Below are 60,948 nucleotides of genomic sequence, written 5' to 3'. Positions count from 1 at the left end.
GCATTAACTTGAGCCTGGACCTGGGAAAGAATTTCCCGAACCAGAATCAGGGAGCTGACAACTATTCATCAGGGTTTTGCGGCTCCACAGAGTATTTCCAAATCTTTCCACCCACCTCCTTAGTTTTGCTCGGGCTTTCCAAAACGAACAGGCCCATTATTCCGAATGCGCATGCTCCAAACACCGACAAATCCGGTTGCGTCCCAACGTCGACCGGTAATGCGCATGTCTATAGCAGAGAGGCAGCTGCGCATGTGCAGAGACCCAACCCTTCGCCCTGACTTCCCGCTGAAATGTTGACGAAAGGAAAGAGTGGGCCACCGGAAGGACTTTTGCCCTCCAGCCAATCAGAGCGCGGGCTTTGTGTGAATGAATATTGAGCTTTACCCAGACTGATACTTCCTCTTGTCTCCAACATCTGTGAGTAAAACAGTTTCTTTCCTCCCCCTTTCCATTTATTTTCTCATTCTGATCTTTAATTGGTGACTTGCAGCAACTGAAGGGAAAGGAAGTGAATCCAGGGAGGGTGCAGACTCTGCAAAGGTTGGCCCAGGTCTCTCTCTCTCAAAGACAGTGACATCCTTTGCTCCCTCAGCTCGACACATTTATTTGTCTGGCTAAAAGGATGGTACCTTTTATGATTCGCCAGACCCGAGAACACCAAGCTCACCTGTCTTCCACCCCCGAGAACAAAACCACGCAACCTAGTCAGATGCCCCCTGTCAAGCTCCACTTAACACAGGAGGAGGTTGTGTTGACCCTGTACAGTCTCACTCCACACCCCCTCCACAGAAACCAGATCCAATTCCCCCTTCCACTTTCTCCTCACCTCATTCAGTGGAGCTTGCTCTGCAGACTGTAGATATCTGAAATCCTACCCTCACCCACGTCAGCAAGAGATAGAATCCAAATCATCAGAGACGGCAGGGGTGCTAAAGGAAACGCCGAGATCTCCTTACGTGGGAAATCATGCATCTAAGAAAATTAGAGCTCGCGAGTTGTAATTTTTCCACCAGTTCATCAAAACCAATAAACCTGCCGTTCACAAACAAGTCACCAAACTTCTCCAGAGCTTCCCTCCTCCAGGACCTAAATCTAAATCCATAGGCACAAAGTGGTGAGTCCCATAGAGAGGGGCCAACAACAATATTGAGCTGAGCCAATAGCGTTGCCTGAACTGTCTCAAACCCTCAGTGCAGCCACCACCACAGGGCTCAAGGTAAATTTCATAGGAGAAAACGGAAGCAAGGCATTAACCAAGGCCCGTAAACTGGACCCTGACAAGTGCCTGTCTCCATCTGCCCCCATATAGAATTCAGATCTCTGAATAACCCCAGCACCCTTTCAATATTGGCTGCCCAATAATAGAACAAAGAAAAGTACAGCACAGGAACAGGCCCTTCAGCCCTCCAAGCCTGTGCCGACCATGCTGCCCGACTAAACTACAATCTTCTACACTTCCTGGGTCCGTATCCCTCTATTCCCATCCTATTCATGTATTTGTCAAGATGCCCCTTAAATGTCACTATCGTCCCTGCTTCCACCACCTCCTCCGGTAGTGAGTCCCAGGCACCCACTACCCTCTGTGTAAAAAAACTTGCCTCGTACATCTACTCTAAACCTTGCCCCTCGCACCTTAAACCTATGCCCCCGAGTAATTGACCCCTCTACCCTGGGGAAAAGCCTCTGACTATCCACTCTGTCTATGCCCCTCACAATTTTGTAGATCTCTATCAGATCGCCCTTCAACCTCCGTCGTTCCAGTGAGAACAAACCGAGTTTAATCAACCGCTCCTCATAGCTAATGCCCTCCATACCAGGCAACATTCTGGTACATCTCTTCTGCACCCTCTCTAAAGCCTCCACATCCGTCTGGTAGTGTGGCAACCAGAATTGAACACTATACTCCAAGTGTGGCCTAACTAAGGTTCTATACAGCTGCAACATGACTTGCCAATTCTTATACTCAATGCCCCGGCCAATGAAGGCAAGCATACTGTATGCCTTCTTGACTACCTTCTCCACCTGTGTTGCCCCTTTCAGTGACCTGTGTGTGGACCTGTACACCTAGATCTCTCTGACTTTCAATACTCTTGAGGGGTCTACCATTCACTGTATATTCCCTACCTGCATTAGACCTTCCAAAATGCATTACCTCACATTTGTCCGGATTAAACTCCATCTGCCATCTCTCCGCCCAAGTCTCCAAAACAATCTAAATCCTGCTGTATCCTCTGACAGTCCTCATCACTATCCGCAATTCCACCAACCTTTGTGTCGTCTGCAAACGTACTAGTCAGACTAGTTACATTTTCCTCCAAATCATTTATATATACTACAAACAGCAAAGGTCCCAGCACTGATCCCTGCGGAACACCACTAGTCACAGCCCTCCAATTAGAAAAGCATCCTTCCATTGCTCCTCTCTGCCTTCTATGACCTAGCCAGTTCTGCATCCACCTTGCCAGCTCACTCCTGATCCCATGTGACTTCACCTTTTGTACTAGTCTACCATGAGGGACCTTGTCAAAGGCCTTACTAAAGTCCATATAGACAACATCCACTACCCTACCTGTATCAATCATCTTTGTGACCTCCTCGAAAAACTCTTATCAAGTTAGTGAGACACGACCTCCCCTTCACAAAACCATGCTGCCTCTCACTAATACGTCCATTTGCTTCCAAATGGGAGTAGATCCTGTCTCGAAGAATTCTCTCCAGTAATTTCCCTATCACTGACGTAACGCTCACCGGCCTGTAGTTCCCTGGATTATCCTTGCTACCCTTCTTAAACAGATGAAATATGGCTAAGCCTGTCTCTCTCTCTCTGCAGGAATGTCCTGCAAATCCTCGGGGTCCTTCCCACCCAAATGAAAGAAGTAATCAGCGTATTGATTTTAACATTGGATGATTTGGGAAGAAAGATAAAAGATAGGGAGACATTGGAAAAGAAACAGCAACCTCGGAAGGATGTTCATGTTAACCATCTGAACCCTGTCGGCCAAAGACAGTGGGAGGTTGCCACCTCTGCAAATCTGCCCTGACCTCATTCACCAGCCGAGCAAACTGACATTTCTGAAGAGAGGCCCACTCGTGGGCTACCTGGATTCCCAGATAACCAAGCTGGATCTGGCAAGGTTAAAAGGCAACATCCCCAGGTCAGCCCCCCTCTCTGGGGGATCACCAGATAATATGAGCTCTTGTCCGGATTTACTCTGTACCCAGAAAAGGAGTCAAAACTCCACAGAAGCTTCATTATCTCATCCATCATGGAGACTGGGTCCGTGATATAAAGAAGCAGATCACCTGCATACAGGGACACCCTGTACTCTCTCCCTCGCCTCTCTAACCCTGTCCATCACCCGGAAAACCTCAACATAGTAGCCAATGGCTTTATTCATAGTAATATCGAATTCCTACAGTACAGAAGGAGGCAATTCGGCCCATCAAGTCTGCACCGCCCCTCTGAAAGAGCATCCTACCTAAGCCCACACCTCTACCCTATTCCTGTAACCCAACCATCCCCTTTTGGACACTAGGGGGATGTTTATCACGGCCGGTCCACCTCACCTGAACATCTTTGGACTGTGGGAGGAAACCGGAGCTCCCGGAGGAAACCCACTCAGATACGAGGAGAAAGTGCAAACTCCACACAGACAGTCACCCAAGGCTGGAATTGAACCCGGGTCCATGGTGCTGTGAGGCAGCAGTGCTAACCACTGTGCCACCATGCCACCCCAAGGCAAACAGAAGCAGAGACAGTGGGCAACACTGCCTTGTGCCCCTATCCAACTGAAAATAACCTGAGCTCAGCATATTTGTATAAACACTAGTGGTGGGAGGCCTTTATAACAAACGGATCCAAGGTCTGAATTTCTGCCCCCCAATCTGCTCCATTAAGTTAGATGGGTTCTTGATTAATAAGGGGATCAGGGGTTATGGGGAGAACGCAGGAGAATGGTGATGAGAAAATATCAGCCATGATTGAATGGCGGAGCAGACTCGATGGGCCGAGTGGCCTAATTCTGCTCTATGTCATATGGTCTTATGAAAGTCACCACCACTTTGGCCACCCCGAAGGAATCACAGACCTGGGCATAGATCGGTCAGACTAGGATCCAAAACACAATTAAAGTCTCCCCCCAAGATTAGCTGATGTGTGTCCAAGTCAGGAATAGAGGTCAGTAATTTATTAATATAAACTGTGATCGTCCCAATTCGGAGTGGACACATGTACTGGGACTATCAAGGTGCCCACGAAAGACCCACTGACAATCACGTGTCTCCCATTCGGATCTGTCAGAATTCGAAAAGCTGAAAAAGAAACGCTTTTACTTATCAACACTGCGGTCCCCTGGGACCTACATCTGTCCCACCCAAGCCTTCCGTAACCGTGTCTGGTCCTGACCCGCAAATGGCTCTCCAGCAAAAACACCACATCCGCATTCAAACTCTTCACATAAGCGAATATCCCTGATCTCTTCACTAGACCGTTCAACCCACTCACATCCTCACATTCCAAATGGCCAGTCGGATTGAGGGTTTACCCCCACCCACCCCGTACCCCAGTCAGCCATATCCACCAAAAGAGATCATTCTAAAATGACTGAAAAAGTATCGGCATCGAGCCCACCTGAGTCGGCCACCAGGCCCCCAACAAAACAGAGCAAAGAGCAAGCTGTAGTCACTGTCGATAAACCCTCCCCATCCCCCAGCTCCCCATCCCCCAGCTCCCCATCCCCCAGCTCCCCATCCCCCAGCCTCTCATTAAAACCACAACCAAAAGCCCGAAGAACCCCCCCAGACCCTTAGCTCAACAATCTTTAACCCCAAACAAAACCAGCGCACACAGCCCATTATCTAAAACCTATACTATGTTAATGAGCTGCAGTTACCCCCACCACTTTGTTCCCATTAACTACCTTCTTCAGCTCGCAGGGCAACTCCCCTCCCCCTGGGGCATATAAAACTGAGTAACCATAACAACCCCCCCCCCCTCCCACCTGCACCCAACTTTAAATAAAGGGAGCCCCCACCCCCACACAAAAACAGTCAAATACAAACTGGTAGAAGAAACCCCAACAAGACCCCAAAACCACAATCCCTCTCCAAAAACAACAAGACCCCATATATAATACAAAATATACCGAGCCTGAGCTTCCTCACAAAAGCATCGGCATCATCCAGCGCCTCAAAAGTAGTGGTCTTTTGAATTAAACCACCCCAATCCGAACACCACGTATGAAAAGTGCAGCCTTGGCCTTGATAAATGCCGCCCTCTTTTTTGGCAGCTCCGCCCCCACATCCTGATGGGGCCTGATGGCATGGCTATCCCATTTGTAGTTACGGTGATCATTCGCCCACCGCAGGACTCGTTCCTTATCCCAGTAACTGTGGAACCTGACGGTAATTGCCCGAGGTGGCTCTCCTGGGCAAGGCGTCTGACAGAGCGAGTGATGGGCCCCATCCAGCTCAGGAAGGAACAACTGTTCACCCTCCCCACCATCTTCCCAAACATCCTGGACGTGTATTCAGTCGGGTGCGGGCCCTCCAATCCCTCCAGCAGCCCCATAACGCGAAGAGTTTGTCTCCTGAAGCGATTCTCTAAGTCGTCTACTTTGGCACACAGAGATTTGTTATTATCAGCTAACAGACCATCTCAGCCTCTAAAGAGACGATCCGCTTGCTCTTCATCGAAAGAGTCACCCCCATGCCCTGCACCCTTTACCGTTTATCAATTGAATAGGAGCTGGGGGCTCCTCGATTGATATAGGGAAATCCTCGGTGATAGTCGGCTGTTGCTAAGATGCCCATGAGCATCTCAACTGACAACACTATAACTTTCGCTTCGGCAGCAGCCGCCGCCATTTTGTTTCCAATGAGCCTGGAAACGAATCTGAATCGGATGACGATTCTTTGCCCGCTGGCTTCTTCAAACTTGGTTTCTTGGACATTTCCACAGTAATTGAGCTTTATCCCATTGTCAAATTTGAAATATCCCTAAACCTCCTCAAAGACCGGGTGAAAAAGATGGAAAACAAAGTCCCCGGATGAGAGCTGCCTCATATGCGGCCGCTCCCGACATGTCGCAACCGGAAGTCCCCGTGTGTTCTGAGTTTCTGTCCTGTACTGACACTGATGTGTTTTGTAAATTGTTTTTACAGGATATTAGAAAAGGAGGAATTACAGACAGATATCTCAAACTAAGCGTCTCGATCAGACTGAGTCACTCGATTCATCAGGGCATGAACATCATCGGACTTTGAATCTAGAAGGAGAAATGTTTGCCTCGTCTGTTGGCTTGAGAAGATTTTAAAACATCAGTGTGACTGGAAAAGCACCTAGACACACACACCCGAGTGAGAGTGTTCCAGAGCACTGACTGTGGAAAGAGCTCTAATCAGTTACACAGCCTGAAAAAACAGCAGGAAGAGACCGTACACGTGTTCTGTGTGTGAACAAGGCGTCAACTGATTGTCTGCCCTGGAGAGACACAAATAGACCCAAAATATGGAGAAACGATGGAAATGTGGGGACTGTGGGAAGGGATTCAGAGTCCCATCTGCGCTGGAGATTCATCGACGCATTCACACTGGGGAGAGGCCATTCACCTGCTCTCAGTGTGGGAAAGGATTCATTTCCTCATCCAACCTGCAGAGACACCAGCGAGTTTACACAGGGGAGAGGCCGTTTGCCTGCTCCCAGTGTGGGAAGGGATTCACTCAGTTATCCCATCTGCAGATACACCAGCGAGTTCACACTGGGGAGAGGCCGTTCACCTGCTCTCAGTGTGAGAAGAGGTTCACTCAGTTGATCAGCCTGCAGATACACCAGCGAACTCACACTGGGGAGAGGTTGTTCACCTGCTCCCAGTGTGGGAAAGGATTCACTCGGTTCGATAACTTGCAGTCACATCAGCGAGTTCACACTGGGGAGAGGCCGTTCACCTGCTCCCAGTGTGGGAAGGGATTCACTCGCTTATCCCACCTGCAGACACACCAGCAAGTTCACACTGGGGAGAAGTCATTCACCTGCTCCCAGTGTGGGAAGGCATTCACTCATATGTCCAGCCTGCAGTCACACCAGCGAGTTCACACTGGGGAGAGGACATTCGCCTGCTCCCAGTGTGGGAAGGGATTCACTCGGTTATCCCACCTGCAGACACACCAGCGAGTTCACACTGGGGAGAGGCCATTCACCTGTTCTCAGTGTGGGAAGACATTCACTTTGTTATCCAACCTGCGGGCACACCGTCAAGTTCACACTGGGGAGAAGCCATTCGCCTGCTCTCATTGTAGGAAGGGATTCACTCGGTTATCCAACCTACAGAGACACCAGCGACTTCACACTGGGGAGAGGCCGTTCACCTGCTCTCAGTGTGGGAAGGGATTCCGTGATTCATCGCACCCGCTGAGACACAAACAAGTTCACAAGTGATTACAGGGGTTGGATTCTGCTGTTAGTGTTGCTACTCTCAATTACATCCAGGACTACATTTTGTTCATTCTGACAGTTGGTCAATGGGGATGGTTGGAGAGTTTTCTCTGCTGGACTGGCCGGTCTCATGACTTTGACTCCAGTGGGCTGTTGCTCTTCGAGCCTTGTTGCGAATACCTGGTTTCAAATTTCACAAGGATCACAGATTGAAAGTTGGTTTGGAAGTTGGAAGATGTTTCCTTCCCATTTCTGTTTGGATCCCCCTAAAGCATGCCACCTTGCCATGGAGATGGGCCATGGAGGGTACATGGTTCTTTTGTTTAATTTATCTCTTGTGTTTCTCGCAGAAGAAAATTATCAAGGTATGGGGCAGGTTGTCTGACATGGACTGAGAAACAACATTAAATGGTGTGATTGGAGACAGGCAATAACTAATATTTCAGGGGATTGGTTAGCTCAGTTGGCTGGATGGCTGGGTTGTGATACTGAGCGACACCAACAGCGTGGGTTCAACTGCCGTACCGGCTGAGGCCATCCATGAAGGCCCCGCCTCCTCAACATTGTCCCTCGTCTGAGGTGTGGTGACCCTCAGATTAAATCGCCACCAGTCAGCTCACTCTCTCTCTCACAAAGGGGGATGCTCTTATGGAATTCTGACAATGGTACCAGCCAGTAACAAGGTTAAGATAAGTGAGTTATGTATACACGAGACCCAAGGATGGTCGATGAGGGGGTCTGGAAGGCATCATGAGTTCATGAGTAACCCCCTAGCTGTCCATGAGCTGATCACGCAATTCCCTGCTGCCCAGTAACCACTTTCATTGGATCTACCAGTCAATGTGTGCAATCTATAATCATTGTGATTGGATCGTGTCCGGCTGAGTTGGGCTGACTAACTATTTGAAATTGTATAAATGATGATGATTCTCTTTGTTCAGTGGAGAGGTATCTGCCTTTGCCCAGAGGCTTACTCCCCACCGGTGTTACAACAATAAACTGTTTGATGTTTGAAGCAGACCTGAATGTCGAGGGATTCTTTTGGATTCATTCATGCGAACAGAAGCATAACCTACTTTTGTATTCAATTCCCCCACAATAAACAATAACATTCTAATAGCTTTCCTAATTACTTGCTGTACCTGTATACTCGCCTTTTGTGATTCATGCTCTTGGACACCCAGATCCCTCTGAATCTCAGAGCTCTGCAATCTCTGACCATTCAGATAATAAGATTTTTTATTCTTTCTGCCAACATGGACAATTTCACATTTTCCCACAATGTTCTCCATTTCCCAGATCTTTTCCCACTCACGTAACTTATCTATATCCCTTCGTAGTTTCATGTCCCCTTCACAATTTACTTACCTACCTACCTTTGCAACATTGGAACATAGGAGCAGGACTTGGCCATTCAGCCCGTCGAGCCTGCTCCACCATTCAACACGATCATGGCTGACCATCCACTTCAATGCCTTTTCCCCCACACTATCCCCATATCCCTTTGTGTTATTGGGATTTAGAAATCTGTCAGCCTCTGCTTTAAACACACACAGTGACTGAGCTCCCACAGCCCTCTGGGGTGGAAAATTCCAAAGATTCACAACCCTCTGAGTAAAGAAATGTCTCCTCTGAGACCGGTCCTAAGTGGCTTCCCCCTTATTTTGAAATTGTGTCCCCTGGTTCTAGACTCCCCAACCAGGGGAAACACCTCACCTGCATCTCGCCTGTCTATTCCTTTATGGATTTTGTAGGTTTCATTGTGATCACTTCTCATTATTTGACACTAGAGAACACAGGCCAGGTTTCCCCAATCTCTCCTCTAAGGGCAGTCCTGCCACCCCCGGAACAAGTCTGGTGAACCTTGATTGCCCTTTCCCTCTGGCAACAAGGGCAGTAAAACTGCACACAGTGCTCCAGCTGCGGCCTGACCAAGGTTCTACACAACAGGTACATTCTGGACAGTCTCATGACTTTGCATTTATTTTATCCTGGATAGTATGGGGGAAGAGGTGGCCTAGTGGTATTGCTGCTGGACTAATAATCCAGAGACCCAGGTATTATTCTGGGGTTCGAATCCCACCAGGACAGATGGTGAAATTTGAATTCAATAAAAGTTTGGAATTCAAAGTCTAATGATGACCATGAAACTATTATCGATTGTTGTAAAAACCCATCTGTTTTACTAATGTCCTTCAGTGAAGGAAATCTGCCATCCTTACCTGGTCTGGCCCACATGTGACTCCAGAGCCACACAGATGTGGTTGACTTTTAACTGTCCCCCACTGTAATGACCTAGCAAGCCACTCAGTTCAAGGGCAATTATGATTGGGGAACAAATGCTGGCCCAGCCAGTGATGCCTACATCCCAAGAAAAAAGTTTTATCATACTACTACAGGTAGATCCAAAATAAATACATTTGTCTCGGTTCCATTGAGTCTACAGCACAGGGCCTGGCCAGTCGGCTCAATTGGTCTCTGTCTGTATTTATGCTCCACATGAGCCTCCACCCAGTCCTCTTCATCTCCCCCATCAGCATATCCTTCTATTCCTTTCTCCCTTGTCAAGATACAGGAGTATTCATGTTGTTCACCTCAACCACTCACTGTGGTAGTGAGTTCCACATTCTCACCACTCGCTGGGTAAAGAGGTTTCACTTGAAATCCCTATTGGATTATTGAACCCCTGAAAATGGATTGAAAATGCACGCAGCATTTGACAGAGATTGGATGAATTGTCAGCGCAGATGGGGCAGCATGGTGGCGCAGTGGTTAGCAGTACTGCCTCACGGTGCTGAGGTCCCAGGTTCGATCCTGGCTCTGGGTCACTGACATGTGTGTGCACATTCTCCCCGTGTTTGCGTGGGTTTCACCACCACAACCCAAAGATGTGCAGGCTAGGTGGATTGGCCACCCTAAATTGCCCCTTAATTGGACAAAATGAATTGGGTACTCTAAATTATAAAAAAAGAATTGCCAGCACGGATAAAGATAAATGTGTGTCCTGAAAGACATTACAGAGACTTGTTTGAAAGGTGACCAAGGCTGGAATCTAAATGCTGAAGGGTATTTGACATATTGGAATGCATGAAGCTCGGAAAAGATGATGGGATTGCTCCTGTTCATTAAGGATTATATTAGTTCAGTACTGAGAGATCAACTTAGCCTGAAAGTTCAGGGTGTGGAATCAGCTTTGCTCGAGATAAGAAATAATACGTTACAAGGTCTCATGTGAGTAGTTAATGGGCCTCCTAACAGTAGTTACATTGTAGCTAGTGTGTACAGGAAGTATTAAATAAGGCTTGTAATTAATGTACCACAATAATCATGGGTGACTTCAATCGAATATAGATTGGGAGAGTCAGATAGGCAGAGATAGCCTGGAACATCGGTTAATAAAGATTTTTGGGGAGAATTTCTTGGAGCAGTTCCTTCTGGAGCCAACCAGGGAGCAGTCTATCCTAGACCTCCGTGTGCAGTGAGACAGGCTTAATCAATAAATATGTGGTGATGGAGCATCTATGTAACAGTGATCATAATACTGCACATTCTCCCGTGTCTGCATGGGTTTCGTCCGGGTGCTCCGGTTTCCTCCCACAAGTCCTGAAAGACGTGCTGGTAGGTAATTTGGACATTCTGAATTCTCCCTCTGTGTACCTGAACAGGCGGTGGAATATGGCGACTAGGGGCTTTTCACAGTAACTTCATTGCAGTGTTAATGCAAGCCTACTTGTGACAATAAAGATTATTATGTAAGTCAATGTTTATTCATTTTAATAGTTCGGTTTTAGTTATGTTCAGTTATCACAGAATCAAAGTGTATGAATCAATTCACTCAATACGGTATCTCACTCTGAGTCTCTGTATTCAGGTGCACTCGTCCTTGACAAGTGACTTGTGCCATATTGTCTTCGGCCAAAGTAGGTTTAATTTTATGGTTTTACCACAAGACTAATGATGAATGAGAATCTCTGTTATTGCAGGATTTGACTAAACAGCTGGCTTGTAATGCAGAACAAGACCAGCAGCGCGGGTTCAATTCCCGTACCGGCTCCCCGAACAGGCGCCGGAATGTGGCGACTAGGGGCTTTTCACAGTAACTTCATTGAAGCCTACTTGTGACAATAAGCGATTATTACTACTACGTGTCGATGCTAGAGAAATGCTGTCTTAAATTGTATTTGCTTTTTAACTTATTGCAAAAGAGTCACTTTCCTTCAAATTGTACAACAGATTTTCTGCATTATTGTGGTTTTATCAGTTCCTGTAATGGTGTTGTAGTTATGTCGTTTCTGTGACTTTTATTTCTTGTGAACATGTAATTTATGAACAGAAAATGATATTTTGTAACGTGTATCTTGCTACTTGAACTGTAGCACACCGATCACCGTTACAAATTTATTTTGTGTTCAGTAGGAATTGCTGTATTAGTTTAAGTTTGTGTATCTTGTGCACTTTCAGTTATTTGTATTTAAGTAACTTGCTTCAGTCATTGACAATCACTAAGTTACACATGACACCTGAAGATGTATCATCTCAGCACGGTGGCACAATGGCTAGCACAACCTCTTCACAGCACCAGGGACCCGGGTTCAATTCTGGCCTTGCGTCAATGTCTGTGTGGAGTTTGCATGTTGTCCCTGTATCTGCGTGGGTTTCTTCTGGGTGCTCCGGTGTCCTCCAACAGTCCAACGGTGTGCAGGTTAGGTGGGGTTATGGGGATAGGGTGGGGGAGTGGGCCGAGATAAGGTGCTCTTTCAGAGGGCCGGTGCAGACTTGATGGGCTGAATGGCCTCTTTCTGCACTCTAGAGATTCAGTGGTGCTATGGTATCAGTTAGGACGATGAGCCTGACGAATATTAATCATGAGAAAGTGACACCACAATGAGAAAGTGACATCACACATCAGCAAGGTGACCGATATCCTTCAGAGACCAATCAGACATTGATCGTACCCCATTTAACCAATCAGGGACTGATCATGGGCTGCTTGGGCCAATCAGAACCACAGGATACTACCAGCCATGCGTAGAGGTAGGTACTAGAAAGGGTTAATGAGCTACAATTTTCTGGAGCTCGGTGCACAACACAACATGAAGCAAGAGGATAGACTTCAGCCAATAGAACAAGAGACAGCTCCACAGTCACCTGGAAGCTGAGAGCTGGTGATCCAGAGTGAACGGACTGATCCACTGCCTTTGTTAATTATTGTGATTTTGTACTTATTACAATTAACTTAATAAATTCTGTGACAACATTCTTGTACCCGGAATGGTCTGCAACTAGTCAGGATCTGCAGGTAACTTTCACAACACAGTCTGACGTGTAATTGATTTGAGTGTTACAATTGAGATTGGATCCAAACCCGGATCTTACAATAGGATCAAATTTCACATTCCTGCACTAAGTGATGGCTTTTGTAAACTCCTTTTACAAGATATTAGAAGGGGAGGAGTTACAGACAGAAATTTCACACCAAACATCACATCAAGATGTGACAGAGTCACTCGATTCATGGGAGCTGAATATCATCGACCTTTGAATTTAGAATGAGAAATGTTCGTCTGTTCTTCTGCTGAAAGAGATTTTTAAACATCACTCAGTGTACAGACACTGAGACAGGCTCATCCGAGTGAGGCATCACTAAAAAAATCCATTTTATATTTTGCAGCTCACCCAAAGATGGAAATTTCAATGCACATTTCTCCATCTTGTATTTTTTAATGTTTTGTTTGCCCGTTAAATATCCTCGACCTCTGGATGTTTCATTACAGAACTCAGCTCGAAGACATCAAAACTTGTATCCGGCCTTGCCTGTGTGCCCCATTCGTCAATTCAACTTTGCAGCAGCTCAGTCCCAGCTTTGGAAACATCTTTATCTTTCTGTGAGGCCCCGGCCCCATTGACTGTGACAGGGTTCATACTGTCGCCCTGAGATTGTTGATGTAAAGTCACGTCAGACCCACACTGCCCGATTTCCAATCCAATTTATTTAAAGGTCCCAGAAGCCTGACTCCAGCCTTAAATGTTGTTCTGATCCTGTCAGTAACATTATTTTGGAACTCACTAGTACCACCACATAGGTAGTCATCAACATGCATCATAAAGATGCCCGAGAGTTTCCTGCCATGGTACCAATAAAGCACGGCAGCCTCTGCCTTCAGGTAGAGACAACCCGACTTGAACAAAACTGATCTAACTGAGAAGTGCCATACACTCTGAAACATTGTTCAAAACATAGACAAACTTGAACTTCTTCAGTCTTCCATACATCTGGCACCTTGGGAGGTTGCAGAAACACTGCCCTCTGGAGGTGATCCCCCAGCGCAAATGCAGCTTTTATGTTTCTTGACTGAAAGTTCTGGGAAAATGTCACGAAAAGGGCCAAAAAAATTTCAAAATTACCTTTCCCACTGTGGGCAAGTCCACTCTGACCTCTTTATCGCCCAAAGCTTCTTCAAATCCCCGCGCCACTAACCTCACCTTGGGCCTTATAAGTTCCATCTGGTTGGACCTTTTCTGTGCAGATCCATCGATGTGATGATGCTGGCTGACCCCGATCTGGGACCTCTGAACACACGCCAAACTCTGTCCAACTACCAAATCTTTCTGTTTCGCCTCCCGTACGGCTTTATCCCCTCATTTTTCGGCAGCTACAAAACCCTCTTGGTCACGGGGACTTCGGCATTGCCCCCAAACACATCCTTGGTGTAAAACCGACAATTCCCTGCCTGAAATGTTCCAGTTATTGAAATTACATTGAATGAATGTCAAAGAAACAGACCAGAAACAGCTCCCTGAGGTTTTGAGGAGTCCCCAGTGGTCAGTCAGACTGAACTAAACATGGGTGGTATAAAACAAACAATACTCACCCCGGTATCTGCTGTCCACGGGGACTTTCCTTTAACCAGAGCCGTCAGTGGATCCTGTTCCTGACACCAGGTTGTTGTGGGACAAATGTCACTCGGAGTCTAGAGTTGGTTAAAGTTGAGGAATCTTTATTACAAACATGCAGGGAATGCTTCAGCGAACCGAAGCATCTCAAGGAGTAGTTACAATAACTCACGTTTATACACAGTACAGTTGCTGCTGTTCTGTCTGCAGGTTAGTGGGAAAGTACAGGACGTCAAGGAAACAACTCGAAAACAGCTCACTTATTGGCTATAGTGACTTCATCTCTCACAAAACACATCTCGGAAAACAATAGCCAGACCAGTAATCCAGAGACCCAGGGTAATGCAATAGGGATCCAGGTTCGGCAGGTGGTGAAATTTAAATTAATTATAAATCTGCAACTAAAAGTCATCGATGACCATGAAAGCATTGTCGATAGTTGTAAAAACACATCTGGTTTCTTTTAGATCCACCTGTAGTGGGGGGAATAACACTATTTACTATCCAGGATAAAATAAATGTACTTCAGTCTTTGTGGATCATTCCAGTGGAAATGTGTTCTCCCCCAGGCTCAAAGAGCATCAGCCCACTGGAAGCAAAGTCGTGAGACCGGCCAGTCCAGCAGAAAGAAACCCTCCGACCCTCGCACTTCACCAAGTGTCAGAATGAACAAAGTTTGATTTGATTAAATTTATTCACATGCACCGAGGTACAGTGAAACGTATTGTTCTGTGTACAATACAGACAGATCATTTTATACATGAAAAAACATGGGACATATGATAAATACACAATTTGAATACGTCGACATCGGGTGAAGTATACGGGTCATTCAGGAGTCTGGTAACAGCGGAAAGAAGCTGTTTTGAATCTGTTATTGCGAGTTCTCAAACTTTTGTATCACCTGCCCAATGGAAGAGATTGGAAAAGAAAATAACCTCGGTGAAAGGGTCTTTGATTTTGCTGCCCACTTTCCCAAAGCAGCGGGAGGTGTAGACAGAGTCAATGGTTGGGAGGCGGGTTCGTGTGAGGGACTGGGCTGTGTTCACAACTCTCTGTAGTTTCTTACAGTCTTGGGCTGAGCATGTTGCCATACCAAGTGTCATGGGAGTGTCCCTTTAAGAAATGTTTTTGTCTTATCACATGGCTTCAGTGATGTCATTGTGTGGGTGGAGCTGGGCTGTGGCTCTGGGAGTTGGTTTTACTTCTGCTTTGGTTTGGGGCTGTTTTGTGGCTCTGAGTTTTTTGCTTTCGTTTTCACATTTTTGGCTACTGTACTCAGAAAGAGGAGTATTTTGGCCTGTCTCTATACCTTCATTTTAAAAGCGGTTTCCAGACTGCTTGATAACTTGAAAAGAAATAATTGCTTTCTGGAAGGAATTCAAACCTGTTGTTTTGGAAAGGAAACAAGAGCATCCATACCAGGTCTTGAGTGCTGTGTGCTGGGCCACACCTTTGAAAAGGAGGTACTGGTTTATGGGATCGTGTTATTAAATTGGAACAGTTAAAGGGGGGAATTTATTCAGGGTTATACATAGATTACTGTAGCTGTGTGGGGTATTTATGTTTGTAATTTATAAAAATGCTTACTGTGTGTGTTTATAAAAATGTGAACTAAATTCGTAGAATAAAGCTTGTTTTGATTAAAAGTGCTTGAGGCCTCTGTTGAATAACCCCTGAAAGGCAGCCCTTGTGCTCATCGGAACCAAAATCAATAAACAATTGTAGGTCAGGTGAACTCCATGATCTACTTTGGAGTTTTCTGGCCCATAACACAAGCTGTGATGCAGCCAGATAAGATGTTTTCTATGGTGCTCCTGTAAACATTGGTAAAAGTCAATGCTAATAATCTTTATAATTATCACAATTAGGCTTACATTAACACTGCAATGAAGTTACTGTGAAAATCCATAGTCGCCACACTCTGGCGCCTGTTCGGGTTCACGGAGGGAGAATTCAGAATGTCCAATTCATCTAACAAGCACGTCCTTTGGGACTTGTGGGAGGAAAACGGAGCACCCAGAGGAAACCCACGCAGACACGGGGAGAACATGCATACCCCACACAGACAATGACCCAAACGGGAATCAAACCTGGGACACTGGCGCTGTGAAGCAACAATGCTAACCACTGTGTTACCGTGCCGCCCATGTGGCAATCAATGTGGGCATGCTGAATTTCATTAGTTTCCTGAGGAAGTATATGTTTCCTGGTCATAGCGTTGATGTGGGTGGACCAGGACAGAATGCTGGTGATGTGCACACCTCGGAATTTGAAGCTGCTAACCATCTCCACCTCAGCCCCATTAATGCAGACAGGGGTGTGTACGATACTTCACTTCCTGAAGTCAATGACCAGCTTCTTAGTTTTGCTGACATTTAGGGAGAGATTGTTGTCATTACACCATGCCACTAGGTTCTCTATCTCCCTCCTGGACTCTGTCTCATCGTTGTTTGATATCTGACCCATTACGTCGTGTCATCAGCAAACTTGTAGATAGAGCAGGAGCAGATTTTGCCACACAGTCATGTGTATAACGAGTGTAGTAGGGGGCTAAGTACACAGCTTTGTGGGCCCCGGTATTGAGGATTATCGTGGAAATGTTTGAGATCCCAACCACTACGGTCGTGTTATCAGCAAACATGTGGATGGATTTGGAGCCAAATTTTGCCATGCAGTCGTGTGTGTGTATAGGGAGTGCAGCCTTGTGGGGCTCCTGAATTGAGAACCATTGTGGAGGAGGTGTTGTTATTCATCTTTACTGATTGTGGTCTATGGGTCAGAAGGTCGAGGATGCAGTTGCAGAGGGAGGAGCCTAGTCCAAAGTTTTGGAGTTTTGATATGAGCTTGGCTGGGATTATGGTGTTGAAGGCGGAGCTGTAGTCAATGAATAGGAGTCTGACGTAGGAGTCCTTGTTGTCGAGATGCTCCAGGGGCGAGTATAGGGTCAGGGAGATGGCTTCTGCTGCGGACCGGTTGTGGCGGTATGCGAATTGCAGTGGATCAAGGAATGCTGAGAGTATGGAGTAGATGTGTCCAACATCTCGAAGCAATTCATAATGATCGATGTCAAGGCCACTGGATGATAGTCATTGAGGCACGTTGCCTGATTCTTCTTTGGCACTACTATGATGGTGGTCTTCTTGAAGCAGATGGGAACCTTGGAACAGAGGAGGGAGAGGTTGAGGATGTCCGCAAACACACCTGCCAGTTGGTCCGTGCAGGATCTGGGTGCACGACCTGGGACCCCGTCAGGACCTGTCGCTTTCCGAGGGTTCACTTTCAAGAAGGCCGATCTGACTTCGGAGGCTGTGACGGTGGGTATGGGTGTGTCTAAGGCTGTTGGGACAGTTGACAACGGTTTGTTGGTTTCCTGCTCGAAACAAGCATCAAATGCATTGAGTTTGTCGGGAAGGGGTGCGCTGTTGCTGAAGATTCTACTCGGCTTTGCTTTGTAGCCCATTATGTTGTTTAAGCCCTGCCACAACCGACGAGAGTCCCTGTCGTTACTCTGCGACTCCAGATTAGTTTGGTATCGTCACTTGGGAGTCCGTGATGGCTTTGCGGAGGTCATATACAGATTTCTTGAAAATGTCAGGGTTGCCTGCCTTGAACACCTTCAGTCGGGAGTGAATCTCCCAATGAAACCATGGATTCTGGTTGGGTAATGTACATACTACCTTCTTTTGCACGCAATCTTCTACACATTTACTGATGAACTCTGTGATGGTGCTGGCATACTCATTTAGGTTGGCTGCTGAGTTAACATAGTGCAGAAGGAGGCCATTCGGCCCATCGAGTCGACACCTTCCCACTTAAGCCCTCACTTCCACCCTATCGCTGTAACCCAATAACCCCTCCTAACCTTTTTTGGTCACTTAAGGCAATTTAACATGGCCAATCCACCTAACCTGCACGTCTTTGGACTGTGGGAGGAAACCGGAGCACCTGGAGGAAACCCACGCAGAAACAGGGAGAACGTGCAGACTCCGCACAGACAGTGACCCAGCAGGGAATCGAACCTGGGACCCTGGCGCTGTGAAGCCACAGTGCTATCCACTTGTGCTACCGTGCTGCCCTTGTTCTTGAATATGGTCCAGTCCACTGACTCCAAGCAGTCGCGTAGGAGCTCTTCCGTTGCATTGACCTTCTTAACCGGATTCTCCCGTTAAGATTCTGCTTGTATGCGGGGAGACGGAGCACCGTATTGTGGTCCGATTTTCCGAAGTGCGATTAGGGGATGGATCATCAGGCGCCCTTGATGTTTGTGTAGCAGTGGTCAAGGATGTTGGGGTCCCTGTTGGGACAGGGGATGTGTTGGTGGAATTTTGGCAGTACACTCTTGAGGTTGGCCTGGTTAAAGTCCCCGGCCACGATGGACAAGGCCGCCGGGTATTCTGCTTCATTGTTATTTATAGCGGTGTACAATTCATCAAGTGGCGTCTTCACTTCCGCCTGGGGTGGGATGTAGACCGCTGTGATGATGGCAGAAGTGAACTCCATGGAAGGTAGTATGGACGGTACTTCACAGTCGGGTATTCCAGGTCCAGGCAGCAGTAGCTCCCTAGGGTCGCCACGTCCGAGCAGCAGGAGTTGACGAGGAGGCAAACCCCTCCACCCACTCCAGGTTCAGTCCTGGATGTGATTAACAGCAGGAATAACAGCAGAATCCAACCCAACACCACTTGAGAACCCTTTGGTGTCTCAGCGTGTTGGACGACGTAGCGAATCCCTCCCCGCAGTGAGAGCAGGTGAATGGCTTCTTTCCAGTGTGAACTTGCTGGTGTCTCCGCAATGTGGATGATGTTTGAAACCACTTTGTGCAGTGAGAGCATCTGAACAGTTTCTCCTCAGTGTGAATGCGCTGGTGGGACATCAGTACCTGAGAGCTTTTAAACCCACTCCCACAGTCGGAGCATTTAAAGGGTCTCTCATTGGTGTGAGTGACATTGTGGCTCAGCAAGTGATGATTGAGTGAACGTGCTCTCCCCGGTGTGACCTCGCTCGTGTTTCATCAGGTTGGATGAGGTTCTAAACCTCTTGGTGCAGTGAGAGCAGCTGAACGGTCTCTCCTCAGTGTGATCGCGCTGGTGGGACATCAGTAGCTGAGAGCTTTTGAAACCCCTCCTGCAGTCAGAGCATTTAAAGGGCCTGCTCTTGGTGTGAGTGACATTGTGGTTCAGCAGGTTGGATAATTGAGTGAATCCCATATCACACACAGTGCAGATGAATGGCCTCTCCCCGGTGTGAATTCGCTGGTGTGTCTGCAGGTGGGATAACCGAGTGAATCCCTTCCCACACACAGTGCAGGTGAATGGCCTCTCCCCGGTGTGAACTCTCTGGTGTCTCTGCAGGTGGGATAACCGAGTGAAGCCCTTCCCACAGTCAGAGCAGGTGAACGGCCTCTCCCCAGTGTGAACTCGTTCGTGTCTCCGCAAGTTGCCTATGTCAGTAAATCCCTTTTCACACTGAGAGCAGGTGAAAGGCTTCTCTCCATTGTGACTGCGTTGATGCCTTTCCAGCTTGCATGGGGCTGTGAATCCTTTCCCACACACAGAGCAGGTGAACGGCCTCTCTCCAGCGTGACTGCGTTGATGCCTTTCCAGCTCGTACGGGCCTTTGAATCCCTTCCCACAGTCTTCACATTTCCATGGTTTCTCCATGGTCCGGGAGATCTTGCTTCTCACCGTGTTGGACGATCAGTTGAAGCCTCGTCCACACACAGAACACGTGTACAGTCACTCCCTGATATGAATGGTGTGGTGTTTTTTCAGGTTGTGTAACTGGTTAAAGCTCTTTCCACAGTCAGTGCTCTGTAACAGTCTCACACGGGTGTGTGTGTGTGTGTCTCAGTGCTTTTCCAGACACACTGATGTTTAAAATCTCTTGAAGCAGACAGAGTAGACAAACATTTCTCGTTCTGGATTCAAAAGCCGATGATATTCAGTTCCCAAGAATTGAGTGACTCAGTCAGTTCTTGACGTGATGTTTAGTTTGAGATATCGGCCCAAAACTCCTCTCGTTCGAACTTCCTGCAAAAAGATTTTACAAAAATCATCATTGTCAGTACAGGATAGAAAGTCAGAACAAACAATTCTAGTTTCTATCGAACATTTTTTCCTCTCTCTTTCCCTCAAATACTCTATATCTCAATCTCACACACTCTCCCTCCATTCTCACTCTCCTGTATCTAATATTCACCCTCCCAATTCTTATGAAGGTGCTGATTGATGCTGTTCAACAAATCTAAACTCACTACAACCTGCACAAGAGTAGAGACTCTCCATCTAACTATATTTACGGATTAGAGATGGGGTGAATCTGAGGAAGAATTTTATTTAGTCATGCAGTGCTCATGACCAAAAACCCTCTGCCCACAAGGGTTGTGGAAGTCTAGATAGAACATAGAATTTACAGTGCAGAGGGAGGCCATTAGCCCATCGAGTCTGCATCGGCTCTTGGAAAGAGCACCCTACCCAAGCCCACATCTCCACCCTATCCCCATAACCCAGTAACCCCACCCAACACTAAGGGCAATTTTTTAGACACTAAGGGCAATTTCGCATGGCCAATCCACCTAACCTGCACATCTTTGGACTGTGGGAGGAAACCGGAGCACCCGGAGGAAACCCACGCATACACGGGGAGAACGTGCAGACTCCGCACAGACAGTGACCCAAGCCGGGAATCGAACCTGGGACCCTGGAGCTGTGAAGCAATTGTGCTAACCGCTATGCTACTGTGCTGCCCATAATCAATAATTGATCAAGATGATCAATAATTCAAAATAAAATAGGATGGGCACTTGCGGAAAATAGGTTTTCAGGGGAACAGGGATACCGAGGGGGAATGGGGCTGAATGGATTACTGTACAGAGAGTCAGCATTGACTTGTGTTACCAAATGGATTCGGTCAGTGCTGCAATGACTGTATGACTGGAAATATATATTGTAGGCACAGTACTATATTACAAAACTAGAATAAGACATATTTTATTACAGAACCATCAATAATATATCTAATACATTCCATATAACAACATATCTCTGCCCGATATTACATTTCTAAAAAAATCATTTGCGGGATGTTGGATTCGCTGCTTCGGCCAGCATTCATTGCCCATCCATAGTTGCCCTTCAGAAGGTAGTAGTGAGCCGCTGCAGTCCTTGAGGTATAGGTACATCCTTGTGCTGTTACGGAGGGTGTTCCAGGATGATGTCCCAGCAACAGTGGAGGAACGGCAATATATTTCCAATTCAGGGTGGTGAGTGACTTGGAGGGGAACCTCCAGGTGGTGGGGTTCCCAGGTATCTGCTGCTCTTGTTCTTTTAGATGGTAGTGGTCATGGGTTTGGAAGGTGCTGTGTATGAAACCTTGGTGAGTTACTGCAGTGCACCTTGTAGATGGTACACACGGCTGCCACTGTTCATCAGTGTTGGAAGGTTTGTATGCTTGTGGAAGGTGGAGCAATCAAGCAGACTGCTTTGTCCTGAATTGTGTTGAGCATTGTTGGAGCTGCACTCATCCAGGAAAGTAGAGAGTATTCCATTACACTCCTGACTTGTGCCTTGTAGATGATGGACAGGCTTTGGGAGGTCAGGAGGTGCATTACTCGCCATAGGATTCCTAGTCTTTGACCTAGCCCCGTATTAATATGGCTGGTCCAGTTCAGTTTCTAGTCAATGGTAACCCCCAGGACGTTGGTTGTGGAGGATTCAGCGATGGAAATGCCACTGAATGTCAAGGGGCACTGGTTACATCCTCTCTTGTAGGAGATGGTCATTGCCTGGCAGTTGTGTAGCACAAATGTAACTTGCCACTTCAGCCCAAGTCTGGATATTGTCCAGGTCTTACTGAATTTGGACATGGACTGCTTCAATATCTGAGGAGGCACGAATGGTGCTGCACATTGTTTGTCGATGACTGCACATCACCACTTTTCACCTTTTGATAGAAGGGTGGTTAGTAATGAAGCAGGTGAAGTTGGTTGGGCTGAGGAAATTGCCCTGAGGAACCCCTGCAGTGATGCCCTGGAGCAGAGATGATTGACTTCCAATCACCCCAACCATCTTCCTTTGTGCCAGGTATGACTCCAACCAGCGGAGTTTCCCCCCTGATTCCCATTGACTCCAGTTTAGCTCGGGCTCCTTGATGCCATACTCGGTCGAATGCTGCCTTGATGTCAAGGACAGTCACTCTCACCTCACCTCTGACATTCAGCTCTTTCATCCGTGTTTGAACCAAGGCTGTAATGAGATCAGGGGCTGAGTGACCCTGGCGGAATCCAAACTGAGCGTCTGCGAACAGGTTATTGCTCAGTAAAGTGCTATTTGATTGCACTGTTGATGACTCCTACCATCAGTTTGCTGATGATGGAAATAGACTGATAGGAAAGTAATTGGCTGGGTTACATATGTCCTGTTTACTGTCCCCTTAAATGTCAGCCATCTCTTGGGGAAAGCAACCCTTTATCCTGGCCTTATCTCTAGCTTCCTGAGATTTCTCCGTGACCCTTCAACTGTTGCTTTACAGCGGCAGGTTCTATTCCTGGCTTGGGTCACTGTCTGTGCGGACTCTGCACGTTCTCCTCGTGTCTGCGTGGGTTTCCTCCGGGTGCTCCGGTTCCCTTGTGAACTTGTTAATTGTGAACATTAGGAAAGAGACCATCCTTTTAGCCAGACAAATAAATGTGTCAAGCTGAGGGAGCAAAGGATGTCAATGTCTTTAAGAGAGAGAGAGAGAGAGACCTGGGCCAAGCTTTGCAGAGTCTGCACCCTCCCTGGATTCACTTCCTTTCCCTTCAGTCGCTGTAAGTGACCAATTGAAGGTCAGAATAAGAAAAGAAATGGTGGAGAAAAGAAAGTGTTTTACTCACAGATGTTGGAGACAGGAGTCTGTGTGCAGCTCAAGCTCATTCAGGCGTGCAGGAACAACAGCTTTGCTCGGCAAAAACCTCCATGTCCAGCTTCCGGAATGAGACAATGGGGGAGCTCTGATTAGTGGAGGAGCAGTGTCCTTCCGGTCCTCCAATCTTCCCATTGGTCACAACTCAGCAGTAAGGTCTGCGGATGTGAGCTCACGTGCACATGCGCAGCTGCCCCTGTCGCTCAGACATGCGCAGTCCCGGGCCAGGGGAGAGGGAATCATCGATAGCTGGAGCTGTCAGTCGGTTGGATGGAAACCGCCTCAAGGATGTGTTGGGGGAGGGGGGAACAAAGGGTGGGCGCGGGGCTCCCGTGTCTGCGCGCTGGGCGTGTGCACTCAAACGCAATGACGTCACTGCGGAGCGGAATTATTCCTTTTGGCTGATTTGGAGGACGAGCTCCTTTGTGATGTCAGCATGTGGAGGTTGGACAGAGTTTCAGACGGAAACTTCGTCCTCTGGGCAACATCTGGCAGCAAATCAGTGTCTCCCCCTTTCATAAGGTCATAATGTGGAGATGCCGGCGTTGGACTGGGGTGAGTACAGTAAGAAGTCTTACAACAGGTTAAAGTCCAACAGGTTTGTTTCAAACACAAACACTAGCTTTCGGAGCACTGCTCCTTCACCTGAGAAAGGAGCAGTGCTCCGAAAGCTAGTGTTTGAAACAAACCTGTTGGACTTTAACCTGGTGTTGTAAGACTTCTTAATAAGTTCATAAGATACAGGAGCAGAATTAGGCCATTTGGCCCATCGAGTCTGCTCTGCCATTCGATGATGGGCGATCTCATCCTGGCCTTATCTCTACCGTCCTGAGATTTCACCGTGACTCTTCAACCCAATTAAAAATCTGTCTAACTTCTCCCTAAATTTACTCACTGTCCCAGCTCCACCGCACTCTGGGATCGTGAATTCCACAGATTCACAGCCCTTGCGGGAAGAAGCTTCTCCTCAACTGTTTTGAATTTGCTCCCTCTTCTCGTTCTAGAATGCCCCACAAGAGGCAGCAGCTGCTCCAAGTCTACTTTATCTTTCCATTTCTTTTCTCATTGGGGGGAGTTGGTGACTTGCAGCAGCTGAAGAGAAAGGAAGTGAATCCAGTTTGTATGTTGCACACATTTTGAGTTCAGTAATATAGACATATTTCTGTCTGGCAGTCTGCATGTAGAATTTCAGGCCTCTGTGCAGGACGGGAAGCAGTGAGCATGGATTTGTCAATCGGACTGAATCAGCACCTTTAGAGAATTGGGAGGATAAATATTATATACAGCATAGTGAGAATGGAGAAAGAGTGTGTTGGATGGCGATTTACAGCTTTTGAGGAATGAGAGAGGAAAGAATGTTTCATAGGAACTAGAATTGTCTGTTCTTATTTTCCATTTGTGAATACATTTTACATGATATTAGACGATGATTTGCAGAAAAAAAGACTTCAGGATTTGGAAGAGTCACTTGATTATGGGCGGCATGGTATCACAGTGGTTAGCACAGTTGCTTTACAGTGCCAAGGTGCCAGGTTCAATTCCTGGCTTGGGTCACTATCTGTGCGGAGTCTGCACGTTTTCCTCGTGTCTCCATGGGTTTCCTCCGGGTGCCCCAGTTTCCTCCCACAAGTCCCGAAAGGTGTGCTGTTAGGTAATTTGGACATTCTGAATTCTCCCTCTGTGTACCTGAACAGGCGCCAGAATGTGGCGACCAGGGGCTTTTCACGGTAACTTCATTGCAGTGTTAATGTAAGCCTACTTGTGACAATAAAGATTATTATTATTATATCCAGACCTGAATATCATCAGGAGAACCAACACTGCAAAAGACACTTCTGGGGTTAAGGATTGCAAGTCAGGCAAAGGAATAGAATAGAAGTAAACACAGGAACGAAGAGTCACATTGGACTGGTTCCAGGAGAATTGAGTGACAACTTCAGCGACGTTACCATGGAGTGTGATTTTTGATTGTGTTAAAAGTAAAAGGGCAACATTCTATTTATAATTTACGGGATACATTCCATTTTTAATAGTGTTTAGGCATTGTTGTTTCTAGTTTGTATGTTGCAGGAAAAGTCATAAAACTTGAAGTTTTTGTCTTATGAATTTGTTCACTGGGTTTACAGTTTATTTTTTTTAATTACTGATCTTTACAGAGATCTTGCACAGTTGGTTTAGAGCCACAAGTTTCAACTTCTCATTTAAGCCTCAGACAACTGGCTGTCTCTCTATTGAGCTGAGGGCTGGAGATGCTGTGACCTCTTGTAGGAGCTGGAATCAGTAGAAAGAAGAACATTTGTTTCTCTTTTTTCGAAAATATTTTATTAAGGCATTTATAATTGCAACAATTTTAACCATCGGGTATCAAAAGGAACAAAACAAGATAAACAACACACCCATCCAGTAACAAACCCCAGCCAACATGGCTTACAAACAGGACCTCCTTCCCCAGCCCCCCCTTTCCACTGGTCTTCCTAACCTTACTCAAACCCCCATGCCCCCCCTCCCCCCCCCCCCCCCCCACCCCTGCTGACAGCTTAATTTTTCTTGAAGAAGTCAATGAATGACAAACCCCTGTAGCGATCCCCTCAAGGCGAACTTGATTTTCTCAAGTTTGAGAAACCCCGTCATGTCACTAACCCATAACCCCGACCTCGGGGGTTCCGAGTCCCTCCATCCGAGTAGGATCCGTCTCTGGGCCACCAGAGGTAAAGGCCAGAACATCGGCCTCTCCCACCCCCTGGGCTCCCGGATCTTCTGACACATCAAAGATCGCCACCTCTGGACTCAGAACCACCTTCGCCTTTAATACTTCTGACATGAGGTCAGCAAACCCCTGACAGAAACCTCTCAGCCTCGGACATGCCCAGAACAAATAAATATGGTTCACAGGTCCGCCCGCACATTGCCCACACCTATCTTCCACCCCCTCAAAGAATCTGCTCATCCGCTCCCCCATTCTGTGCGCTCTATGGACCACCTTGAATTGTATTATGCTGAGCCTGGCACAGGACGAGGATGCATTGACTCGCCTCAGGGCTTCCTCCCATAATAACTAACCAGGTAATATGTTGTGATGAGGGTTCAGAAACAGACCCTGGGTACATGAGTTCACTGAAGCTGTGGACTTGTCAGTTGCCCAGTGGAACCAGGCGTCCAACAGCCACAGAGACCTGTAATATTGGACACTGGGTTTAACCCTGTTCTGTATTAAACAGACCTATCTGATACTGGGTAATTATGATATAGTTAATCTGACCCTTAATTCATTCAATTCCAAAAGTGAATCATATTAATTCAAGTGCAATGACTACCTTGTCCATCTGTCAATAAAGTGGTGTCAGTTCATGCATATCGTGTCGGAACTCAATTTCATTACTTATTTTTGTTACTGACTAGACTGTCTCTCTCTCTCTCCTCTCTCTCTCTCCAGCCTCTCGCAGTCTCTGGTGTTCCTCTCTCTCTCAGCTGCCTCTCAGTCTCTGTTATCAGTGCTTAGGAAGGCAGGTGGGAAAGTTTCCTTTGGTAGCCGATGGCCGAGAATATAAGAACAGGGAGATTGTGCTGGAACTGTTTAAAACACCAATTAGACCACAGACGGAGCACTGTGGACAGTTCTGGTCACCACATTACAGGAAGGATGTGATCACACGAGAGAGGCTGCAGAGGGGATTTATGATGATGTTACCCAGGATGGAGAATTTTAACTATGAGGAAAGATTGGAGAGGCTGGGGTTGTTCTCGTTGGAACAGAGGAGGCTGAGGGGAGATTGAATTGAGTTGTGTGTAATTCTGAGGGGCTCAGATAGAGTGAATATTTCCCTCAGCAGAGCCCAACCCCTGCATGAAGTCGCTGGTGTGTCAGGAAGTGGGATGAGTGAGTGACTCTCTATCTGCACAGAGAACATGTAAACAGCAGCTCCCCAGTTTGAACTCGCTGGTGTGTCAACAGGCTGGAGGATTGGCTGAATTCCTTCCCACACCTGGAACATTTTTCAATGTCCTCTCCCCAGTGCCAGCAGGCTGCCTGACTGAGAGAACCTCTGTCCACAGACAGCAGATGAATGGCCTGTTGTTAATATGGAGATGCTGGTGTCATATTGATATTGTTCATTCTGGGGACTTCCGATGACATGTCGGTGGATGTCACTCGTTAGGTGGCTCTTGCGAGAGCCTCTGATTTTAGGATGTTTATGCCCAGTTTTGGGACAGCTTTTAGATGAGTTGTTGAGGGAAGTCATAAGGAGGCTGACTAAGTCCCAGAGGAAAGGTGTTGGAAAGAAGGGGGTGAGCGAAGGTCCGCCAGCGAGTGCTGCTGTGAGTCCTGCAGGAAGGAAGATGGCGGGGGCTGGGTCATCGGGTGGGGCCGCTCCCCTCACCGGGGAAACTCTGACCGAGGTGATGTCAGAGCTTCAGACATAAGGAGATATTACCCCTTTGAACTGAATTGGCCACATTCCTCTCAGAGGTCTGTTCTATTCTCTGAGCCATCACCTATTTGTCCCGGTTGATCCTCCATTGTCGCTGAAACGGAATCTTAGATGCTTGGTTCTTATTCTCCTTCTGACCCGTGTCCCAGACAGGTCAAATTTACTCTACTTCGAACTGTTGAATTACATCTTTCTTCTAACTATAGACCCATTCGTCAGACATTGTAGTTAAAGGTGTCAACTCAGGTTCTGCTCGGCATTTCAAAATCTTTTCCATCAATGCATTGCAGACTCTAAATACGTCACCAGTCAAAAGGTACCAGGCCTCATTTCAATTTGACCAAGACTTTCCCATCATGCCTGCAATCAGTCATTTTAGCACAAACAGGGTCTTATCGCCACAGTGGAGTTTGAAAGGCTGTTTGCCAAGCATTTAGAGGTGCTTCGGAGGGGGATGACAGCTTCACTTTAGAGTGGGTGAAGGAGGCGATTGCCCTGGTAAAGGCGGCAGAGATGAAGACGTCGGTCGAAGTGTGGGAGCAAGGACAGAAGTTGAAGAGGGTGGAGGAGACACTGTCACAACACAGTGGCCAGTTTACCTCGATGGGCGAGGAGCTGTGGAGGGTGACGGAGGTCAACAATAGGCTCAGAGCTAAGATAGGGGACCTGCAGAACTGGTCAAGGAGGCAATGTGTGAGAATAGAGGGCCTGCCTGAGGGGGGGGAGGGGGGCCTGAGGCCGACCGAGTACTTTGCAACAATTTTTGCTGAGTTGATGGGGGAGGGGGAAGTACCCTCCGCTCCGAGTGGGACTGGTCACATTGGTCACTCAGGCCAACGTCTGGAGTGAATGAGCCACCAAGGGCGGTTATAGTCTGCTTCCACAGCTACCACGTGAAGGAGAAGGTTTTGAATAGGCACCCTTCGCAATGCCATGTAGGCACCCTGGCAGTGCCACCCGGGTGCCAGCCTGGCACCCTGGACTTCCCAGGTCACACTGTCAGGCTGGCAGGGGTATTGCCAGGGTACCACGCAGACAGTGGTATCAGGCTGGCATTTTGCTTGCACCGGGGACCAAGCCCGGGAGTGCACTGCCCATGTGCAGTGGTATGGGGAGGCCTGAGGACCCCCCTATAGGTGAGTTGGGACACTGGGGGGTCTGGGAGTCGAGTCAGGGAGTCAAGAGCTCGGGACACCATTTAGAAATGGCATCCCAATATCATGCTAAGTGCAGCCTTGGGTGGCATTCCCCACCAGAGCAGTAAAAGAGCAGAATGCCATTAGTTAGCTGATATGAAGTGGGAAGGTGTTGGTAGATGCAGATACCAAGATCTGACGGAGTAGTTGACAAGAAGGGGGTGGCCTTTGGACGGGTGAAGGGGGCATTGTACGGCAGCAGAGTGAGATTTGGAGTGGTCAACCTAGCAAAGCTGAGAGTCACTCATAACTCAAAGGACTTTTATTTTCAGGTGGTGGAGGTGGTAGAGGCATTCGTTAAGGCTGAAGGACTGAGATGAGAGTTGGGATTTGGGCTTGGTTGGTGGGACGGGGATTGTGTTCTATTATTGAGGGTTTTCTATTTGATTGGGGCTTTGTTTCTGACTCTTGAATGGGGGGGTTGTTTTTTTCCTTATGGGTGCGGTTCTGTATTGTTTCTTGGTTTCAGGGAGGTGGGTTTTGGGCACGTGGGGCTGGGTTACTGAGGAGTGGGTGGAGAGGAGGAGGGGCTCTGGCAGGGATTACCACACGAGGAAATGTAGGGTGATTAGTGAACGGGAGTGTGATGGGAGCCTGGTCAAACAGGTTTCAATGGACCTGGGAAGTGTGAATGGTGGGGGGAGTGGATCGATACTGCGTGAGGTGTTTGCAAGAGGAAATGGATGGGGGGATTCTGGGAGGGGGGTGAGGGGACTACCCACATGTTACTGCGCCCCCCCCCCCCCCGCGTTCCATCCCAGTCGTTTGGAGACTGGGCTCTGAATGAGTAATGGCGCCCGGCGCTCCCACAATCCGCCGCGCCCAGGAAACCGCTCTATCGGCTGCGCGGGCCTATGACCTGGTACTGCGCATGTTCAAAGGAAAGGGAAACTGCGCATGTGCAGAAAGAACCCGCCCTCTGACTTCCGACTGAAATGTTGACCTTCACACAGACTGAAATCTCCTCCTGTATCAAACATCTGTGAGTAAAACACTTTCTTTTCTCCCCCTTTCCATTTCTTTTCTCATTCTCACCTTCAATTGGTCACTTGCAGCAACTGAAGGGAAAGGAAGTGAATCCAGGGAGGGTGCAGGATCTGCAAAGCTTGGCCCAGGTCTCTCTCTCTCAAAGACATTGACATCCTTTGCTCCCTCAGCTTGACACATTTATTTGTCTGGCTAAAAGGATGGTCTCTTTCCCAATGTTCACAATTAAAGGGCTGCTTTCCCCAAGAGATAGTTGACATTTAAGGGGATAGTAAATTAATGTCGGACAGAGATATGTCTCGTGTTGTTATGGTACAGATTCTTTTTGGATTCTGGAATAAAGTATATTTATTAATATTTCTAGTATTGTAATATAGTACTGTAGCTATGTTATATATTTCCAGACATAGAATCTGAATTCTCTGTTCCGCTACACCCATTTTCTGGTGTGGTGCACCCCCGCTGGCAGCGGGATGCTCCGTCCCGGCAGACGGCCAATGGGGTTTCCCGTTGTGGGCACCCCCACGCCATTGGGTAATCCGTGGGCGTGAGTGCGCTGAAGGCGAAAAGGAGGATCCCCTCCCAGAGTCATTACGGCACAGAACAGGTCCATTCAGTAACTTGTCCATTCCGACTCTGTAGACCGATACAATTAGTCCCATTTCCCCTCAATATCTCTGTTTCCAGAAAGTTTATTTCCTTCATCCAAATTCCTTTTGAAATTGTTAATCATCTCTGCTATCATCAGGGCAGCACAGTGGCATAGTGGTTAGCACTGCTGCTTCACGGCGCCAAGGACCCGGATCATTGTCCGTATGGAGTTTGCACATTCTCCCCATATGTGTGTGTGTCTCACCCCCACACCCCAAAAAATGTGCAGGGTAGGTAAATTGGCCACGCTAATTTGCCCCTGAATTGAAAAATAGAATTGGATACTCAAAATGGTTTTTATTTTTTAATCACTGCTACCACCAACTTCAGAGGCGGAGGCTTGAGGGCACTGCCTCCGAAATGAAGTTCCTGCTTGGATCAACCCCACCCTCCACATCTCTAAATCTGTAATCAAACAATACAGTTCTGTACATTACCCAAATATTTAGTCCAGTAATATGGACATATATATGGCTAGCAGCTGCAGAAAGACTTTCCGGTCCCTGTTTTCAGGACAGGAAGTGGCAAACGTGGACTTGCCTTTCAACCTGAATCAGCACCTTCCGGAGAATTGGAAGGGTGAATATTAGATACAGCAGAGTGAGAATGGAGGGAGAGTGTGTGGGATGGAGATTTACAGCTTTTGGGGAACAAGAGAGGAAAAAATATCCCATCAAAACTAGAATGATCTGTTCTTTATTTATATCCTGTAGTGATGATGTTTGTAAACTCATTTTACAGGACATCAGACAGTGATGATTTGCGGACAGAAATCTCAAATTAAATCTCAGATGAAGACGTACAGTCACTTGATTCATCAGGACATGATTATCATCGGCCTTTCAATCGAGAAGGAAAAATGTTTTTACTGTTCTGTCTTCAAAAGGCTTTAAACATCCGTCTGACCAGAAACAACTACCAAGACCAAGGTATCTGAGTGAGAGTGTGGAAACAGCTTTAAACAGTTACACAGCCTGAAAAAACATTGCACCATTCACAGTGGGGCGAAACCGTACTCGTGTTCAATGTGGATAACTCAGCTGATCATCGAACCTGGAGAACCACCATGAAGAAACCGTGGAAATGTGGGGACTGTGGGAAGGGATTCTGCTCCCCATTGGTGCTGGAAACACATCGACATATTTACACTGGGGAGAGACCGTTCAACTGCTGTGTGTGTGGGAAGGGATTCAGTCATTCATCCTAACTGCTGACACACCAGCGAGTTCACTCAGGGGAGAGGCCGTTCGCCTGCAGTGTGTGTGGGAAGGGATTCACTCAATTAACCAACCTGCTGACACACCAGAGAGTTCACTCCGAGAAGAGGCCGTTCACCTGCTCTGTGTGTGGGAGGGGATTCACTCAGTCATCTAGCCTGCTGAGACATCAGTGAGTTCATACCGGTGAGAAACCATTCACCTGCACCGTGTGTGGGAAGAGACTAACTCAGTCATCCAGCCGGCAGAGACACCATGTCACCCACACCAATGAGAGACCCTTTAAATGCTCTGACTGTGGGAGTGGGTTTAAAAGTGCTGCAGATCTGATGATTCACCAGCGCATTCACACTGAGGAGAGACTGTTCAGCTGCTCTCACTGCACAAAGAGGTTTAGAACGTCATCCACACTGCGGGTACACCAGCGAGTTCACACCGGGGAGAGGCCATTCACCTGCTCTCATTGTGGGAAGAGATTCACTCAGTTATTCAGCCTGCGGACATACCAGCGAGTTCACACTGGGGACAGACCATTCACCTGCCCTCAGTGTGGGAAGGGATTCACCCAGTTATCCAGTCTGCTGAGACACCAGCAAGTTCACAAGTCACTGTGAACCGGGCAGCACAGTAGCAGAGTGGTTAGCACAGTTGCTTCACAGCTCCTGGGTCTCAGGTTTGATTCCCGGCTTGGGTCACTATCTGATGCTATGATTCTATGATTCATTGGAGGAGTTAGATTCTGCTACACGTTCTGCTGTTAATCACATCCAGGACTGAACCATGTTCATTCTGACACTTGGTGAAGTGGGAGGGTCGGAGAGTTTCTTTCTGCTGGACTGGCCGGTCTCACAACTTTGCTCCCAGTGGGTTGATGATCTTTGAGCCTGGGAGAGCACATTTCCACTGAAATGATCCACAAAAGCTGATGAAGGACATTTATTTTATCCTGGATAGTAAATAGCGTTTTCCTCCTACGACAGACAGATATAACATAAATACAGAAAGAACTGGAAAAATGCAGCAGGTCTGGCAGCATCTGTGGAGAGAGAAGGAGAGGGCGTGATCTCATGGAAAAGTTTCAAAGTGTTATTTGTGGCTGGTTTGTTGTGGGTTTCTCCCCGACTCTTTCGGCGAGTTCTCCGCCGCTATTTAACCACATTTAGTCACTTTTTTGGGCCCTGGGGAATTTCTCCCTGGTCAGGCCCACACTGAGAATTATCTTCATCACTGGGGAGCTGAACTCGCCAGTCAGACCGGCTTCGCACAGCTCGGCTCACCGTTTGGAAAGGGTGGCCCTGAGTAAGTGGTGCAATGGTTAGCACTGCTGCCTCAAGCTGCTCAGGACCCTGGTTCGATCCCTGTCCCGGGTCACTGGCCGTGTAGTTTGCACATTCTCCACGTATCTACAGGAGTCTCACCCCACAACCCAAGGATGTGCAAGGTAGGTGGATTGGCCACGCTAAATTGCCCCTTAATTGGAAAACAAAATTGATTTGGATACTTTAAATTTATTTAAGAAAAAAAGAAGAGATGCCCCGATCTGTGCTTGAAGGTCCCCACACCCCCACCCACGAGCACCGTCACTCCCCACACACTTGGTGTTATCCTACACCCTCCGAAGTGAGGACCCCTGTTGTGAGGTCCTCCATTTTCAGGCCTTCCATGTCTGTGTGGACCAGTACTGAACAGCGCCTGGCTGGGGTTTCCCTGGTGACGCCGGTCGATGCTGGGATTTCCCTGGTGACGCCGGTCGATGCTGGGAGCTGATAGATCCTGGGTTTTAAACCCAGATAAGTGTGTGAGGCTCGATCCCGCCCTTTGTGGGCGAGATCCTGATCGCGACGCCTTGCGAGATCCAGTTAGATCTCATGAGGCATATCACCTGGGGGAAGCCTCTTCCAGCATCTACTGGCCGCACGGCGTTCCTGTTCTGGGTTTTAAATAGGGTGGGGATTCTGAAGCGAAGCACTGCACGGGTCAACTCTACCTCCACATGCGCGAGGCTCAACCTAACGCAGCTAAAAGTAGTACATAGAGCCCCCTTGACCAGAACCCAAAGTACAGCTGGTAGATCACACCCAGAGTTAACGTTTCATGTCCAATGTAACTCGACTTCAGAACTAAAGAGAGGGAGAAATGTGATGGGTTTAATGCTGGTGAGAAAGGGGCAGGGTCAGGTCGAACAAAAGGGAAAGTCAGGGATTGGTTAGAGGGTGGGCGAGATTAAATGACAAAAATGTCCTGAAACAAAATGCAAAGGGAGAGGTAATGGTTGTGGTAAAGAAACAAAGTATTGGTCTAGAGGAATGGCAGAATAAAGGACAGCTCTGGCTGGAAGCAAAATAACATGAAAACAAGGTGCAGACTGGCACTCGGCAAAAAATCAAATTAAAATGGAGGAGAGGGTTCAGGGTGTGAAGTTGTTGAACTCAATATTGAGTCCAGAAGGCTGCAAAGTGCCTCATGGGAAGATGAGGGGCTGTTCGTCCAGCTTGTGTTGGGCTTCTCTGGAACATTGTAGCAGGCCGAGGACAGAAATGTTAGCCTGAGAGCAAGGTGGTGAATTCTAATGGCAGCAAGCGTAAGGTCAGGGTCATGCTTGTGGACTGAGCGGAGGTGTTCCACAAAGAGAGCAGGGAACCACGATTAGAAGAGTTACTGGATGCAGACATCTGAGGCAGAGGGAACTGTAGTGACATGCACGAACGACTGCCAGAGAGGACCAACACCGAACTTGATACAAGGAGGAAATGGGATGGGGGGGTTTAAATAGGGGGGGGGGGGGTTAAATAGGGTGGGGATTCTGGAGCGAAGCACTGCACAGGGTCAACTCTATCTCCACATGCGCGAGGCTCAACGTAACGCAGCTAAAAGTGGTACATAGAGCCCACTTGACCAGAACCTGAATGAGCAGGTTCTTCCCAGAGGTGGAGGATAGATTTGATCGGTGCCAAGGAGGTCCTACCAACCACACCCACATGTTCTGGTCTTGCCCCAGACTTGTTGGGTACTGGATAGCCTACTTCGAGGCAATGTCCAAAGTGGTGGGGATGAGGGTGGAGCCATGCCCGAAAGTGGTGGTCTTCGGAGTATCAGACCAGCCAGATTTCTTCATGCGGAGGAGGGTGGACGGCCTTGCCTTTGCCTCCCTGATCGCCCGCCGTAGAATCCTGTTCGGCTGGCGGTCAGCAGCACCACCCAAAGCTGCAGACTGGCTGTCCGACCTATCGGAATTTCTCCAAAGGGATAAAATCAAATTCACCATCCGTGGGTTGGAAGAGGGCGTGCACAAAACATGGGAGCCATTCACCCTTTACATAGAATTTACAGTGCAGAAGGAGGCCATTTGGCCCATCGAGTCTGCACCGGCTCTTGGAAAGTGCACCCTACCCAAGGTCAACACCTCCACCATAATCCAGTAACCCCACCCAACACTAAGGGCAATTTTGGACACTAAGGGCAATTTATCATGGCCAATCCACCTAACCTGCACATCTTTGGACTGTGGGAGGAGACCGGAGCACCCGGAGAAAACCCACGCACACACGGGGAGGATGTGCAGACTCCGCACAGACAGTGACCCAAGCCGGAATCGAACCTGGGACCCTGGAGCTGTGAAGCAATTGTGCTATCCACAATGCTACCGTGCTGCCCACTGGTCCCAACTGTTCCGAGACCTGTTTGTGGCCAACACATGAATAAATAAACAGCCAATAGCCAGGGATAAATAGCCAGGACAAGACAGAAAGAGAAAAGCGAGGGAGGGCCAGGGTGGGGTGGGGTGGGGTGCAAGGTGAGGGAGCAAAACCCAGCAAGAAAGAATGGGAGGCAGCAGTGAAGAATGGGGGGTGGGGGGGGGGGGGGGGGGGGGAGAAAGAGAGAGGAGCTGGGTGTGGGGGGCGGGGGAAGAGGGGATCTGGGGGGCGGGGGTGGATAAGGAGGATTGTATGCTGAGCCAGACGGCGACAGACTGCAAATAGAGAAACCTAAGAAGAAACCTTTGTGACTGTACAATAAATGACAACAAAAGGCAATGTATACAATATTGAAAATGCCAATAAAAAGATTTTTTTTTTAAAAAAGAGGGCAGGGAACAGGCTACAGATGGTTTCAAGAGAAACTATTTGTATCCAGAATATTGTGAACATCCTTTTACTCTGGTTGTCTTTGATCCTTAAATCATTTTCTGTTTTTTTAACCATGTTCTGTTTCATTAATAAACTTTCATCAGTAAAAATATTTGATTTTTCTGAACTTTTCATTAGATTGATGGACTTTAAGGAAAGTGGGTGGGAGGGGTTGACAGGCTCTTTAACAGAAAGTGAGTCCCTCTGAGGTAATTGGCAAAGGAGCCAGAGGGAGAGATGAGATTTTATTTTATTTTTTGACACAGTGAGTTGTTCTGATCTGTCTGAAAGCAGATTCAATTGTTTCCAAAGAGTAAATACTTGAAAGGGAAGAATTTGCAGGGCTGTGGGGAAAGAGCAGAGCAGTTGGATGAATCAGAGAAACCTTTCAAAGAGATAGCAGGGACACGATGGGCTGAATGGCCTCCTCCTGCAGCCTGTGAATCTGAGCCTCCTGCTTTTGTGCAGGTTAAAAGGGACAGATTTCATTGCAGCCTCTTCCCTGTATATGTATTTAAAGAGACGGTTTCTCTTTAGCTCTGAGTGACCGATCGAACAATCGGTTGGAGGACCATTTCCCAGTCAGTCCTCCAGCACCTTCCTGTCTCTATTAGTGCGACACCCATGGCAGTTTCCCAACTGGTGCGCAGGCCCCGTTATTCTTAGCTAAATTGGGCAGGAGATACAGAAGTCTGAGAACACGCACGAACAGACTCAAAAACAGCTTCTTTCCCGCTGTTACCAGATGCCTAAATGACCCTCTTATGGACTGACCTCATTAACACTACACCCTGTATGCTTCATCCGATGCCGGTGCTTATGTAGTTACATTGTATACCTTGTGTTGCCCTATTATGTATTTTCTTTTATTCCCTTTTCTTACCATGTACTTAATGATCTTAATGAACTTTTCACTGTACCTCGGTACACGTGACAATAAACAAATCCAATCCAATCCAATTCAGCCCACAGCTCTGTCTCCTGCCTGTCATTGACATGAGCAATAGACACAGAAAAGTGCCTGAGGCTCAAATGGGAAGTTAAAACTTGTGTCTCGAAATCAACGCTTCAACCTTTGTCAGTCAAACATGTTATTGATACTGGGGTTTTTATTATTAGATTTAGGCACTGGAGGCAAAGGGTGGGGGTTTTAAAGGGTAACTTTCCTTTCTAACTTTGTATTGTATGTAGCGTGAGCTGTGACTCAGTGGGCAGCTCTCTCACCTCGCAGTCAGAAGGTTGTGGGTTCAAATCCCAGTCCAGGAACCGGAGGACAAAAATCACATCCAACATTCCTCGTCCCAGCACTGAGGGATTGCTGCACTGTCAGAACTGCCTTCTTTCAAATAAGGTGTTAAACTGAGGCCCCGTCTGCCCCTCTCAGGTGGATGTAAAAGTTCCCACAGTCACTATTTTGAAGAAGAGCAGGGGAGTTATCCCCGGTGTCCTGGTCAATATTTAACCCTCAATCAACATCACTAAAAACAGATCATCTGCTCATTATCACATTGCTGTGTGTGGGATCTTGCTGTGTGTAAATTGGCTGCCGCGTTTCCGACATTAAAACAGTGACTACACTCCAAAAGTACTTCATTGGCTGTAAAGCACTTTGGGACATCCTGTGGTTGTGAAAGGTGCTCTAGGAATGCAAGTTTTTAAATTGAAGGTTTATGTTATCTGATGTTGTTATCTGGAACTCAATTGATTTGAGCCACCCCCAACTTACCATTTAATAAATTCACTTTGGTTCAGACAAGACTTTAACCAATTAAGACAAAGGCAGAATTCTCTGGATAGTAAATTTTAAAATAAGTTTATTAAATGAAAAAGGTTTACTGAATAACTTTAAGACATTGACTTTTACAACTTCATGTGGGTGATCAGTCTGTAGAAGCGTAACCCTCTCTGGCTCCTTCTTTGACAGTAATTCTTGTGGAATTCAGCCTCGGGAGTCTGGCTCCTTCTTTGACAGTAATTTCCTTGGAACTTGGCCTTGGGTGTCTTCAGTACTTGGCCAGCAAGGAAGACCTTCGTAACCTCTACTTTTATCCCCAAAGTGACCATTACCTCAAGTCAGAGTTGGGCCTGTTGTAACATGGCCATTGGTCAATTTGGTCACTAGATTAATTTATTTGGATCCCCAATTACTGACACCTTCTCTCATTATCTCAGACAGGAATACAATAGAACTGTTTCATACTATCCCTTTATCTGATTCTATACAATCCCTTATTCAGACAGTTTCAAATGTTGAGGCTAATCAGAGTTTGAAGGTCTCTCTTGCCAGTACATTTATCCTCATTGCACTTTCTTTATACACAGCAATTAACCTTTGACATTTTTACAGCAAGTAAGAATCAGGGCACGATCTAATGGCCACGATGCGCAAGGCGCGAATCCAAGTGCGCGAGTTAGATCACAGGAGAGTCCGAAACTGGGCACCAAGCGCCAATCGGTTTCCGATCTAACCGGCCTATTCCCATTGGTGAATCTGGATACAATTAAGGCCAATCTCCATCCCATTAATGGGAAGGACCCCTTATCTAAAGGCCTCGCTTGATTTAAGCACCTCCCCAGTGAGTGGTCACATGGACGCCGATTAGTATTGGCCCACACAGACATGGACCAGGAGTCACGGTACCGAAAGGGTTCCCGCGTCCTTGGCACGCAAACCTGGGTATTTCTTGCCCATTCCTGAAAATCACGCATAAAGACTGAGTCTTGATTTTGTGTAACAACCATGTCCTTCTCTCCATTTCAAATCCCCTGTGTAAATCTAAACACAGCGTATCGTGAAATTATTAGATTTAAAACCGAACGAGCTGTTGGGATTCACTGCCTGACAAAGGTGCAGGAAGTAAATTCAACTAACTTTCAAAAGGGAATTGGACAGATTCTGTGGGAAAAGAAACTTGCCGGGCGATGGGACTAATTAGATAGTTCACTCAAAGAGCTAGCATGGGAATGATGGGTGGGATGGCCTCTTTCTGTGCTCTCTGAGACTCGTTTGCATTTGAAGAAATTGGGAAATACCTGGAAGCCACTTCCTACGATGCGGGTAGAAGCAGAGATGTTGGGATGTTTCCAAAGGGAAATTGGATGGGCTTTTGAGGGAAATAAACTGACAGGGATACGGGGATAGAACGGGCTTGATCTACAGAGATCTACAAGTTGTAAATCTTTGGAATTCTCTACCTCAGAGGGCTGTGGGAGCTCAGTCAAAGTACCAATAACACAAAGGGATATGGGGATAGTGTGGGGGAAAAAGACATTGAAGTGGATGATCTGCCATGATCATATTGAATGGTGGAGCAGGCTCGATGGGCTGAATGGCCAACTCCTGTTCCTATGTTCCAATGATACAAAGATAAGCAGGAAAGTAAATTGTGAAGAAGACATAAGGAGGTTAAAAAGGTAGATGTTAAATGAGTGGAATAAGATCTGTCAAATGGAGAACGTGGGATAATGAGTGATTGTCCATGTTGGCCAGAAGAATAAAAAAGCTTATTATCCGAATGGTGAGAGATTGCAGAGCTCTGAGATTCAGAGGGATCTGGGTGTCCAAGAGCATGAATCACAAAAGGCGAGTAGCAGGTACAGCAAGTAATTAGGAAAGCTAATAGAATGTTATTGTTTATTGTGAGGGAATTGAATACAAAAGTAGGGAGGTTATGCTTCAGTTGTACAGGACATTGGTGAGACCACATCTGGAGCACTGTGTACAGCATTGCTTTCATTTAAGGTATGGTGTCAATGTGTTGGAAGCAGTTCAGAGAAGGTTTACTGGACTCATACCTGGAATTGGAGGCTGGTCTTATGAGGAATGACTGGACAGGCTGGGCTTGTATCCGATGGAGTTTAGGTGACTTGATTGAACTGTATAAGATCCTGAGGGGCCTCGACAGGGTGGATGTGGAAAGGATGTTTCCTCTTGTGGGAGGATCTAGAAATTGGAGTCATTTTAAAAGTAATAACTTGCCCATTTAAGGCAGAGGGTTTTGAGTCTTTGGAACTCTCTTCCTCAAAGGACAGTGGAAGCAGAGACTTTGAATATTTTGAAGGCAGGCTGAATAGATTCTTGAAAAGCATGGGGGTGAAAGGTTATCGGGAGGGTAGGCGGGAATAAGACCATACGGAATAGGAACAGGAGTAAGCCATTTGGCCCTTCCACCCTGATCCATCTTTCCATAGGATCACAGCTGATCTGCCATTTCACACGTTCACCTTCCTGCCCTTTCCGTGTAATCCTCCGTTCCCTCACTGATCAAAAATCTATCTCAGCCTTAAATATACACAAGGACTCTGTCCCCTCAACTCTCACTGTTCCAAAGACTCTCAGAAGAATTTCCTCCTCATCTCAGTCTTAATTTGGCTCCTTTTTATTCTGGGACTCTGCCCTCTGGTCCTAGATTCTCCCATGAACGGAAACATCCTCTCAGCATTTACCCTGTGAAGCTCCTTAAGAATCCTGTATGTTTCAATGAGATCACCTCCCATTGTTCTAAATCCCAATGAGTAGAGTCCCAACCTGTTTAACCTTTGCTCCTTAGACACCTCCATACCTGGCATCATCCTACTGAACCTTCTCTAAACCTCCACCAATGAAATAATATATTTCCTGACATAAGGGGATCAAAACTGCTCTCAGTTCTCCAGATGTGGTCTCACCAGCACCTTGTACAGCTGCAGCAAGACTTCCCGACTCTTATACTCCAACCCCCTTGGAATCAGGGCCAACATTCCATTAGCCTTCCTGATTTGTGGGCAGCACGGTAGCATTGTGGATAGCACAATTGCTTCACAGCTCCAGGGTCCCAGGTTCGATTCTGGCTTGGGTCACTGTCTGTGCGGAGTCTGCACATCCTCCCCGTGTGTGCGTGGGTTTCCTCCGGGTCCTCCGGTTTCCTCCCACAGTCCAAAGATGTGCAGGTTAGGTGGATTGGCCATGATAAATTGCCCTTAGTGTCCAAAATTGCCCTTAGTGTTGGGTAGGGTTACTGGGTTATGGGGATTGGGTGGAGGTGTTGACCTTGGGTAGGGTGCTCTTTCCAAGAGCCGGTGCAGACTCGATGGGCCGAATGGCCTCCTTCTGCACTGTAAATTCTATGATTCTATGATTACCTGCAGCACCTGTCTGTGTTTCGTGCACAAGTTCCCCCAAGTCCCTTTGTGTTGCAGCTTTCTGCAGTTTTTCACTATTTAAATGATACTGTTCTTTTGTTCTCCCTTCCAAAATGAACTTCACATTTTCCCACATTATGCTCCATGTGGCAACATTTTGTCCACTTGCTCAACCTCTCAATATCTCTTTGCAAACTGTTTATATCCCCCTCGCAACTTGCCTTTCCACCTATTTTTCTGTTGTCTGCAAATTTGGGCACAGTACGTTCACTTCCTTCCCCCAAGTCATTAATATAAATTGTACACATTTGCGATCCCAGGACTGATCCCTGTGGAACCCCACTGGTTACAGGTCACTAACCTGAAAAAGAACCCCTTATCCCCACTTGCCGTTTCCTGCTCATTAGCCAATTCTCTATCCATGTCAATATACAACCTCCAACACAATGGGTTCCTATCTCATGACTTAATGTTTTGGGAGGTACCTTGTCAAAGGCCTTCTGGAAGTTTAAATACAACACATCTTCTGGTCCCCCTCTATCCACTCTGCTTGAGACTTCCTCGAAACACTCTGATAAATTAGTCAGACACGGTTCCCTTTCACAAAGCCATGCTGACTCTGCTTGATTAGATTATGATTTTCTCAATGTGCTGCTATTACTGCCTAATAATTGATTCCAACATTTTTTTCAATAATAAATGTTAGGCTAATCGTCCTATAGTGTCTCGTTGTTTTCCTCCCTTCCATTCTGAATCGGGGGGTTGTCACATTGGCAGTTTTCCAATCGTCTGGTACTTCTCCAGAATCCAAAGATTTTTGGAAAATTACAATCAATGCATCCACTATCTCTGTAGACATTTCTTTTAGGATCCTAGGCTGCAGTCATCCAGGGGACTTATCATATCCCCATTAGTTTGTCCAATACAACTTCTCAAGTGATGGTATTTAATTGCTCCCTCCGTATTCTTTAGTATTAATGGGATATTCGATTTATCTTCCACCATAAAAGCTAATGCAAAATATCTGTTTAACTCCTTTGCCATGCTGGGCTTCTGGTGACGGCGGGCGGGAGGCAGCCGTACAATGGAGGGCTCCCGTTCGGGAACGGCATTTTCGTGGCTTTAAGCCCGGTGCCAGAGTCCACGGAGGCGGCAAAAGCAGGGAGAAGGCACAGGGGAGGCACAGTGAAGAAAAATGTCGAGGGTGAGCAAACAATTCGGCCGTTAAAAAAAACAGCTGAAGGTCCGTCGGGAAGTGGAAGTGTCACCAAGGAAAATGGAGGCTGAAGCACCAGGGGAGGCCGCATTGCTTACGGCTGAATAAATAACTAAGGTGATGGCTGTGGAATTCGAAAGGCAGTTTACAAAATACATTGAGACAATGAGGAAGATGAGGGAGGTGATGAGTGTGCTGGTGGAGGAGTTGATTTCCCCAGTGACGATGGCGGTGGCGAGCGCAGTAGTGGAGGTGTGGGGGCAAGGGGAGGCGCTGAAGGAAGTGGAGGAGACATTATTGCAGCACGGTGATCAACTTACCTCGATGGGGAAGGAGATGCGGAAGGTGATGTACATTAACAAGGATCTGCGAGGAAAAATGGAAGACCTGGAAAACAGATCCAGGCGACAGAATTTGAGGATTGTGGGGCTCCCCGAAGGAGTTGAAGGACCGAGGCCGACTGAGTATTTTGCCGCGATGCTGGCGAAACTATTGGGGGAGGGGGAGGATCCCTCCCGATATGAACTGGATCGGGCTCATCAGTCGTGGAGGCCTATACCAAAGGCGAGTGAGCCACCAAGGGCAGTGACTCTGTGCTTCCGTAGGTACAGTGTGAAGGAGAAGGTCCTGAGCTGGGCCAAGCAGAAGCGGGTGGTGCAGTGGGCTGGAGCTGGTATACGTGTATACCAGGACTTTACGGTGGAGCTGGCGGGGAGGCGGGCTGCCTTCAACCGGGTGAAGAGGGCACTGTACATTAGGTGCAGTGCAGCATTGTATATCCAGCGAAGCTGAGGGTGACTTACAAGCTCAAGGACTTTTATTTTGGAACGGCGGAAGCAGCGGAGGAGTTTGCGAAGGCAGAAGGACTGTGGCAGAACTGAGAAATGGCCATGTGCCGATGTGACCTCATGACTGTATTTTCTCCTTTTTTGTTTCACTGCGCGCAGGTGTAGGGGCTAAAGAACCCAATGTTGTATATATTTGGACAAGGGAAGTGATGGGACTTTCACTCAAAATGAGGGCTCTTTTGGGTGTAGGTGGATATGCGGGGTTTGTGTGCTAAAAGGGGATTTCTGGGCTTCCCTAGGGCCGGGCAAGTGGGAAAGGGACCCGGGCGGGGGCCTCCAAGCTGGCCTGTTTAAGCCGGCCAGTGAACGGGAGTGAGGTGGGGGGAGGGGCTGCGGCCATCGGAGCCTGGCAGAACAGGGTCCGAGTGGTCTAGCCGGGGAGGAAAGTTGGGGGGAAGGAACCAAGGTTGGGGGGAGGAGTTTTACAGGAGGCAGTGGATGGGAGGAGTTGGAGGGGGGTGTTTACACCTCTTGGGTATTATGTACGGTACTCTTTCAGAGGTTGGATGGCGTTGAGTATAGGGGGGATAGGTTAATGGTGACCATGGGCGGTCACGGACTCCTTTTTCTTTTTCTCCTTTGTTTTTTGTTTCCACCGTGGGAGGGTTTGTTTTATTGGATGCATGTATTGACAGGTGGGCTGTTGTTTGCGGTGGTGGGAGGATGGGATCGTTGTTATTGTTAAGGGGATTGATTTTGTATTTGTTACCATTTACTGTCTGTGGGTGGGGTGTAAATTTTGAAGGAAAATGTGAAAATGGAGAATAAAAACATTTTTAAAAAAAACTCCTCTGCCATTTCCTTGTTCCCCATAACTGACACAGCGGCATGGAGGCACAGTGGTTAGTACTGTTGCTTCACAGCTCCAGGGACCTGGGTTCAATTCCCGGCTTGGGTCACTGTCTGTGCGGTGTCTGCACGTTCTCTCCATGTCTCTGTGGGTTTCCTCCGGGTGCTTTGGTTTCCTCCCACAAGTCCCAAAAGACGTGCATGCTAGGTGAATTGGACATTCTGAATTCTCCCTCTGTGTACCTGAACAGGTGCCGGAGTGTGGCAACTAGCGGATTTTCACAGTAACTTCATTGCAGTGTTAATGTAAGCCTACTTGTGAAAATAATAAAGATTAAGGGCAGCACGGTAGCATTGTGGATAGCACAATTGCTTCACAGCTTGGGTCCCAAGTTCGATTCCTGGCTTGGTTCACTGTCTGTGCGGAGTCTGCACGTTCTCCCCGTGTGTGCGTGGGTTTCCTCCGGGTGCTCCGGTTTCCTCCCACAGTCCAAAGATGTGCGGGTTAGGTGGATTGGCCATGCTAAATTGCCCTTACTGTTCAAAAAGGTTAAGTGGGGGTTACTGGGTTACGGGGACAGGATAGGTACGTAGGCTTGAGTAGGGTGCTCTTTGTAAGGGGATTGGCCATGCTAAATTGCCCTTAGTGTTCAAAATTGCCCTTATGGGGATAGGGTGGAGATGTGGGCTTGGTTAGGGTTCTCTTTCAAAGAGCGGTGCAGACTCGATGGGCCGAATGGCCTCCTTCTGTACTGTAAATTCTATGAATAAAAAGTATTATGAGGCTCTCCCAAGATTGATTTTCTAAGGGGCCTCTGTGGAGTTGAGGTTACAATCAGATCAGCCGTGAACTTATTGAATGGTGGAGCGGGCTCGAGGGGCCGAGTGGCCTACTCCTGCTCCTAATTCGTATGTTATCACATCCTTTATAATAGATTGTAGCATTTTCCCTCCTACTGATGTCAGGCTAATGGGTCTGTGGTTCCCCGTTTTCTCTCTCCCTCCTTAAATAGTGGGGTTACATTTACCACCTTCCAATCTGCAGGAACCATTCCAGAACCTATAGAATTTTGAAAGATGATCACCAATGTATCCTCTATCTCTACAGCCGCCTCTTTCAACACTCTGGGATGTGGAGCATCAGCTTTTGGGGATTTATTAACTTTCAATCCCATTATTCTCTCCAGTACTGCTTTTTCACTAATACTAATCTCTTTCAGTTCCTCGTGCTCAGTAGTCCCCTTGGTTCTCTCGTGTTTTTGGGACAATTTCTGTATCTTCCTCCGTGAAGACAGACACACATTGTTTAGTTTCTCTGCCATTTCCATATTCCCCATTATAAACTCTCCTGTCTCTGCCTGGAATGGACCCACATTGGTCTTTGCTAATCTTTTCCTTTTCACATTCCTATAAGAGCTTTTCCAGTTCTCCCCAGTTTGCTCTCATATTCTATTTTCTCTTCATCAGTGTTAATGTAATGTTCTTGGTCCTCTTTGCTGAATTCTAAAACAAGTTCCCAATCCTCAGGCTCACTTCTATTTGGGCCTCTTTATGAGTCTCGTCCATTGATCTACTAGAATCTTTAACATTTCTTGTTAGCCACGACAGCTTCACCATGTAAATAAAATGTGAGTGGTTGCCTGTCTATTGTCTATCGTCATACAAAGAACAACAAAGGACAGTACAGCACAGGAACAGGCCCTTCGGCCCACCAAGCCTGCTCGGATCATAATGTCTGTCTAAAATAAAACCTTCTGTGCTTCCAGGGTCTGTATCCGTCTATTCCCATCCTATTCATGTATTCGTCAAGATGTCTCTTAAACGTCACTATCGTACCTGCTTCCACCACCTCCTCCAGCAGCGAGTTCCAGGCACTCACCACCCTCTGTGTAAAAAAACTTCCCTCACACCTAAACCTCTGGCACCTGGTAATTGACTTTTCCAACCTGGGAAAAAGCTTCTGACTATCCACTCTGTCCATGCCACTTATAACTTTGTAAACCTTTATCAGGTCGTTCCTCAACCTCTGAAAACTACTCTACTGAAAACAATCCGAGTTTATCCAACCTCTCCTGACAGCTAATACCCTCCAGGCCAGGCAACATCCTGGTAAACCTCCTCTGTACTCTCTCCAAAGCCTCCATATCCTTTAGGTAATGTGGTGACCAGAATTGTGGGCAATATTCCACGTGTGGCCTAACTAAGGTTCTGTACAGCTGCAGCATGACTTGCCAATTTTCATACTCAATGCCCCGGCCAATGAAGACAAGCATGCCGTCTACCTTCTTAGCTCCTTATCCACCTGCTTTGCCACTTTCAGTGATATGTTTATTGTAATTTCCCAATCTACCAAAGACAACTTGCCCCTCATACCGTGACAGTTTCCTTCTGCGAGAAACACCCAGATAAATTAAACAAAAGAACCATGGGCGGGACTCTTCCCTACCCGGCGGGGCGGGGGGTCCCAGCGGGATGGAGTGGCGTGAACCACTCCGGCGTCGGGCCGCCCCAAAGGTGCTTCCTCCGCACCTTTAGGGGCCAGGCCCGCGCCAGAGTAGTTGCCGTCCCGCCGGCTGGCGTGGAAGGCCTTTGGCGTCACGCCAGCTGGGGCCGAAGGGACTCCGCCGGCCGGCGGAAGTCTGCGTATGCGCGGGAGCGGCAGCTGACGTCATCCCCGCGCATGCGTGGGGGGGGAGGGGGTTCACCTCCGTGTCGGCCATTGCGGAGGCTATGGCCGACGCGGAGGGGAAAGAGTGCCCCCACGGCACAGGCCCGCCCACAGATCGGTGGGCCCCGATCTCGGGCCAGGCCACCATGGGGGCGGCCACCGTGGGGGCAACCCCCGGGCCAGATCCCCCCACGCCTCCCCCCAGGACCCCGGAGCCCGCTCGCGCCGCCGGTAAGGGAGGTGGTTTAATTCACGCCGGCGGGACCAGCATTAGAGCAGCGGGACATCAGCCCATCGCGGGCCGGAGAATCGCCGGGAGGGGCCCGCCAACCGGCGCAGCACAATTCCCGCCCCCGCCGAATCTCCGGTACCGCGATTCTCCGACCCGGCGGGGGGGGTCGGAGAATCCCGCCCCATGTAACCACCATAGCTCATCTTAATGGCAACGTGGCAGCTTTGGGAACTAAATATCTTACAATGTGCAAACACCTTTTCATTCTGTGCTCCTCGTCAAACTTGGAACCAGGTAATCGCAACTAACCTCAAAAATGGTCAGCCCACCGGAGGCAGAGGTGTTAGACCGGCCAGTCCAGCAGAAAGAAACCCTCCAATCATCACCATTCACCAGATGTCAGAATGAACAGAATGCAGTCCTGGATGTCAGTGAGAGCAGAAACAATAACAACGGAGCCAACATCTGGAATTTATTGTGAACTTGTTGGGAGTCACAACAGGTGAGATGAATCACAAAACCCCTCCCCACATTGAGAGCAGATGAATGGTCTCTCCCCAGCATTAACTCGCTAGTGTCTCCGGAGTTGGGAGGGATCATCGAATGTCTCCCCTGCTCAGAGCAGTTTCCAGGTGTGAACTCGCGAGGGTTCCCGCAGGGTGTATGGATATCTGAATCCCTTCTCTCACTAAGAGCAGGTTAATGCCTTCTGCACTGTGTGAACTCGCTGGTGTCTCTGCAGGCTCGATGAAGTAGTGAATCCGTTCTCACACTGAGAGCAGGTGAACGGCCTCTCCCCGGTGTGAACTCGCTGGTGTGTCAGCAGCCTCGATGAAGTAGTGAATCCCTTCTCACACTGAGAGCAGGTGAACGGTCTCTCCCCAGTGTGAACTCGCTGGTGTTTCCGCAGGCTCGGTGAAGTAGTGAATCCTTTCTCACACTGAGAGCAGGTGAACGGCCTCTCCCCGGTGTGAACTCGCTGGTGTGTCAGCAGCCTCGATGAAGTAGTGAATCCCTTCTCACACTGAGAGCAGGTGAATGGCCTCGCCCCAGTGTGAATTCGCTGATGTATCAGCAGGCTCGATGAAGTAGTGAATCCCTTCTCACACTGAGAGCAGGTGAATGGCCTCTCCCCAGTGTGAACTCGCTGATGTATCCGCAGGCTCGATGAAGTAGTGAATCCCTTCTCACACTGAGAGCAGGTGAATGGCCTCTCCCCAGTGTGAACTCGCTGGTGTGTCCGCAGGCTGGATAACTCAGTGAATCTCCTCCCACACTGAGAGCAGGTGAACGGCCTCTCCCCAGTGTGAACTCGCTGATGTATCCACAGTTTTGATAACTCAGTGAATCCCTTCTCACACTGAGAGCAGGTGAACAGCCTCTCCGCAGTGTGAACTCGTTGGTGTCTCCAAAGGCTCGATAAAGTAGTGAATCCCTTCTCACACTGAGAGCAGGTGAACGGCCTCTCCCCAGTGTGAACTCGCTGGTGTGGCCGCAGGCAGGATAACCGAGTGAATCCCTTCCCACACTGAGAGCAGGTGAACGGCCTCTCCCCACTGTGAATGCGTCGATGTCTTCGCAGGTGGGATAATTGAGTGAATCCCTTCTCACACTGAGAGCAGGTGAATGGCTTCTCCCCAGTGTGAACGCGTCGATGAGATTCCAGTGCAGATGGAGTCCTGAATCCCTTCCCACAGTCCCCACATTTCCACGGTTTCTCCATGTTTTGGGTGTCCTCGTGTTTCTCCACGTTTGACTCTCAGTTGAAGCCTCGTCCACACAGTGTACGGTCTCTCCCCGCTGTGAATGGTGTGATGTTTTTTCAGGCTGTGTAACTGGTTAAAGCTCTTTCCACAGTCGGTGCTCTGGAACACTCTCACTCGGGTGTGTGTATCTCGGTGCTTTTCCAGTCACACTGATGGTTAAAATCTTTTGAAGCCGACAGAATAGACAAACATTTCTCCTTCTAGATTCTAAGTCTTGTGATATTCAGTTCCAAGGAATTGAGAGACTCAGTCAGATTGAGACGTGATATTTGTGATTGCTGTCTGTAATTCCTCCTCTTCTAATATCCTGTAAAAGCAATTTACAAAAGACATCACTGTCAGTACAGGATAGAAATTCAGAACAGACAATTCTTGTTCCTAGAGAACATTCTTTTCTCTCTCATTCCTCAAAAGCTGTAAATCTCCATCCCACACACTCTCCCTCCATTCTCACTCTGCTGTATCTAATATTCACCCTCCCAATCCTCCTGAAGGTGCTGATTCAGGCTGATTGACAGATCCATGCTCACTGCTTCCTGTCCTGGACACAGAGGCCATAACAAATACAAGCTGCAGTCGGCTATTCGGCCCATCAAACCTGCGCAACCATTCAATGAGCTCATTGGCCAATCTAATCAGCACCATTTTCCCACACTAATCCCCATATCCCTCGATATCTTCAATATCTAAAAACGTATCAATGTTGTTCCTGAAAATACTTGATGACTGAGGCAATGTAGCACAGTGGTTAGCACTGTTGCTTCACAGTGCCAAGGATCCGGGTTCGATTCCCGGCTTGGGTCACTGTCTGTGCGGAGTCTGCATGTTCTCCCTGTGTCAGCGTGGGTTTCCTCCGGGTGCTCCGGTTTACTCCCGCAAATCACGAAAGACGTGCTGTTTGGTAATTTGGACATTCTGAATTCTGCCCTCTGTGTACCCGAACAGGTGCCGGAGTGTGGCGACTAGGGGATTTTCACAGTAATGTCATTACAGTGTTAATGTAAGCCTACTTGTGACAATAAAGATTATTATTATTACTATCAGCCGTGTTACTGACCAGAGGCCGAGTGTGCTGACTCAATATCTGTGAGCTCATGAGGCCGAGCTTCAAAACACCATGAAGAGGCTCGATGATCCCGAGGAAAGAATCCTGAAAGTTGAGCAAGATGCCTCCTTGACGGAGGCAAGAATTCAATCCTTGGAAAACTGGCCAGTGGCAGTAGTCCCGGAACGTGGAGAACCCAGGGTCAGCGAAATAACATCCGAGTCGTCGGCCTGCCAGAAGGTGTGGAGGGTGAGGCTCACGTTAGGTTCTTCGAGGACCGGCTGCCACGTTTCTCAAGTTGGATGTGAAGCCTGGGCGATTCCAATGAGAATGGGCATCGGATCCTGTCTTTGAGGCTGAGGGATAGTTTTCATCCCAGGCCTGTAATCATTCACTTCCACAACTTGAAAGATAACCAGAAGGTCCTGGAGACGGGTAAGGTGAGGTGGGACCTGGCTCCATGAGGGAGTGAGGATTTCCTTCTTCCAGGACTTTTCGGCAGCCACACAAACGAAGAATCGAGGCTTCGATGAAGTTTGAAGGGAACTCAAGGCTGCGGGAGTGAATTATGTCGCTTTATCCTGTGACACTGAAAATTGTATCCGACAACTCCGTCAAGTCTTTCAATAATCCGACTACTGCCTTGGCCTTCATTAAATCCAGAATGGCAAGGATTTGGAGCGATGATTTGCAGCTCAGGCTAACTCAGGCTCTAATCTAAACTCTTTCCCTATCATGGTGTTGTTGTCTGAATTTGTTATCTTTTATCCTGTTGAAGGGAGTTGTTATTCTGTGAGCGCCGATTGAATGTCTTCTTCTCCTCGAGTGTTCCAGGGACTCGTATTATCTTATCTCAGTTATGGTAGATGTGCCGTGTGCTTATTATCCATCATCTTTCTTCTATTATCCGAGCGTTAATCATGGCAGAACCGAGTGGCGCCATTGCCAAAGGGTGGGTGGTGGTGGATGCAGGTTTTCATGGGTGGGTCTAAAATGCGGGAAGGACATTCGATCCCCATTTCCTTGTTGGCCCTTATTTTCTTCTCCTCAATTTGGAGAAGGTATCCTGAGGGTAACAACAGTTTGGCTGTGGGGTTAATCCTCAGGGTCCTCAGTCTTATTGAGGAATATCCCCTTGGATCTACTGTGGTGGTGATTCTTTTGTATTTTTGTATTTTGTTATTATGGGAGGGTTTATGTGTTGTTGACTTTATCCTACTCTGGTACAGACGGGGCTGTGAAAGGAGCAGTTTGGGGAGACTTTGGTGCCTGTGGTGTAAAGTGGGTTGGAGAGGGGGGTAATGGAGCACGCCCGATTGTGGCGTGAAAGTCTGTTCCTGTTCTCTCTGTTGCCAAACTAATGGCGGCAGTTAATCTGCAAATTTTCTCAGGGAATGTACGGGGCATCCATCACCCTATCAGAAGGAAGATGATTGCCTCCTTTCTTAAGGAGAAAGTCGACATAGCTTTATTCCACGAAACGCATCTAGATTAAACTCAATTGGGGTCGACACGGTGGCTACCACTGCTGCCTCACAGCTCCAAGGACCCAGGTTCAATTCCGGCCTCAGGTGACTGGCTGTGTGGAGTTTGCACATTCTCCCAGTGTCATTGTGGGTTTCCTCTAGGATCTCCGGTTTCCTCCCACAGTCCAAAAGATGTGCAGATTAGGTGGATTGGCCATGCTAAATTGCCCCTTTGTGTTGAAAAAGATTGGGTAGGAATACTAGGTGATTCGGATAGACTGGAGGCATGGGCTTAAGTAGAGTGCTCTTTCAAAGGCAGGTTCAGAATTGATGGGCCGAATGGCCTCCTTCTGCGCTGTAGGGATTCTGTGATGAGGAGTACTTTAAATTGAGGCGGAATTGGGTGAGGCAGGTTTTTTTTGGCCTCTTTTTTCATCAAGTAGCAGGGATGTGGCAATCTTTATTAATAAAAATATCCTTTTCAAAGTTGAAACCTGCACGGAGGATAAAGAACGTAGATATGTGACCATTAGAGGTTCGATGCATGGAGATGTTGTTTCAATAATGAATGTTTATGGACCCCAAATTGCTCCCGGAATTAATTACGAAGGCTTTTGTGAATTTTGCAGAGGTGGCTTCAACTCACATTTGGCGACTTCAACTGCCACTTAAATCCTCTGGTAGATAAGCTCCCAGTAACCAACCCCCCCACCCCTCCCCCTCCCCTCACTTCAAGCTAGGGTGTTGGCCTCAGCTTGTGAGGAGGTGGGTTATGTGGATGTTTGGAGGACTTTGCACCCGAGTGGTGGAGATTTAACCTTCTTTCCAGTCCCACAGCAATGCCGTACTAGAATCAATGACTTTTTTGTGCCGAGGACGATTCTACGGTGTTCTCCTGCACCACAGGGAATATTTTCATTTTCACATCCCCCCCCCCCCCCCCACCCCCACCCCCACCCCTCACTACCCCCACACCGCCCTCCACCCCCCACCCCACTGGAACTTTTACTCGAGAAAGTGGAGGTTTGGTGCCTTCCTGACAAGAGGTACTTCATTTACTACACATTTTAAGGAAGAGTTTGAGTTCTTCCTTTTCTTTAACTTGGCCCCTGGTATTTCCCCCTCCAGACGTGTGAAGTTCTTGAGCAAATACAAAGGCCAACTTTGGAGCGATTTTCTCTGTGTGGCTTGGTGGAAGGAAAAGGGCCATGAAGACGGAGGAAATAAACAAGAATTTCGGGAATTCTATGCAGGATTATACAAGTCTGAGCAGTCTGGTGATGTGTTGGCGGGTGTGGAGCATTATTTCTGTTCCTTGTGACCATCCTTTTAGCCAGACAAATAAATGTGTGAAGCTGAGGGAGCAAAAGATGTCAATGTCTTTGAGAGAGAGAGAGAGAGAGAGACCTGGGCCAAGCTTTCCAGAGTCTGCACCCTCCCTGGATTCACTTCCTTTCCCTTCAGTTGCTGCAAGTGACCAATTGAAGGTGAGAACGAGAAAAGAAAGTGTTTTACTCACAGATGTTGGAGACAGGAAGAACTTGTGAAGTTCAATCCAGCAGTTACACAAAGCCCGCGCTGATTAGCTGGAGGACAAGAGTCCTTCCGGTCCTCCAACTCTTTCTTTCCATTGGTCAATAGCTCAGGAAAAAGGTCAGGAGGCGGGCTATCCTTCGCACATGCGCAGTTCCCCCTCCCTTGGACATGCGCAGTCGTGGGCAGGAGGCGATCACCGATTGGCATCTTGCTCTGGCCGTCAGCCGGTTGCCTGGAAACCTTGTTTCGAGGAGGTTCTGTTGTCGGTTTTTTTCTCCCTTGTTCAGGGGGCGGGCGAAGCAACGGGTGGGGGCGGGGAGCGCCGGGCCTGCGCACTGGAACCCGATGACGATAACGTGGAATAGAGTAATTCCTATTGGTTGATTCAGGCAGGGCGCCATTGTGATGTCACAGCGGAAGTGAAGGAAAAACCTTTCTTGTCGCCAACATCTGTGAGTAAAACACTTTCTTTTCTCATTCTGACCTTCAATTGGTCACTTGCAGCAACTGAAGGGAAAGGAAGTGAATCCCGGGAGGGTGCAGACTCTGCAAAGCTTGGCCCAGGTCTCTCTCTCTCTCTTAAACACATTGACACCCTTTGCTCCCTCAGCTTGACACATTCATTTGTCTGGCTAAAAGGGTGATTTCTTTCCCAATGTTCACAATTAAAGGGCTGATTTCCCCTGGAGATGGCTGACATTTAAGAGACAGTAAATTAATATCAGACAGAGATATGTCTGGTACTTTTAAATGGTACAGATTAGATATATTATTTATGGTTCTGTAATAAAATACATTTATTGTTATTTCTGGTTGTGTTATATTGTACTGTCGCTATTTATATATTTCCAGTCATCTCTTCCCTCAGAGGGTTGTTAGTCTCTGGATTTCTCTTCCACAGGGACCAGTGGAGTCGGAGTCACTGAATATATTCAAGGATGAATTGGACAGATTTTTAATATATATATATTTTTTAAACCATTTTTTAAATAATGAATGCAACAGACGAACAGAAATATTGATGGAAAATGGGGATAGTGTAGCACAACTGATACTGCCGCATAAATACAAGCAACACATTGCAAAATTAATTTGTGCAGGATATTTTAGGGACCAGAGCTGCTATATGAAATGCCGGATTCATTGAACAACCAGTTAACAGGTTAACATAGTGAGTGGGGAAAGAGGGTAAGATTATATAAAAACAGAAGAATAACAATGCAGGGCGCATACCCCAAAATATTACAAAACAGACTAACAGCATAGTCAAATTAAAATAACATAGATGACACAGAATCTCGATAGTGCAGAAGGTTCTTCTTCAAGTCTGCACTGACCCTCAGAAAAAGCACTCCCTGAGGCATACACCCCACAATATTCCCATAATCCAGTGCATTGATCATCGTCAACCCACCTAACCTAACACCTTTAGACACTAAGGGGCAATTTAGCATGACCAAGCCACTTAACTGCACATCTTTGGACTGTGAGAGGAAACCAGAGCACCCATGCAGACATAGGAAGAATGTGCATCTCCACGCTGACAGCTACTCAAGGAATCAAACCTAGTGCTAACCACTGTGCCTCACTGTGCCCTACTCTGGGCTCAGTTGAATTGAAAGCCCTGGAGGAGCAAGCCAGTCAAATTGGAGCACATGTATTTGAGATAGGGGTCTCATAATTTAACAGATGCATCAGACTTAGAATGAAGTACAGACATTAAAAATTGCAATGGGATACATTCCGTAATCAGTCTATGCCAGTTTTGGATAGAGGGATAACTGGCTGGTCTGCTTCCATATCGAGCCTGATGAATCTTGGGTCTATCCTAACCAAATTCCGGATGAACCTAAGATGAGAGGCCAATTGATAAAGCCTGATATTTGGGAGACACAAACCTCCCTTAGCTCCTGGTGATTGGAGCTTAACAAACTTGAGGTGAAGTTTATTTTTGTTCCAGATAAATGTACTAATCATTTCATTAATTTCCTTAATGACTCTGGTCGACAGCAGTATAGGCCACTTCTGCAGAGGGTAAAACAGTCTGGACAACACATTCATTTTAATGAAGGCGATCTTCCCTCACCATGAAATCGGAAGAGCCGACCACTGGGCAAGGTCCCACCTAATAGTCACTATCAGCTGTGGAAAATTAGTCCCTTATAGCTGTCTGAAAGAGGGGGACATCGACATTCCCAGACATTTAAATCCCAAGGGGGGCATCTGAAAGGGAACTTAGCAAGAGGAGGAGGCTTACCCTTCAACACCCCCCTCCTCCCACCAGCATGGCCTCTGACTCAGTAAAATTCATCTTCTCACCAGAGAAGTCACTACATCTATCCACAATCGGGTACAGCTGTTTAAGATGAACATTTTGCTGTGGTTTTTATTTTTATCTCCGTGCCTAATGGTCTTTTTGCTGAAATTGTTCTTTATGGGGGTGGATTGGTTGGTTTAATCGTTTGTATGGGCAGATAAGTTGGCAAGGATTAGGAAGACGGTGAATCAGAGAGGGCAACAATCAGGGGGCTTGGCCCTGCTGAACCTGTTATACTATTATTGGGCGGCGATCGCAGAGTAGGCGTGGGGTAGGGGCAGGGAGATGGAGCCTCTGTCGGCTTACATTAAAGGGTAGGTGGGGTTAATAGGTTACAGGGATAGGGTGGAGACATGGGGTGCTCTTTCAAAGAGCTGGTGCAGACTCGATGGGCCGAATGGCCTCCTTCTGCACTGTAGGGATTCTATGTTCTATCATTTCAAGGAGCTGGTTATCGTCAACTGCTAGCGGGGAGGGAAGGGAGTGAGGTGGAGAGGTTGGTTCGGGAGTTGGGGTGGGTTTAGGGGTTTTGTGTTGGTTTTACTTTGTAATGTTATGTGTTGTAAATGTTAAAATCTGAATGAAAATACTTTTTAAAAATCTATCCACTACTCCAGGACTGAAACACTGGGGTTCAACACAAACTGCAGCCCGTCCTCTGCACACACAGTGATTTGTGCTGCCTCACCCCACCCTCCAGGCCCGATATCAGAGGATCCGATCTAATAGCCTCTGGCAAGGGCTCAGTGACCAACGCAAACAGCAAGGGGGACAGAGGGCAGCCCTGTCTAGTTCCTCTCTGAAGCTGAAACTTCGACACCCTTAAACCATTGGTGAACACCGCTGCTACCAGTCTGTGATATAACAATTGAATCCACTCAATATAATCCTCACCCAACCCGAAGACTCACAGCGGATACACCAGATAATTCCACTCAACTCGAGCAAAAGCTTTCTCTGCATCGAAGGAGATCACCAGCCCATCCAATGCATATTTCTGAAAAGTCTGAATCACATTCAGCAACCTTCCAACATTGTTACTGGAAAATCTTCCCCGTATAAACCCAGTCTGGTCCTCCCGCACGATTGTTGGAAAGATGTCCTCCAGCCTTATCGCCAAAACATAAGATCGCAGTTTCAAGTCAACATTCAAAAGAGAGGGAACTTGTGACGGGGATGTGCTGAGTAGTCACACATCAGGTGGCTCTTCTCCATACAACAGAAAAATAGGCAGTGTCGGCCGAATTTAGCTGCAAAGCCAGACTTCAACATCCCCTCACCCTCAACAATAGTGCGGACAACAAAATGCCAGGAAGCAACATCTCGAAAGGCTGCAGGGTCACAGAAACTGCAGCAAGGGAGAGGAGCGGCGAGCAAGCGGGTCGGCGGCCCCACGAGGCGAGCGGGAGACCGGCGACCCATAAAACAAGCCCCCCTCCCCCCGACCAGGCGTTGGATGGAGGATGTTCCTAACCAATGAACTAAACGCAATGAAGGATGACATTGAGGCTGAGTTAAGGGTGACGGTCAAGCTGGCGGAGGTGCTAGCCGCCATGCAGAAGATGCTCAATGGCATGTGGAGGAAACTGGAAGCCCAGGGGAGCACAGTTCGAGAGCTGGAAAAGATCGAGGACCAGTAGAATGGGTCAAGGAGATAGAACATTCAGATAGTGGGTCTGCCAGAGGGGATCGAGGGCAGGGACCCAATCGACTACGTGGCCCAAACGCTGGGTAACCTGATTGGGAGGGACAGCTTCCCCAAACCGCCAGAGATCGACAGGGCTCACGGGTCGCTCCGACTGCGTCACCTCGCAATGAACAGGAGAGCCAGCTCATAGGAGGGAGGAGGCGAGGGCAGCAGAGCGCAGGAGAGGGTGAGGAGGAGACAGCAGGGGCACAAGCAGAGCGGGTGTAGGAGGGGGTCAGATCGATCCTGGGTGGGGGGCCACACACCAGCGGGAAAGCTAGTGCCGGGAAGTACGGGAGAGAGCGGGACTGCGGCACATCTCCCACTGGGAAGAGAGCATCTGGGAGGGGGGGGGCAGATAGAGGAGGGGGATACGGTGGGGTGGGGGGAATAGAAAAGGGGGGATACAGTGGGTTGGGGGGAATAGAAAAGGGGGGATACAGTGGGGTGGGGAGGGAGATAGAAGAGGGGGGTTATGGTGGGGTGGGGGGGAGAATAGAAGAGGGGGGATACAGTGGGGTGGGGGGGCAGATAGGGGGGATACGGTGGGGTGGGGGGGAGAATAGAAAAGGGGGGATACGGTGGGGTGGGGGGGTAGATGGAAGAGAGGGGATACGGTCTGATCATGAGAGGGGGAACTTCACAACTGTTCACAGGATCCATTGACTGACAGATCAATCCCAGAACAGGGAAAATGACAGGCATGGCGAGGGAACTCGGAACGTTCATGGGGCAGTGGATCCCTGGCGGTTCATGGAGCAGACGGGGGCAGTGGATCCCTGGCGGTTCATGGAGTAGGAGGGGGCAGTGGATCCCTGGCGATTCTTACACCCGGATGAGAAGGAATTCTCGTTCTTCTCACCAGTACACAAGGTCTACACTCTCATCGGCTTCTTTGTTGAGGGGAAATCGGTGCTTCCAGAAATAGTCAGAGCGGAATAATCCATGATTGTAATCTCAGACCTTGCTCCACATTACATGGATGTGAGGTTGGAGACGGGACAAGCCCAATGCCCCACATGGAGGTTGGACACGACGCTCTTGGCCGACAAGGTCTCCTGCCAGAAAACATCACCGGCCATCGGTAAGTACATCACTAACAGCCAGAACGGGGAAGTCTCACCTTCCACGTTCTGGGAGGCACTGAAGGCTGTGATTAGGGGAGAAATCATCGCCAAAAGGCTCGTAGAGACAGGGAAGAGAGAGCGGTTAGGCAGCAACTGATCGACTCCATTCTGGAGGTTGACAGACGATATTCCGAGGCCCTGACCATAGAGCTTCTGCTGGAGAGGAAGAAGCTGCAAAAGAACTTTGACCAGCTCCCCACCAGGAAGGCAGTGCACCAACTCCGCCAGGCACGGGGGACCTTTTATGAGCACGGAGAGGGCTCGCCGCCTGCTGGTTCACCAGCTGAGAAAGAAGGCAGCCACGAGGGAAATAGCCCAGGTAAAGGATAACAGAGGCAGACTGGTATAATAATCTTTATAATTGTCACAAGTAGGCTTACATTAACACAGCAATGCAGTTATTGTGAAAATCCCCTAGTCGCCACACTCCGGCACCTGTTCGGATACACTGAGGGAGAATTCAGAATGTCCAAATTACCTAACAGTATGCCTTTCGGGACTTGTGGGAGGAAACCGGAGCCCCCGGAGGAAACCCGCGCAGACATGGGAGAACGTGCAGACTCCACACAGACAGTGACCCAAACCGGGAATCCAACCTGGGACCCTGGCGCTGTGAAGCAAAAATGCTGACCACTGTGCTACCGTGCTGCCCAACCATAACAGTCCCGTAGCCCAACCAAAAAAGGTCAACCAAGCATTCGAGGCCTTCGACAGGGGACTGTACACCTCCGAGACCCCCTCCTCCCCGGAGAGAGTTCGGAATCTTCTTGGGCTACAAACTCAACCTGGGCAAAAACAAAGATTTCCCGGTGAGGGGGAGGGGCAGAGCTGGAGGGCCTCCCAGTTAAAATAGCCCAAAACAAATCCCGCTACCTGGAGATCCAGGTTTCCCACGAGTGGACACGGATCCACAAGTGGAAGCTGACCAGTCTGGTGGAGGAAGTCAAAAACGACCCACAGAGATGGGATGGATTCCTGCTTTCCCTGGCGGGAAGGATGCAGATGATCAAGGTGAACGTACTGCCCAGGTTCCTCTTCCTGTTTAGATCCTTACAGATCTACATCCCCAAGGCCTTTTTCCATTCAATAGATAAGGTGATTATGGCGTTTGTGCGGAGGGGCAAGAATTCAAAAATCCCTAAAACAGTACTACAATGGAGAAGAAACATGGGAGGCCTCCCGAACTTGCAATACTATCACTGGACAGCCACGGCCGAAAGAGTGAGGAGATGGGTAAAGGACCCTGACATGGAATGGGTGATGATGGACGAGTCCTCATGTTCAGGAATGATCCTCCGGGCCCTCGCCATGGCAACACTCCCATCCCCGCCAGCACCAGTCCAGTGGTGGCAGCTACCCTGAGAACCTGGAACCAGATGTGGCAGCATTTCAGTATGACCGATGTGTCCATCATGGCCCCCACCTGCGGCAACCATAGGTTTGCACCAGCCATTCTCGACGCCACCTTCAAGAGATGGAGACAGGATGGGGGAACCTGATGGTCAGGGACTTTTACACGGGAAATAGACTAGCGACCTTAGAGGAGCTGATGGAGAGACTGGACCTACCAAACAGGGATGAGCTCCAGGTCAAAAACTTTCTCTGCAAGGAGGCACCAGCATACCCAGGAACCCTGAGAAGCACAATGCAAGAGGAGTTACCGGACACAGACAGTCTGGGAAAGGGAAACTGTGGGGACCTGTACGGACAACTCTTAATAAGGATGCGCTCCTTACTCGCGAAACCCAGGAAAAATGGGAGGAAGAGCGAGGGACGGAAATAGGGTGGGGACTCTGGAGCGAAGCACTGAACGGGACCAACTCCACCTTCTCCTACGCAAGGCTAAGCTTCATGCAGCTGAATGTTGTGCACAGAGCACACCTGACAAGAACCCAAATGAGCAGGTTCTTCCCGGAGATGGAGGACAAATGTGAATGGTGCCAGCGGGTCCTGGCAAACCATGCCCACATGTTCTGGGTATGCGCCAGACTTGTCGAATTCTGCACAGCCTATTTAAAGGCAATGTCCATGGTTATGAGGGTGGGGCCGTGCCCACAAATGGCAGTCTTCGGGGTATCGGACCAGCCAGAACTATTCATGGGGAAGAGGGTGGACGCTCTTGCCTTTGCTTCTCTAATCGGCCGCTGGAGAATCCTGCTCGGCTGGCGATCAGCAGCACCACCCACAGCTGCAGACTGGCTGGCAGGCCTATCGGAATTTCTCCACCTGGAGAAGATCAAATTCACCGTCCGAGGGTCAGAGGATGGTTCCCACAAAGTGTGGAGGCCGTTCACCAACTTGTTCCAGGACCTGTTTGAAGCCAGCGGCCAATGGAACACTGGGGAGGGAGGTGGGCGTACGGGGGCCAACGGGATCACAGGGAGCAGGCAGGAAAAGAGGTGGGGGCTACTGGGACAAGGAGGGAGAACCAGAAACCAACTGACACAGAGACCAGAGAGCCGAGAACAAAAACACAAGAGGAGGAACCCCAAGGGAAGGTTTAAAACAGGACAGGGAGTGCGTGGGGCGGAAGGGGGGAGGCCCATCAATGAGGGGGGAAGGGAGGGCACCGTCCACTTTTAAATAACAGATAACTCCCATTGTACAGTGAAGGGCCCAGGAAAGAACCCAGAAACGACGAGTGAAGGGGGCGGAGGGGAGGGACGGGAGATGGAGGGACCGACACAAAGGAAATTGACATGCACATTGTAATCGGCACAGTTACCCTGACTGCTTGGATAGTGTATAATAAGCATTTCCACAACCCTGCGACTCGATGAAAAAGAGATGAAAAAAACTGCCCAACCAATCCCGCCTCAATTTAAAGTGTTCCTCATAATCCTGATGAGTTTCCTGGAATAAAGCGATGTCGACTTTCTCCTTTAGAAAGGAGAGGATATTTTTCCTTCTGATAGGGTGATGGATGCCCCGTACATTCCCTGAGAAAATTTGCAGATTAACTGCCGCCATTAGTTAGGCGACAGAGAGACAGGAACAGATTTTCACACCACAATCGGGCGTGCGCCATTACCCCCTCCTCCAACCCACTTTACAGCAGAGGCACCAAAGTCTCCACAAACTGCTCCTTTCACAGATAAAAGCCCCGTCTGTACCAGAGTAGGATAAAGTCAACAACACACAAACCCTCCCATAATAACAAAAATACAAAAGAATCACCACCACAATGGATCCAAGGGGACATTCCTCAATAAACTGAGGACTAGGAGGATTAACCCCACGGCCAGACTGTGGTTACCCTCAGGATACCTTCTCCAAAATGAGGAGAGGAA

General features: G+C 48.1%; 2 protein-coding genes and 1 long non-coding RNA gene across 5 annotated transcripts; 1 reads left to right on the top strand and 2 right to left on the bottom strand.

Annotated features, from left to right (window-relative positions):
- Positions 1–237: 237 nt before the first annotated feature.
- LOC140420170 (uncharacterized) lies at positions 238–8,633 on the top strand. Of its 3 annotated transcripts, XM_072504188.1 has the most exons (3): positions 238–420; positions 2,834–3,158; positions 6,165–8,633. In XM_072504188.1, exon 3 carries the CDS (start codon positions 6,511–6,513, stop codon positions 7,435–7,437), a length of 927 nt encoding a protein of 308 aa, XP_072360289.1. In that variant the 5' UTR covers positions 238–420; positions 2,834–3,158; positions 6,165–6,510; the 3' UTR covers positions 7,438–8,633. The 3 variants fall into 3 exon arrangements, with proteins under 3 accessions (XP_072360289.1, XP_072360290.1, XP_072360292.1); XM_072504189.1 differs by lacking the exon at positions 2,834–3,158; XM_072504191.1 differs by lacking the exons at positions 238–420; positions 2,834–3,158 and adding an exon at positions 3,357–3,866.
- A 5,778-nt stretch (positions 8,634–14,411) lies between these two features.
- On the bottom strand, positions 14,412–23,306 carry LOC140420169 (uncharacterized). The gene is made up of 2 exons (XR_011946219.1): positions 23,204–23,306; positions 14,412–20,360 (listed from the first exon to the last, which is right to left on the bottom strand). It is a non-coding gene; the product is annotated as an uncharacterized lncRNA (long non-coding RNA).
- Positions 23,307–47,165: 23,859 nt separating this feature from the next.
- On the bottom strand, positions 47,166–52,822 carry LOC140420179 (uncharacterized). The gene is made up of 2 exons (XM_072504204.1): positions 52,511–52,822; positions 47,166–48,787 (listed from the first exon to the last, which is right to left on the bottom strand). The coding sequence occupies exon 2, from the start codon at positions 48,435–48,437 to the stop codon at positions 47,403–47,405; it is 1,035 nt and encodes a 344-aa protein (XP_072360305.1). The 5' UTR covers positions 48,438–48,787; positions 52,511–52,822; the 3' UTR covers positions 47,166–47,402.
- Positions 52,823–60,948: the final 8,126 nt, after the last annotated feature.

The sequence above is a fragment of the Scyliorhinus torazame genome, chromosome 5 (genome assembly GCF_047496885.1).
Source record: "Scyliorhinus torazame isolate Kashiwa2021f chromosome 5, sScyTor2.1, whole genome shotgun sequence".
NCBI lineage: Eukaryota > Metazoa > Chordata > Chondrichthyes > Carcharhiniformes > Scyliorhinidae > Scyliorhinus > Scyliorhinus torazame.
This window is presented reverse-complemented; position numbering and strand designations above follow the sequence as displayed.

Bases quoted from the DNA above. Each gene is read 5' to 3' on its own strand.
- LOC140420170 (XM_072504189.1), top strand. From the start codon at position 6,511: ATGGAGAAACGATGGAAATGTGGGGACTGTGGGAAGGGATTCAGAGTC.
- LOC140420179 (XM_072504204.1), bottom strand. From the start codon at position 48,437: ATGGAGAAACCGTGGAAATGTGGGGACTGTGGGAAGGGATTCAGGACT.